The 71,054-nt window shown below is 42.3% G+C and overlaps 8 protein-coding genes across 8 annotated transcripts; 4 read left to right on the top strand and 4 right to left on the bottom strand.

The window, feature by feature from the left end:
- Positions 1-156: 156 nt before the first annotated feature.
- On the top strand, positions 157-534 carry L3040_004046 (uncharacterized protein; the record flags this gene model as incomplete). Its single annotated transcript, XM_066156647.1, has 1 exon — positions 157-534. The coding sequence occupies one exon, from the start codon at positions 157-159 to the stop codon at positions 532-534; it is 378 nt and encodes a 125-aa protein (XP_066012220.1).
- A 35,260-nt stretch (positions 535-35,794) lies between these two features.
- L3040_004045 (uncharacterized protein) lies at positions 35,795-38,278 on the top strand (the record flags this gene model as incomplete). The annotated part of the gene is made up of 9 exons (XM_007289954.1): positions 35,795-36,051; positions 36,119-36,275; positions 36,344-36,662; positions 36,721-36,841; positions 36,891-37,102; positions 37,150-37,301; positions 37,361-38,014; positions 38,069-38,175; positions 38,233-38,278. 9 exons carry the CDS (start codon positions 35,795-35,797, stop codon positions 38,276-38,278), a joined length of 2,025 nt encoding a protein of 674 aa, XP_007290016.1.
- Positions 38,279-39,210: 932 nt separating this feature from the next.
- Positions 39,211-41,280, top strand: L3040_004044 (uncharacterized protein; the record flags this gene model as incomplete). The annotated part of the gene is made up of 1 exon (XM_007289953.1): positions 39,211-41,280. One exon carries the CDS (start codon positions 39,211-39,213, stop codon positions 41,278-41,280), a length of 2,070 nt encoding a protein of 689 aa, XP_007290015.1.
- A 609-nt stretch (positions 41,281-41,889) lies between these two features.
- Positions 41,890-44,094, bottom strand: L3040_004043 (uncharacterized protein; the record flags this gene model as incomplete). The annotated part of the gene is made up of 5 exons (XM_066156646.1): positions 41,890-42,753; positions 42,814-42,924; positions 42,979-43,828; positions 43,909-43,921; positions 44,037-44,094. 5 exons carry the CDS (start codon positions 44,092-44,094, stop codon positions 41,890-41,892), a joined length of 1,896 nt encoding a protein of 631 aa, XP_066012219.1.
- A 2,650-nt stretch (positions 44,095-46,744) lies between these two features.
- L3040_004042 (uncharacterized protein) lies at positions 46,745-48,475 on the top strand (the record flags this gene model as incomplete). The annotated part of the gene is made up of 8 exons (XM_066156645.1): positions 46,745-46,780; positions 46,927-46,961; positions 47,020-47,060; positions 47,111-47,227; positions 47,284-47,371; positions 47,429-47,882; positions 47,993-48,144; positions 48,235-48,475. The coding sequence occupies 8 exons, from the start codon at positions 46,745-46,747 to the stop codon at positions 48,473-48,475; spliced, it is 1,164 nt and encodes a 387-aa protein (XP_066012218.1).
- Positions 48,476-48,764: 289 nt separating this feature from the next.
- Positions 48,765-50,804, bottom strand: L3040_004041 (uncharacterized protein; the record flags this gene model as incomplete). The annotated part of the gene is made up of 7 exons (XM_007289950.1): positions 48,765-48,961; positions 49,022-49,100; positions 49,178-49,328; positions 49,379-49,470; positions 49,534-49,648; positions 49,705-50,464; positions 50,597-50,804. The coding sequence occupies 7 exons, from the start codon at positions 50,802-50,804 to the stop codon at positions 48,765-48,767; spliced, it is 1,602 nt and encodes a 533-aa protein (XP_007290012.1).
- A 3,284-nt stretch (positions 50,805-54,088) lies between these two features.
- On the bottom strand, positions 54,089-55,111 carry L3040_004040 (uncharacterized protein; the record flags this gene model as incomplete). Its single annotated transcript, XM_007289949.1, has 3 exons — positions 54,089-54,774; positions 54,824-54,941; positions 54,998-55,111. 3 exons carry the CDS (start codon positions 55,109-55,111, stop codon positions 54,089-54,091), a joined length of 918 nt encoding a protein of 305 aa, XP_007290011.1.
- A 3,217-nt stretch (positions 55,112-58,328) lies between these two features.
- L3040_004039 (uncharacterized protein) lies at positions 58,329-62,373 on the bottom strand (the record flags this gene model as incomplete). The annotated part of the gene is made up of 5 exons (XM_007289948.2): positions 58,329-58,356; positions 58,498-58,768; positions 58,814-59,030; positions 59,087-61,417; positions 61,471-62,373. The coding sequence occupies 5 exons, from the start codon at positions 62,371-62,373 to the stop codon at positions 58,329-58,331; spliced, it is 3,750 nt and encodes a 1,249-aa protein (XP_007290010.2).
- Between the last annotated feature and the right edge of the window lie 8,681 nt (positions 62,374-71,054).

Raw genomic sequence — 71,054 nt, 5'->3', positions numbered from 1 at the left:
ACCACGTATACCGAATACGTGCACGTCACTCAGCAGCTTGGACGCTCTTCCGGCTCTTCCGGTCCTTCCGGCCCGTCCCACGGATTCCCTCGACCTTCGGCTCCCCTTCCTCAGAACCGCCCTCGCACGTCAACGGGCCCTCCTCCCGGCGACCCAATGGACCTTTCGGCAGTCGACCGCGCTCAACAACTCGAGCAATTGCAGCACGCCAACGAGCTCGGCGCTATAGAGCTTATCGACGCTCACGAGGCTGACCAAACTCAGCTGTTGGAAGACCGATACCCCACTCTCCAGCATGCTCCTCACAGCACTCTTGATCAGCGCGAAGCTTGGCGCAAATCAAATCGCTGTATCCGTTGCGGTGCAATCGACCACTGGATAGCTGGCTGTACCCTCCTCCCAGCTAAGCCCTTGACAAAGAAGCGAGTTCTCTGGGACCCTTTTTCGGACCGACCTGTCAGGGAAAATGAGGGTTTAAGCGAGTTTGACTCGGACGAAAGGGAGGAAATTTTGGCGGATTTGGAACGCTTCTAGAAGCTACGATCGGTAGCTTCGGCGTATTTTTTGGTTTTTTTCAGCAATTCCACCCGTGAACCATGGTTCACGACTGAATTTTTTTCCTTCCTCTGTCAGGTACTTTTGAGAGAGCTGGGACCGCTCTCTAAGGGGGTAGTGTGACAGCCTGCCTTGTTACCTGCAGTCAGCTGATCACCCATCCAGGCCTAGCGCCTGTAGCCATGTATATAGACCTTCCTGAGCTCCCCGAGCTTCCTGTTTCCTCTCCTCACTTTGTATTCTAAGGTCAGAATTCATCAGTTCGTCACAATATTAACTTTAAATTTATTATTAAAAAAGGATTTGCTTTTAATTATATCGTCGATATTAATAAAAACTTTTAAGATTTTTATCGCTATTTCGAAGCAATTGCGAGCAATAAATTATTTGCGAATTTGCGTCGTTAAAAAGTCTAGTTTGCTTTTTTTATTCCGACTTAAACGTTTAATAATTAAAGCGTTTATAAGAATAAGCTTATTTTAAAAGACCTCTACGTTTTCCTTAGCATCGAAAACTATTAAAATATAATAGCTTAATAGCTTATCGAAGCGAAAGCTAAAACCGAACAAATTTTTAATTTAAATTTCGATTTTCGATTTTATAATCGCCGCTACTGCTTTTTCTTAAGCTTTAATAATAACGTAAAAGTTAATAAACTTCTTTCGTTTATAAATCCTTTTTTTCCTTCCTTTTAATACTCGCTAAATGATCTTAACCTTTTTTTCTATATTCTTTATAGCTTCGTCGGCTTTAATTGGTTTAAAAGGTCTAGAAAACTCTTTTTTAATTATATTATCGAATAGCTTATCCTTCGAGTTTATCTTTATAATAGTATCCGATTCTTAAGAGGCACGGGCCTTAAAAGTGCCGTAATTCTTTTCCTTTTGTTATCGGACATTTTTTTTAATCTTAATAAGTTTAGATTTTTTTAAAAGCAAGAAAGGCTTTTTAGCTTTATCTTTTGCGGCGGCGTTAATCTCGACCGAGGCAACTTTTATGCTAAATAAATAGCTAAGCGTATTAATTTATCTTATAATATTAATATTTTTAATGTCGATTAATCTTTTAAGAATAATAATAAGCTCTTTTAATTAGTTGGTTGGTTGCTAAGCATTTTAATCGGGCTGATATTAAGCTAGCTATTAGATTAGTTATTAATAAAAGAATAAGTGTTTATAAGTCTTAAGTCCGCTAATAAGTCGATTCTTTAAAATATTATCGTATTCCGTTTTACGAACGTTTAATACGATAGATTTAAACTAAATCTTTTTTTATTTTTTTTAAATAATAAAAGCACCGATCCTCTTAAGTCTTAAGTAAAAGCGTCCGTAATTATTAATATAAATACATCTTTTATTAATTATGTCTTTAAAAGCTTTATATTTATTTCGGTATTAATAAAGAGCTTAAATTATGTCTTTAAAGTTTTCGTAAAAGCTATAATCTTGCATCTAGCTTTCGTATCTTTTACCTTTTTCTTTTCCTCGTTCTTATAATCCGTAGCCGATAGCAGCAATCTAAACTCCACCTTCGAAGTTAACTTTATTTCGAGCATTTTAAGCGGTATATTTAATAAAAGCTTCGTTGCGGTTTTCGAATCGAACTTAAAATTAAGATTAAATAAAGCGTCGAGAAGTTAAATTAGCGATTTAATTTTTAAAGTAATCAATTCGATTATAAATCGCATTAATTTGCAAATTAAAAAACTTTTTAATTATAAAACTTATTTTATTAATTTCCTTTTTTTCATTTATAAATCGTAATTCATAAGTAAACGATACTACTATTAAAGCTTTTTTAGTAGACTTAAGAACGCTAACTAGCTCGATATGTTTTTTAATTAAGGTCCGAATATCTTTAATAAAGTTAATTAAAAAAGACTTTTTTCGATTTATAGCTTCGATAATCTTAATACTTTGGTCGGTCTTAAAAGCGAATATAACGAAGTCGTCGAAAGCGGTATAAAAATTTAAATCGAGTTCGTCGATTTTATAATACTTAATCGTTTTATTTCGAATTTCGACGAGCAATTTAAAAAAGAATAAGCGGCTTTATTCGATCTTGCTTAAAAGGTGTATTAAAGTAAGCTTTTCGAAAACTTAAAAGAAGGTGCGATAATAGTTTTTTAAATTATTAATATCTCGTTTTTGCATAGCAAATTCTTATAAAAAAGCGATTAAGTCTTTAATCTATTAAGTATCGTTTTTACGAAACTCGGCTTTTAAAGCTTTAACGAAAGCAGCTTAATCTTTTTTAGCTTTTTATTCGAGCAAGCTTTTAATAACCTTTTTACGAAGGTTATCGCAATAACGAAAGAGCTTAACAAACCGATCATTTTTAAAGATATTAAAGTTATTATAAGTTTTTTCGTACTTCTCGATAAAGTCGATGATATTAATATTATTAAAGCAAAAAGCTTTTAAGACATTTAATAATAGCATGCGAGTAGTTATAAAAGCGTAAAGGATAGCAAGGTCGATTATAACTAGCGCAAGGCTTAATAAAAGAGCAAAAGGAGCAAAAGGAGAAGAAGTAGTATAGATCTTAAAATCGGTGTTCATTTTAAAAAGCATTTCCGAAGCAAATGTTTTCGATAAAAATAAAAGTAAAAGTTTTAATTAAAAATCGAAATAAAATAAAGATAGTCCGAAGCTTATAAAAATACGATTAAAGGATTTAATAAATTCAAAGGATTTTAACGAAAAGAGAAGTGACTTTGCGTCGACTTCGATATTAAAAATCTCAAAAAAGTTTTCGGTATTTTAAGAATTAAATATATATATATATTAAAAATAATCGGGTTGATAAAAGGTTTTTAAATTGTTTGATTTTAATTCGTGAATTAAGTTCACGAGTAAAATAAGCGATTTTCGTAAAGTATTCTCGATCCGAGATTAAAAAAAGTAAATCTTTTGCAAAAGTAAATTAATAAATAAAATTAAAACTATAAAAAACTTAAAAATCAATTGATTAGCTTCGCTAATAACTCCGGACCATATTAAATGCTTTAATTTAAGATAAAAGCTAAAATATAAAAGGATATTTTCATTAATAAATAAAAATTCTTTTTTATTAATAATAAAAAAAAGTTTTTATCGAAGAGCCGAAATATTACACTTCAGCCATTTCGGCATTTCGGTGTTCGAACCTATCGAAAATAAAGTTTTAATTGTTTTAAAGTTATAATTATAAAGTGAAGTGCTAAATAAATAAAGATCAACTTAACTGCGAATCAAGCGATTGTGATAAGCTATATAAAGACAAAGACTAAAAGTTTAAATCCTTGCGTAAGTTACTAATATAAAAGCACTTAAAAAGATATGCTATATAAAAGCTTAGCTTTGAAGCTGGGCTTTATAGTCTTATAAAAAAGTATTAAAAAAGGTGAGTAGAAAGCTCGTTGATTGTTCTAGCTAAGAGATGTGTGCCCTTTTATAGAAGATGGGTCCGTCTAGTATAGCCTTAGTGGCCATGGCAGGTACCCCATCAGGCAGGGTGTTTACAGCAGCTAAGCTATTTTATAAAATCGCTTAAGATCTATTCGATTTTCTTAACGGTTTTAACGAGAGCAAATAATTATTAATAATTAAAAATAAATATAATAAAAAGCTATTCGGCTTTATATTAAAAGATAAGTTGCAATTAACGGTTATAAAGGTGCTAAAGGAATTTAAAGCATAAATAAGACGCAAATACGATTTTTTAATAGCTATTATGCGCTATAATAACGATTCTTTAATAATCGCAATCAACGTTATCGGCTTTACCGAATACTAAAGATAAGCGAAAGAAGTCGAAATCGAGTTAAAGCTCTTATTATCCTTTAATCACGAACTTAATAAAGGAGCTAAAAAAGCTAAAAGAGAAGTAATAGAACGATCTATTAAAATAAAAGTAAAAGCAAAGCTTTTAAAAAAGCTCTAGCCTAAAACTATACTAGCCGCTATCTACCTTTACAATATAATACCGAAAGCGAAGAGCTTTATAAAAAGTCCGAATAAAATGCTATAGCTTTAATTTAAGCAATATTTTAAATAATACGATCCGGCGATCCTTATACGAATCGATATCGATTTGAAACTAAATTATAGCGGTTTAATTGCGTATAGCGCTCGTGCGTACTTAATAATTAAAAACCGAGAAGCTCTTCGTAATAAAAAAGCTTTTAAGATTAAACCGAAAAGATATATAAGCTATTTAATTGGATATATAGCTTTTAATATATATAAGGTTTATGTTCTTATGCTTTATAAAATAATTGTTATACGCAACGTAACGTTCGATAAGACTTAATTCTATTTTAAAAACGAGAAAAAATCGATCGGCTAATCGATTATGTGACGACACGCCAGGTCTCCTGGACGCACCTTACATGCGCCAAGCTACTTCCCTCCTTTTTCCCTTCGTATTCTTCGTATTCTCTTATTCCCCGCTTTTGACCTATGAACTATAGTTCACGAGTCCTTGGCGCTTCTACCTTCGTGTATATAGACCTTAGCTACTTTCGACCTCTACACTCGGTAGTTGTTGATTCTAAGTCATTACTTTGAGATTCTCTTGAGCTCTCATGTGAACTTCGCGCTCTCGTGAGTTCCTTTAAGTAATCGCTTAAGGTCGTTACATTATTAACAACTACTTTACTCCGCCGGGAACGGCTTTAATAATATTCCTCCTCTTTAGAATTCTTTAATAGTTGGACGTTAAAAAACATTCAGACGACTCTAACGGTTACGAGAAGGCTTATTTTAAGTACAACTTGAAGGATGGCACCTACACAATACAGCAACTCTCGCCCCGCGGGCAAAATCCCTCGCACACCTCTTAAAGCTGCTCTAGCAGCTCTCTCCTCTTCCTCTACGGCCCAACCAGCAGTTCCTTTTACTTAAGAAGAAGCTACTAGTGAGCAAGACGATGAAGATGATCCCTCGGCCCTTATTAACTTCGAGGAAGCTTTGGCCTAACACCAAGCTCTCCTCTAGTCTTAACGAAAGGCCGCTGAGCTTAGAAAGCTCCTCGCAGATATGAAAACCCGCAACGAAAAGCTCGATAAAAGCGCTAGCGAACAAAAAACCTTCGCCGAAAGGGCTGAAAAAGAGGCCCGTCGAGCTCGAAAGGAACTGGACCAGCTTTAAGCGGTCTTGCCAACTACGGAACGCCCGTCAGAGCCTCCTTAAGTTTCCTTCGAAGATAATTCCAAAAGCAAGGAGCCATACAGGCCCTCGGTCCTTTAAGCTACTCCTTTTACTTATGGAACCGCTAACCCTCGCCGCTTCTTCGCCGACGACGATGAACTACCTTCTCTTCACAGGCTAACCAACCTTCGCACTCCAGCTAGGTTTAACACCTTTAGAGCCTCTTCCTCAGCTTCCCAAGGTCGCGCTCGTATCGAGCGGATCCTTAACTTTGAACAGAAGCTCTTAAATAGCGTAAGTTACCGAGTACGTCACTAGCAAGCCCGCGTCCTCGACAACTTAGAAGCTTTCGAAGAATACTTCTTCATAGAACGCTAACGCAAGAACTACGTCCTTGACTAAACCGAAAGAACAGCCCACTTGTTCTTAGCCCTTTTAGTCATAGATCGTAGCAACCTCGTAACCGCCCCGGAACTCGTCTAGATCGCCTTCGAGTTCTTAAACGACCCCGCTAAGAAGGCCAAAGCGTCAATTGAGTTCGAAAAACTCTATATAAGGCTTAACTAGCAATTTTAGGACTTCTACTTTGTTTTCTCGGAGCTTGCCGCTACCGCCGAAATCAAGGACGAAGACCGATTACGTAAGGCTTTGCGTTCCAAGATCACTAAAACGCTGCGCGACCAGCTCTATTTAGAATTTGTTAAGACTACAACCTTCAAAGACTTTTAGACCGCCGTCTAACAATTAGCTGCTGGCTAATACGCGTCTGCAAGGCTCTACGATGCTCTACAAGCTAAGTATAATATCTAATTCGCGAAGAGCTTTTACAATAGAGCTCGTACCGAATCCCGCTCGGCCCAAGGAGCAGCGGTCAAGCAAATCACCTATTACGAGAACCGCTAAGGTAGCTCAGCCCCCGTCTCTTTCCTTACCCCTTAGCGCCAAACCTTCAACAGCCTTAGCGCTAGTGCAGATCGATCCAATCGATCTAACAAATTCTCTTCTCTCGGAAACGCCTTTAAGTCAGCAATCAAAACCCTTGGATCGTCTCGCAAAGACTCGAATACGCCGAAGCTCCCTCGCTACCACTCAGTCAACGAAATAGAATACAACGCTGGACCCGAATACGGCCCTTATTCGGATGACTCGGACGATAGGCCTTACTTCGACGCTCTTAAGGATCACTAGGAGCTCCTTCTTGCTGACCCCGACGCTTCCGACAATAGGGGAAACGTCGAGGCCTAAGCAAAGCCTCCTTCTTAAGCCAGCTTCGAGATATGCGATACCTCGACCTCACGAAGCTTCTTGGTGGCAAAGCTATAATTATACCCGTCACTTTTACCAAGAATAGCCTTTCGTACAAAGTATTTGCTTTGCTCGATTCAAGAGCTAATAGGTACGCGCTGATTGACTTAGCGCTACTTAAATCGCTTTCTTTCTTTCTTAAACCTTTGATTCAACCCTTCCCGGCCTTATTCCTTGTCAAGTCATATAATAAAGCTCGTAAAGCCACTATCTTACATTTTGCACTTCTTAACCTTACGGTTGACAAGCGCGTCTAATCCTTTACTCTTTTTTTTATTACTAACCTTGGGAATCACAGCGTGATCCTCGGACGAGCATGGCTAGCTAAGTACTAGATTCTCTTTAACTGCGCTCGCCGCAAGCTCTATTAGCCTCGTTCTAACCCTTCGACCGCCACTTACGCTAAACCTATTAAGATTACACACCTTAACTAGCGTAAAGTAAACGCTCGTCATTAACACGACGCTAATAAGCGTAATCGAGCCTTAGACCGCCTTTAAAGAGCTTACGACGCTAATTCACCCGTGAACTATGGTTTACAAGCGGATCAAGCAGCAATAATAATCGCTGAATCACCTCTTTTTCTTCGGAATCGTCCTCCCTCCGCTTCCTCTTCTAAGATCGTTAAACCCCTTTCTTCTATTCACCCTTTCGTAAAGCCGTCACTCTCTCGCTTTACGAAAAACACTTTTTCTAAGGACTACGCCAAATCAATGTTTTAAATGAACCGTGAGCTTGTGTTAACCGACATCGCTTCCGTAGAACCTCTTTTACCCGTTAAACGCTCCCGCTAAACATCTAAGCACAAAATCAATAGAAACCTTAAAATCAACGGCGTCTTCAGACACGCTTTCTATATGATCGCTCGCTAAAAAGACGTAGAACTGTTCTTTACGTCTTTCTACGAGCTCGATTGCTTGATCTCCGAGCGTCAGACGATTGCTTCTACTCAAGCTGACCACTAAGCATCGCTGACACGCTTTACTAACGGCTCCATCTCTGCTATTGATCTTGCAGCGGAACTGTTAGAGCTCACTAACGACCTTCCTATCCTTCTCGAATACTCCGATTACGCACACGTGTTCTTTAAGGCCGCTAGCAACGTACTAGCACTACACAGGCCTTACGACTACAAAATCGAGCTTTTCGAAGGGGGGGAGAAGGCGCTTCGGTACTCACTATTATACAAGATGTCGATCCTTAAGCTAGAGCTTACTAAAGCCTACCTTATCGACAATCTCAATAAAGGTTTTATCGAACCCTTAACAGCGCTATTTGCAGCTCTAGTCCTGTTTGCTAAGAAGCAAGACGGTTCCCTCCGCTTTTATATTGATTTCTGCGCGCTGAACAACCTCACTCGTAAAGATCGATACCTTTTCCCTTTGATCGATGAGACCCTCGCACGTCTCTCAAGAGCTAAAATCTTTACGAAACTCGACATTCGGCAAGCCTTTCATAGAATACGGATGGACCTAGCTTCAAAGGAGCTTATAACATTCAGGACACGCTACGGTGCTTATAAGTGCAAGGTTCTCTTATTCGGACTGACTAATAGACCCGCCACTTACTAACGCTATATGAATGACCTCCTCTTCGACTTTTTAAACATCTTTTGCACGGCATATTTAGACGACATCTTGATCTACTCTTCCGACCCTTTGGAGCACGCCTACTACGTTCGCCAAGTCCTCTAACGACTCGACGACGCTGGCTTCTAAGCTGACATTAAAAAATGCGAATTCAGCACAACCAAAGTAAAATACTTAGGCTTCATTATTTCTACCGAAGGCTTAAAGGTAGATCCGGACAAGACGTCGATAGTAAAGCATTGGGCGCTTCTTACGACCGTCAAAAGCGTTTAAAGCTTCTTTGGATTTTGCAACTTCTACCGCCGATTCATTCGAGACTACGGCGTGATCGCGAAGCCTTTAGTGCACTTGACTAAGGCTAACGTTCCTTTTTCATTCAATTCTTAGTGTTAGAAAAGCTTCGACCTTTTAAAGCTCGCCTTGACTACTGCGCCAATCTTATAGCACTATAACCAAAACCTCTTTTATATGCTAAAGACTGACGCTTCCGACGGCGTAGTCGCTTCAGTCCTCTCTTAAAAGCATGGTTCCGACTGGCTACCAGTCGCTTACTACTCTAAAACTATAGCTCCCGCTAAGCTTAACTACGTCGTCTACGACAAAGAGATGCTGGCTATCATACGCTCCTTTAGTAACTTCCGCGCCGAACTCGCCGGCTCCCTTTATTAAGTTCAAGTAATCACCGACCACAAGGCCTTAGAGTACTTTATGACTTCCAAGACCTTCAACGCCCGTCAAGTACGCTAAGCAAAGCTCTTTTCCGATTACAATTTTATCATTACGTACAGACCAGGTAAAAACAACTTTCTAGCTGACGCGCTGATACGTCGCACCGAAGAGCTCCCTTCTTAAAACAGCCTTAAGCGCACCTAACGCTTGCAAACGCTGCTCCGCGCCGACAACGTTGACTTACGACTCTTGACCGAAGAGCTACGCCAACCTACGCCCTCGGAGACCGCCGTTACTATCGAAGAGATCGCGAAGCTCTTACCGATATTCCGAGTTATTAACCAAGTCTTAGAAGCTAATCGGACCGCCCTTAGTTTCACAGCACTTCGAATTCAAGCTTCTAAAGCTGAGTCCTTACCCGTGAACCACGGTTCACGAGCCAAACTCACTATAGAAGGCGACCTGCTGCTCTATGACGGCCGCCTATTAGTTCCCGACGTTTAAAACTTGCGCTCGTTACTCGTCCGAGAAGTCTACGACCAAGTATTTACGGCACACCCTAGCTCTCGCAAAACCTACAAGCTCTTTGCAGCACAATACTACTAGCACGGTATGGCCAGATTCGTCAACCAGTATTGCCGCAATTGCCACGCTTGCAGACGAGCTTTAATGCCCCGCGATAAGAAACCTAGCTTGCTCCAACTTCTCTCGATCTTTTCGCGCCTTTAAAAGCACGTCACTATAGATTTTTATAGCTTTAATAAAGATAAACACGGCTACGACAACGTCTTTGTAGTAATCGACCGCTTTTCTAAGCAAGCAATCTCGATCCTTTGTCACAAGTCCATCGACGCTAAAAGCCTCGCCAAGCTCTATATCTACCACATCTATAAGTATTTTAGAGCTTCTCTGACGCTGACTTCTGACAGAGGACTTTAATACTAGTCTGAGTTCTAGAAAGAATTCAATAAAATCCTCGGCACTAAACTGACCCTTAGCACCGCCGCACACCTTGAGACTGACGGTCAGACCGAAATCTACAACCAGTACTTGCAAAAGCGCCTCCGTCCTTTCGTGAGCTACTATCAAGACGATTAGAGCGAGTTCTTCCTTATAATAGACTTCGCCCAATTGACGCTCTCTTACGACTCTTTCGGCGGCCTCTCCCCTTTTGAGGTAATTCACGGCTACGCCCTCCGGACCACTTGGAATTAGAGCTTAGAACGACCTGACGACCAAACCCTTTCTCGCAAGCTCAACTAAGACGAAGCTCGCGCTTACGCTAACCGCTACCTCGGAGCTTGGAACCTCGCTAGAGAGCACCTTTAGCGCGCTTAAGACCGCATAGCCAAACAAGCTAATAAATCAAGGCGCCCGATTGACTTCGACGTCAATGATAAAGTTTAGTTAGATATGCGCCCGTTCTTTACCTCCCGACTATCAAAGAAGCTCGATAACCTTACGAACGGACCGTTCGAAGTTACCGACAACGTCTATAGCAGCTTCAAACTCAAGCTCTTCGAGTCAATGAAGGTTCACTTAGTCTTTTACCCCGGACGGCTACGAAAAGCTCTTAATGACCCTACCTTCGAGCAAATCATTCTTGAACCTGACCCGATTAATATCACTAGCGAACTTAAGTACGAAGTAGAGAATATCTTAGCCGTGCGCCAAACCAAGAAGCACTTCAAGTACCGCGCTTTTTAGCTCGGCCGCGACATTAACTTTACCTAGTACCCCGCTTTCGACTTCATATACGCTCCTTTCAAGGTACGTGACTTCCACTTAGAACACAAAGAGCTCTCCGGCCCTCCCGCGAAGCTCTTCGACTAGATCAAAGCTTATTCGGACGGTGTTGATGACTACGATCACTTGAGTAGTGATAAAGCAATAGATAGACGCTCGAGGACGAGCTTTTTTCGGACGGGGGGGTAGTGTGACGATACGCTAGGTCTCTTAGACGCACCTTACATGCGCTAAGCTACTTCCCTCTTTTTTCTCTTCGTATTCTTCGTATTCTTTCATTCCCCGCTTTTGACCCATGAACCATAGTTCACGAGTCCTTAGCGCTTCTACCTTCGTGTATATAGACCTCAGCTACTTTCGACCTCTACACTCGGTAGTTGTTGATTCTAAGTCATTACTTTAAGATTCTCTTGAGCTCTCATGTGAACCCCGCGCTCCCGTGAGTTCCTTCAAGTAATCGCTTAAGGTCGTCACAGATTAGCGAGATTAAAAGCATTATTATTAAATTAAAAGATATTAAAGACTTTAATTAAATAAAAGACGCTTTATTTAATATAAAAAACGTTAAAAAGGATCGCTTAAAAGAAACGAATGCAGCTAATATAAAAGGTAAGCAGCCGTTAAACCTTATAAAGATTGACTTAAAAGGATTTAATTAAAGCTTAAAAGATACGACCTTATTTAATCCGAGCGATGTACAAACGTTAAAAGCTTTAACTTTAATTAAAAACTTTATAAATACGTTTATATTAAAAGCAATTGCTTTACGAGACGATCTAATAAACCTTGACGATTCGAATTATACCGCTAACCGTCTCGCTAGCTCTTTAGTTAAAAGCAAAAGCGAAAGTGCTTTAAGATTGCTAAAAGCAAAGAAGAGCATCGTAAACGAATAAAAACTTAGCCTTAATAAAAAAGCGCGCAAATTATACCTTTAGATTATTATTTAAAGCCGAAGCTTGGAAGGCCAAGCTATAAGCCGACTAATAAAAGCTTTTACGTTAATAATCGGCGGAGATTCAAACCGAACAATTAAGGAAGAGCTTTTAAACCCTTTTAAAGCGAGCATTAATAATAAGAAATTAAATTATAAACATTTTAAATAAAATTCCGACTTTAATAAAAAGCTTTCACTTATTAATAGCCGTATTAGAAAACGCGCGAAGATATACGCAAGTGTTAATAAGCTTTTTTTAAATAACTTTTTCGCCGATTCGAACCGCTATTCGCGCGTCTTAGATTTTGTATCGACTTTTTAAGCTAATAGCGATTCCGTACGCGAAAATAGCAAAGATTACGAAATATTATACGCTATTATAATAGCTGCTACTTCGTTTAAGCTATCATTAGAATAGCTTAATTCGCAAGAACGGAAATATCTAAAATCTTTTACTTATTAAAAAAAGCTATAACGATACTTATACGGCAAAAAGTTTAAAAATAAAGCTTTTATAAAGCTAAATAATTTAGAAAAAAGGAATTATTAAAAAGTAATTCCCGAAAGCGAAGCTAATTTAAAACTTATACTTTTTAAATAAGTATTTATATATAAAACTAGCTCGTTCGAAAAGATCGTAAGATTTAGATCGAAGATTATAATTAAAAGCGATCTTTAAGACGAATCTATTATCTATTCAACTTACGCTATTACGCTAGCAGCTAAATCGTTTAAGATAATAATAGCTATAGCAGTTAAATTTGATTTAAAAGTAAAGCAATTCGATATCGTTAACGCTTTTATTAACGCTATAAAATATACGAATAGCGTTTTAATCACGTATTATTTTTTTAACGGTTTTAAGCAAAAAGATATGCTCGTAAAGGTCGATAAAGCTTTATATAAATTTAAAGAGTCGTTAGCTTTATAGTATTTCGACTTTATAAGCATACTCGACAAATTAAAGCTTACGCTATTCGATAAAAAACCGTGTATTTTTACGAATTTAAATAAAACGGTTTTTATAGCGTTTTACGTAAACGATATTTAAGTTATATATTATTACTTTAAGATTATTAACGATCTTAATAAAGCGTACGAGATCGAAGCGATAAAAGATATTAAATGGTTTCTTAATATAAAAATCGCTCGAGACCGTTAGCAAAAAACGCTAACGCTTATGTACGACGCTTATATTAAAAAAATAACTAAGAAATTCGAACTCACGGACGGACGCTGCTTAGCAACTTTATTATCGTTTTATAACTTAATTAAAAATGAAAGGATAGCTTCGCGGAAGCAAGTAAAAAAGTATTAAGAGAAAGTTAGATCCGTGCTATATATAGCGATTATGCTACGCCCAAATGTAGCTTTTGCAGCCTTTTAACTTTTTTATTTTAATATTAATCTAAGCGCGAAGCACCTCCGAGCTATAAACTAGTGTTTGCGATATTTATTTAGCTCGCGCTTTAAAGGTATTTAATATAGCCAGTTCAGTAAATCAAAGCTAATAATAGCTTTTAACGCTTTTTACGCCGATAACGAAAAGATAAAGCGATCTTTTCAAAAGTATATTATGTTTTTATTCGAAGGTGCGATCCTTTAAAAAGCTTTAAAGCAAAATACAATTATTATATTATTTATTAAAGCGGAGCTTTTTAGCATAGCCTTTATAATAAAAGAGATTATAGCGCTTTAACGGTTTTTTAAAAAGCTGCACCTTCGTTTTGCAGCGCTTTAAATAGTCTATTATAATAATTAATAAACAATCAAGCTTATAGCTAATAAAAAGAAGCGTATCTTTACTAAGCTTCGCTACGTCGATATTTATAATATATAGCTGCGCCAAAAGCACTTTAAAAAAAGCTTTTAAGTTTAATATCTTTTTATTAAAAAAATACACGCTAATAATTTTATTAAGAATCTAACTTAATAAAAGTTTAAAAGCTTTATTAAGCTTTTAAATTTACAAAACGCTCGCGCGTTAATCGAGAAGCTTTAATAGCACGCATATGCTATTCACTTATTATATTTCATTTTTTTTTTTTTTGCACGTGATTTAAAAAAAAACATTTATTTAATAATCTTAATCGTTATTCTATCTTATCTTATACGCTTTTACTCTTCGCTTTTTATAATAAAAGATCTACTAAAGCTCTTAGCAATCTTTTCACTTTAACTCGGCGCTCCGCAAGAGTTATAGCAACGACGAGCGCCGCCGCGAAAGCGGCTAGCGCAACGATTAGCGCAAAAAGAGCGACGATAATAAGTGCGACGAGAGTTGCGAAAGCGATAAAAGCTGCGAAAGCGACGAGAGCAATAAAAGCGGCTAGCGCAAGCGCAAGAGCTGCTATAGCAGCAGATTAAAGCTTTTATATAAAGTCCGAAAAGAAATTTTAATTAAAAAAAGCTATTTAAATTAAATTATTTCGAAAGTTAAAGAGCTTGACTTATAAAAGGGTAATATGCTCGAAGCGCTCCGCGTTACCGGACCACGATTTGCTGCTATAAGACCATTTAATTTAATAAAAGCTATATTTAAATTAAAAGTCTTAAGAGCAAAAGCAAAACTTGCAAGGCTACCGGGATTACTTTTAAAACCTTTATTTTTATTCGCTAAACCGCCCGAATTATTAGCAGCACTTTTTAAAAAAGTAGCATTTAAAGCGAGCTATTATCGCATAGCATTTCGAAGACCCCGGCGAACTTTTTATATAGCATTATTATCTTTAGCGCTTACGAAATTATCGAAAGCGATATTAATAGCGGCAAAAGCAGCGGTGCAATTGCTATAGCTACCTTTAGCATACCGAAAATAACGAATAACGCTCGTATCGCAATTATAATAGTTTCTATTAAACCTCGATATAATCTTATTATTAATGCACTTAATGCACTTTAAAGCTTTAACGGTCGTTAGCATAAGCAAGCGCTTAATAAAAAGGTTTAAAGAAAAGAGCGAAGCTTCGAAAGTAAGAGTGCGTAGTATAGCCGCCGCAGCCGCCGTAGCTATAGCAGCAGCAATAGCTAAAGCAAAAAAAGGATTCTCTTAATAGTTAGCATAGATATATTAATCTATTAAAAGCACTTACTTTTAAACGGCTTCGACCGCGCTTAACGATTTTATTAAACTAAGTTACCTATTTAAAAGGCATTATATAAATAAATAAAAATTAAGTGTTTATTATAATAGAAAAAAACGCGCTCTTATTTATATAGCAACGCGATAAAGACGGCGTTAAAGACTTCCGCTACGTAATAAGATCGACTTAAAAAGGAATTATATTCTTAATTAACATTTAATCAATAATAACAACCGCTATTTGTTTGTTTAAACTGCGATAATAATCTTTTTTATTTACATCGAATTTAAAAAGCTTAATCACTCATTTTTTTTTTCCTTTTCTATTTGCTTATAGCTTAGCAGCTACGCTGCTAACCTAAAGGGTGTGTTATGCAGAACAAGCATAGTTCTATTCAAGCTATATATGACATATCATATGACTTCGCCTAATAGCGCCCTTAGCATACTAAAGCTCTTAAATACATATACATAGATTTTAACGAGCTTTTTAAATAGAATATACCAAGCTTCATTCAATCCACAGAATCTCCTCCTGATCTTAATGCTAGTAAGCACTACAACAAATGAAAGAGGTTTTACGAAAGCGACGTCGATTAACATAAGCTTACGGTTTATTTAAAATATTAATTTAACGTAATCTTTAGAAAAAATGTTTTTCGTAAAGCGAAAAAGTAACGGCTTTACGAAAAAGTAAATAAAAGAAAAGGGTTTAACGATTTTAAAAAAAAAAGCAGAAAAAAAACGATTTTAAAAAGAAAAAAATAATTTTGCGATTATCGTTGCTGCTTGATCCGCTCGTAAATTATAATTCACGAATGAATTAGCGTCGTAAGCTCTTTAAAAGCGATCTAAAGCTCGATTACGCTTATTAGCGTCGTACTAATAACAAGCGTTTACTTTACGCTAATTAAAGTATATAATCTCGATAAATTTAACGTAAGTAGCGGTCGAAAAGTTAAAACGAAGCTAATAAAGCTTACGGCGAACGCAATCAAAAAGAATCTAATACTTAGCTAGCTATGCTCGTCCGAAAATTACGCTATAATTTCTAAAGTTAATAATAAGAAAAAAAGTAAAAGATTAAACGCGCTTATTAATCGTAAGATTAAGAAGTGCAAAATAAAAGATAATAGCTCCGCGAGCTTTATTATATAATTTAATAAAAAATAAAGCCGAAAAAAGTTAAATCAAAAGTTTAAGAAAAAAAGAAAATGATTTAAATAATGCTAAGTTAATCAGCGCGTACTTATTAGCTTTTAAATCGAGCAAAGCAAATACCTTATACGAAAAGCCGTTCTTAATAAAGATAACGAATATAATTATAGCTTTATTATTAAAAAGCTTCGTAAAATCGAGGTATCGCATATCTCGAAGCTAGCTTAAAAAAAAAGCTTTGCTTAAGCCTCGACGTTTCCTTTATTAAAAGCGTCGGAGTTAGCAAAAAAGAGCTCTTAATAATCTTTAAAAGCATCGAAGTAAAGCTTATCGTCCGAATCATCCGAATAAAAGCCGTATTTAAGTTTAGCGCCGTATTTTATTTCGTTGATTAAATAATAGCGAAAAAGCTTTAGCGTATTCGAGTCTTTGCGAAACGATCTAAAAGTCTTAATCGTTAATTTAAAAGCGTTTCCGAAAAAAAAGAATTTATTAAATCGATTAAATCGATTTGCACTAGCGCTAAAGCTATTAAAAGTTTAACGCTAAAAGATAAAAAAGAAAACGAAGGTTAAGCTACTTTAGCGGTTTTCGTAATAAATGATTTACTTAATGTAAACACCTTGCTTGATAGGGTACCTGCTATAGCCACTAAGGCTATACTAAACGGACCCATCTTCTATAAGAGGGCACATATCTTCTAGCTAGAACAATCAACGAGCTTTCTACCTACCTTTTCTAACACTTTTTTATAAGACCATAAAGCCTAGCCTTAAAGCCAAGCTTTTATATAGCATATCTTTTTAAGTGCTTTTATATTAATAACTTACGCAAGGATTTAAACCTTTAGTTTTTATCTTTATATAGCCTATTATAATCGCTTGATTCGCAGTTAAGTTGATTTTTGTTTATTTAATACTTCACTTTATAACTACAACTTCAAAATAATTAAAACTTTATTCTCGATAGGTTCGGATACCGAAATGCCGAAATAGCCGAAGTGTAATATTTCGGCTTCTCGATAAAAACTCTTTTCTATTATTAATAAAAAAGAATTTTTATTTATTAATAAAAATATCTTTTTATACTTTAGCTTTTATCTTGAATTAAAGCATTTGATATGGTCCGGAATTATTAGCGAAATTAATTAATTAATTCTTAAGTTTTTTATAGTTTTGATTTTATTTATTAGTTTACTTTTGCAAAAGGTTTACTTTTTTTAATTTCGAATCGAGAATACTTTGCGAAAATCGCTTATTTTACTCGTGAATCCGGTTTACGAATTAAAATCAAACAATTTAAAAACCTTTTATTAACCCGATCATTTTCAATATACGTATATATTTAATCTTTAAAATATCGAAAACCTTTTTAAGATTTTTAATATCGAAGTCGGCGCAAAATCACTTTTCTTTTCGTTAAAATCTTTTGAATTTATTAAATTCTTTAATCGTATTTTTATAAGCTTCGAATTATCTTTATCTTACTTCGACTTTTAATTAAAACTTTTACTTTTATTTTTATCGGAAACACTTGCTTCGGAAATGCTTTTTAAAATAAATACCGATCTTAAAATCTATACCACTCTTTCTTCTTTTGCTCTTTTATTAGGCCTTGCGCTAGTTATAATCGACCTTGCTATCCTTTACGCTTTTATAATTATTCGCATGCTATTGCTAAGTGCTTTAAGAGCCTTTTGCTTTAATAATACTAATATTATCGACTTTATCGAAAAGTACGAAAAGACTTATAATAACTTTAATATTCTTAAAAATGATCGGTTTATTAAGCTCTTTTATTATTACGATAATTTTCGCAAAAAGGTTATTAAAAGCTTGCTCGAATAGAAAGCTAAGAAAGATTAAGCTGCCTTTATTAAAGCCTTAAGAGCCGAGTTTTATAAAAACGATATTTAATAAATTAAAAACTTAATCGCTTTTTTGCAAGAATTTATTATATAAGAACGAGATGTTAATAATTTAAAAAACTATTATCGCACTTTCTTTCGAGTCTTCGAAAGGCTTACTTTAATACACTTTTTAAGCAAGATCGAATAAAGCCGCTTGTTTTTTTTCAGATTGCTCGTCGAAATCCGAAACAAAACGATTAAGCATTATAAAGTCGACGAATTCGATTTAGATTCTTATGCCGCTTTCGACGACTTCGCCGCATTCGCTTTTAAAATCGATTAAAATGCTAAAACTATCGAAGCTATAAATCGAGAAAAGTCTTTTTTAACTAATTTTATTAAAAATATTCGGACCTTAATTAAAAAACACATCGAGCTAGCTAGCGTTCTTAAGTCTGTTAAGAAAGCCTTAATAATAATGCCGTTTATTTGTAAATTACGATTTACGAATGAAAAAAAGGAAATTAATAAAGTAAGTTTTATAATTAAAAAGTTTTTTAATTTGCAAATTAATACGATCTATAATTAAATTAATTACTTCGAAGACTAAATCGTTAACTTAACTTCTCGACGCTTTATTTAATCTTAACTTTAAGTTCGATTCGAAAACCGCGATAAAGCTTTTATTAAATATACCGCTTAAAATGCTCGAAGTAAAATTAGCTTCGAAAATAGAATTTAAATTGCTGCTATCGGCTACGGATTATAAAGACGAAGAAAAAGAAGAAGTAGAAGATACGAAAGCTAAATGCAAAATTATAGCTTTTGCGAAAACTTTAAAGATATAATTTAAGCTTTTTATTAATATCGAAATGAATGTAAAGCTTTTAAAAACATAATTAATAAAGGATGTATTTATATTAATGATTACGAACGCTTTTGCTTAAGATTTAAAAAGATCGGTACCTTTATTATTTAAAAAAAGCAAAGAAAGACTTGGTTTAAATCTATCGTATTAAACGTTCGTAAAACGAAATACGATAATATCTTAAAAAATCGACTTACTAGCGGACTTAAGACTTATAAACACTTATTCTCTTATTAATAACCAATTTAATAGCTAGCTTAATATCAGCCCGATTAAAATGCTTAGCAATCAACTAACCAGCTAAAAAAGCTTATTATTATTCTTAAAAGACTAATCGATATTAAAAATATCAATGCTATAAGATAAATCAATACGCTTAGCTATTTATTTAGTATAAAAGTTGCTTCGGTCGAGATTAACGCCGCCGCGAAAAACAAAGCTAAAAAGCTTTTCTCGCCCTTAAAAAGATCTAAGCTTATTAAGATTAAAAAGAATGTCTAATAATAAAAGGAAAAGAATTACGGCACCTTTAAGGCCCGTGCCTTTTAAAAATCGAGTATTGCTAAAAAGATAAACTCGAAGGATAAGCTATTCGATAATATAATTAAAAAAAAGTCTTTTAAACTTTTTAAATTAATTAAAGCCGACGAAGCTATAAAAAATATAAAAAAAAAAGTTAAGATCACTTAGCGAATGCTAAAAGAAAGGAAAAAAAGGACTTATAAACGAAAGAAGTTTATTAACCTTTACGTTATTATTAAAGCTTAAGAAAAAGCAATAACGGCGATTATAAAATCGAAAATCGAGATCTAAATTAAAAACTTATTCGGTTTTAGCTTTCGCTTCGACAAGCTATTAAGCTATTATATTCCAATAGTTCCTGATGCTAAGGAAAACGTAAAGGTCTTTTAAAATAAGCTTATTTTTATAAACGCTTTAATTATTAAACGTTTAAATCGAAATAAAAAAAGCAAATTAAACCTTTTAGCGACGCAAATCCGTAAACAATTTATTATTCGCAATTATTTCGAAGTAGCGATAAAGACTTTAAAAGTTTTTATTAATATCGACGGTATAATTAAAAGCAAATCTTTTTTCGATAATAGATTTAAAGTTAATATTATAAATAAAAAAGTAACTAAGAAAGCTAAACTATTTATTATAACGGATCGAGCTTTAATTTATATTATCGTGTCCGATGATTTTTATAATTTTAATAAGTAAATAAACGACGTCGAGGTTATTATTAGCGGAATCATTAATTACGCCGATTTTTTTATTATTAATAATAGCAATTACGAAGTCATTTTAAGCATGCTTTTCTTTTTAAAATCTTAACTCTTTTTTTTTTATTTCGATAATAATACGATAAAAGCTTTTTTTTAAAATTACGATCGATCTATTTAAAAGCAGATTATTATTGCGAAAGATAAGTCGAATTTAATTAAAGACTCGAGAAACTAATCGCTAGTATGCAAGCTAAAATGGATATTAAGCTAAAAAAAAGCTTAAAAAGAAATTCCGCCCGTGAATTATAGTTTACGAATAGATTAATATAAAAACAATAAAATCATAAAAAAATAATTCAACTTAATATTAAGCAAAGCTTATTAAAATTAAAAACATTAAAAATATTTGCAATTAAATTCGATAAATCGAAAAATTTTATATTTATTATTAATAACGATAAAGACCTTTTAAAAAAGAATATAATAAAAGTTAATACGATATATAAAAGAAAAGCGGAGAAAGTTAAATCGATAGATTTAAAAGTGTTAAATAAAAAGATACTTAAAGGAATCGACGATTGATTTAAGCAAAATAAAAAAGCGAGACCTTTTAAGCTTAAAAGACCTTTTTTAAAATACTTTATTAGCAGGTTTTTAAACTTAAAAGTTAAATTAAAATTAACGAAAAAACGATTTAAAGTACTTACGATTAGCTTTTAAGTTACTTCGAAAAAAAGAAAACTGCTTTATTAATGCTTTTTAAATCGAAAAGAAGCGATAACTTAAGATTTTACTTATTTTAATTAAATTCGAAAAAAAGTTATGCTATTTTAAAAAATTAAAACGGTGCTTTACGAAGCTTAGCAAAAGAAAACGTTTACGATACTAAAAGCTTTGCAAAAGATAATTATTTTTATGTTAAAAGAACGATTAAAGCAAAAGGTTTTCGAATTATATTAAAGCTTTTATCGAAACAAATAGTTTATTATAATAAAAAAAGAAAAAAGAAAATATAAATTAATTATTGCTATAATTAAAATGAACCGTATAACGATTAAAGACGCTAATATTGCTTCGAACGTAAACTAATTCTCGAACGAATTTGCCGGTTTTACGATAGCTATACTCTTAAACTTTTTTTTTAAATACGATTAATTCTTTTTCGACGTTAAGTTTAAAGATATAATAACTATTTAAACGCTTATCGAACTGCTTCGAATGACTCGGATACTTATAAAAGCTATTAATTCGATCGCTTAATTCGTTAAGATTATTTATAAAATCTTTATAAATTGCATTTTTAACGTTTGCTTGCTTTATATAAATGACGTAAAAGTTAAAAGATCGCGATCCTTTTATAATTACGAAAAAGTTTTACTCGGAATTCGATAATTCGTTTTAAAATATATATAAAACATCGATAAAGTGCTCGTAAAGTTTAAAAGAGCTAAAACGATCGTCGAAACTAAGTCTTAATATTGCATGCTCGACTTTAATATTATTAAATTCGTTACGAATAGCGAAAGACGCTACTTTTAAATTGCTAAAATTAAAAAGATATTAAAATAAATTAAATATAAAAATATATTAAAAGCTCGAGCTTTTATTAAGATCGTAGTTTATTATAAAATCTAAATTAAAAACTTCTTTATAATTGCTGCTTTAATTTACGCGATTATAAAAAAAAAGGTCGAATTCGAATGATTAAAGCCTTAGCAAAAAGCGATAAAGCTGCTTAAAGAAGCTTTGCTTTTTGCTTTCGCTTTTATTAAAATCGATTATAATAAAGAAAAAAAGAAAATTTACTTAACGGTAAACGCTAATCTTAAAAGATAAAAAGCAGTATTATAGCAAAAGGATTCCGATAAGAAGCGATATCTTATTAAATTCGAAAGTAGTCTTTAAAACTTTATAAAAAGCAAATACGACGCGATTAAGCGAAAATGCCGCGGTGCTTTAAAAGCTATAAAGAAAATGAAAAGCGAATTATATAGAGTTCACTTTATCTTAAAAACCGACGCTAAAGTATTAATTAATTAATTTAACGGATTAGCAAGCGACTTGCTTAAAGCTTTTATTACGAATTAGATTACGTAAATAAAATTAATAGACTTTAAAATCAAATATATCTTTAAGATTAAAAATATAATAACGAACGGTTTTTTTAAAAAAAGAAAAGAGCATCTTTTAAATATTAAAAAGAAAAAAAAAAAGATATTAACGATTAAGTTACTAACGAGCTAAGCATTATTTTAATATTTTCGATTAAACGACTCGTAAACTATAATTTACGAGCTAAAAAAAAAGTTTTAAAGCACGATTACTCGCCCGACTTTAAGCTTATTGCTTAATTCCTTATTACTTTTAAACGCTTTTTCTCGATTAAGACTTACGACTTTTAGAAATTTAAAAATAAAGCATTTAATTACTTGATTAAAAATAATTACTTTTATAAGCGAGCAAATAATTCTTACTCGATTAAGCTAATTATCGACGGAACTTAAAGACGCTATACTATTATTTCCGACGCTTATCGAGAATTTAAATATAAAAGAGCTAAATCAATTTATTATCGCATATTAAAACTCTTTTTTTAAAATAAATGCTACGAGAATTGCAAGGCTTTCGTTTAAAGCTATAAGCTTTATTAAAAACGCAAAGCTAAACGAATAAAAAACCCTTTATATTCGACTTAGCTTACGCAAATATAATTAAAAGTCAGCTTAAACGTATTACGAGTACTTATCATCGATAAAAAGATAACCTGCTTCGTTTTAATTAAAAAAAATCTATTTAAATAATTAAAAAAGCGATTACTTCGATTAGCTAACGCCGAATCTATTGCTAAGTTTTTTTAAAAGGATATCGTTTGCCGCTATAAACTATTCGAAAGATTAATTATCGATAAAAGACTCGAAAACAAAGCAATTGCTAAAGCTTTCGCTATTAAGTACGGGATTAAAAGGGTTTAAATCTTAAGCTATAATTTAAAAGCTAATGGAATAATTAAAAAAAGCTATAAAGATATTTTAAATAGCTTATCGAAGGTTATAAATAAAAGATTTAAAAATTAAGTTCGCAAATTTAATAAGATGCTTTTTGCGGTTCGGATATCGATATACGCACTTATTAAAATTACTTTTTTCTTTTTAAACTACGAACGAAAAGCTAAGCTACTTTTAAAATCACGATAGCTAATTTAAAAGTTATTACTTTAGCAAAAGGTTCGATTCCGCGCTAATCTGCTTATTATAAAGTTTAAATAATTAAAACTCCGAAACGAAGATATCGACGAGATCATTTTAAAAAAAAAGCGCTATCGATTTGCCGTTAAAGCTACTTAAAAACGAATTAAAGTTTTAAAATCGAAACTTATTAAAAAGAAAGACTTAATATTCTTTTACGACGTTAAACGAAGCATCAATATATTCGCGGATATTAAGCTAAATTATAAGTAGCTAAGACTTTATATCGTTTTTAAAGCTTATAATAAAAGATATTATAAACTTTAAAAAACCGATAAGACTAAGCTTAAAAGCACTTTTGCAGCTAACCGCTTTAAGCGATTCTATCGCCGCGATTAAACTTTCTTTCCTTTTAATAAAGACGACGAAAAAGAAGAAAAAAAAGATTCGAATTCTTTAAACAACTTAAACCTTAGCGAATACGAGCCTTTCGACGACGGCAAAAGTAAACTACTTAATTTAAAAGTGATCTTTAAACTTAAGTTTACTAACTTTTAAATCATTTTTTTAATACTTTCGAAAAAATAAAAATTAATTTATAAAATTATTTCTTAATTTATTTTTTTTATTTTATTTTTTCTACTTTTTTATTTTCTTTTTGTTTTATACTTATTTTATAAAAGGACGTGCTTTAATGATCATTTTCTTTGTTTTAGTAAAGAAGAGTATTTTTTACGTTTGTTCTCTTATCTTTAAACCTACCTTTTATTATATTCTTTGTTCTTTCCTTATTCCTTTCACTTTATTAGCTATTCACTTGTCCTATATAGATTGTTTTTATTGTTTAATTGTTTTTTTTTCATTTGTTTAGGCTTATACGGCTATTTCTTATTTTTTATTTAAGACTATTCCTTTGTTTTAAGCGTATTTAATTACGTGTATTCGAAGGTGAACTGCTGTTGGAAAGAGTGGGTCCTCCTTATAAATGTACCTATATAAAAAAGCCCTCTTTTTTTTTTCTTAATATTTTTTCTTTCTTTATATAATAACAATTATAATAATATTATTATTACCCCCTTTTCATAATTATATAATATTACGCTAATATTAACGACTTTAATCATTACTTAATTAATCACTATTATTATTAGCTTTATTTCGCTATTTTATATTTAGCTCGTAAATCGTAGTTTACAAGTTAAATATGCTTTTTAAGTCAGCCGCCGCTAAAGGAAAAGCTTTTGTCCGAAATGCATTTTTTAACCTATTAATAAGCGAAAAGCAAGCTGCTTTAGTTCGATAATCGAGTTTCGAGCTAAAGTTCGAAAGACGAGTTATTAAGACTTTCGATAAGTTCTTTTAAACTTATCGTTAAATAAGCAACTTTAGTCAACTAGCTATGCTTAAAGTAATAACTTCCGACTTTAATAATAGATTAAAAAAAGAAAATGACTTAATCTTATAATACGATTAATTTTTACGAGCCAAATGCATAAGAAAAAACATAAACGCCGAAAACCTTTTTTCGGCTTATAATTAGTTTATTATTAAAATCACCGCTATCTATTCTTTACGCAATAAAAACGCCGAAAGATATAAACGAATTAAAAGAGCTTTCGACGGCGCTCGAAGCTAATTGCTATATAACGATTATTTTAAAGCTATATACACTTTAATCCGCAGCGCTCGTTAATTAAGCGTCATTTTAAAAAATTGCACCTTTAACGCTTACGCTATCCAAGTCATTAACTATTATATTATTGCTTACGTCGCTTTTTAAAAGACTATAGCTAATATAATTCGAAAACGCAAGTTTATTAAGCTTAATACTATAATAATCAACTTTACTTGCTAAACCGTAAAAAATAAAAATAATATTAAGTAAAAAGATAAGATCGCTATTTTTAACGAAGGATTCTTAAAAAAGCTAAAACTAAAAGTCTTATTATATAATTTATTGATTTTAGCTTTTAATAATATTAAAAGCGAATACGACGAGCTTAAAAAACGTATAGAGTTTGCTAACGAGAATTAAACTTAAAATTTCGTTTTATAAAAAAAGCTCGAATCCGAAACTTTATTCGTAAATTATAATTCACGAATAAAAGATAACTTAGCAATTAAAGCAAAATCAAATCAACCTTTTGCTTTTAAAACTTTTTTGCTTAAATTATTTATTACGCGCTTTTCGCTATTATTAGCTTTATTTTAAAGATCAACGTTATCTTTTGCTAATAAAGCTTCGAACGCTAAACTAATTGCTTCGATTATGTTTATTTTACGCAAGTCTATCGACGCGAGCTTTTTTATAGCCTTTAAATTTAAAATGCAACGCGACCTTTTCGAAAACTAGCTATTATTAGCATTATTCGTTAAAAAAAGAAACAGCTTCGAATACGAACTAACTAAAGCTATATCGAACCGCTACTTAAGATTCGTCGAGATTAAAGACTTTATAAGTATAAACGTAGCTTTTATTAACTTTTGCTAAGACTTTTATTAATTAGCTTTCGATCGCTTAAATTTAAACGAGAATATCGATAATGCTTTTTAAGTTGCCGCGGAATCAATTAAAAAAGCTATTAATTAAATCCGCAAGCTTTTAAAAAACGAATTTTCTAATAACGTAATCTTACGACTTTTCGACCGTCGTAGCTAAATAAAGATAAGTAAAAAAGAAAGCAAAATAATAAACTATTTCTTGCTATCCGAGATCTTTAATTTAAGCTTTAATAATAACGATTGCGATTGCATAAAAGTCTTTTAAGAAATAAAGAACGTATTAAAATTTAAAAATAAATTTAAAAAACTCTTTAACTTAAACGTTTAAACGAAGCTCCGCTTTAGCCGCAAAGTCTTACCGTCCGCCACCGACTTATTAAAAAGAGTCTTTTGCGAAGTTTATACTTTCGAATACGCTAAATACTTTAAGCTAATTACGAAAAGCTTTATAATAATAATAATCCGTTTTAATTTATATCGATTTATCGAAGCTTTTTAAACTAACGCTTTTAATAACTTTATGCTTTATTCGAGCAATCAATCGATATTCGCTATTAAAATCAAAAGCAGTATTTTAGCTAAAAGAATGTTTAAGTTAAGCTTTTTTAAGTTTAAAGCTAAGCCGATATCCTTTAATAAGCTAAACTAAAGTATTAGCTTGATAAGCACCGCTTAAAAGAACAGCCCTTTTAATATTATAAATGCAAATAGCTATACGAAAGTTTAGCTTATATTAAAAGCTTTTTTTTTAAATAATAAGTACGGCAACCAAACCTTTTTTATTATTATAAATAAAAAGATTTAAATATACTTTTATTACTTTCGGATTAATAACTTAAAAAAAGCCTCGATTAATGTATTTTTTAATATAGTGCACTTTTTAACTTAGCAAGTCCTTCGAAGCTATTATAAGCTATACTTTGCCGCTTTGCTTAATCGCCGAAACGGAAATTATAAGCTTATCGCTTATTCGAAACCTTTTTAGCTTTTTAAATGCAATAATAATGCTCGAGTGATTGCGATTAAATACGACGCTAATATTAAACGATTCGTAAACCGTAGTTTACGAATAGAAAATAAAGTTTTAAATTATTATTTAATGCTTTACGGCGTAAAGACTTAAATCGAAAGCTTAGCTATTTAACTTTAAAGCTACGCTTACGATATTACGCTTAAAAAGACCGCTAGATAAAAAGCTTTTAAACTTAAGTCGAAAATCTTAAATGCTTTTAAGAACATTGCGCCGCGCTAACTTTTCGCTATAATTAATAATCTCGCTACTTTTATATCCGTTATTACAAAACAAAATGTTTTCTTAAATATAAACGCTTTTTAAAATGCTTTTTACGAATAAGCTATCTTTTTTAATAATTATATCGCTTTGCTAAACGATAGCATATTAAAAAATAAAGTCAGCTTTGCAAAGCACGCTTGCACGATCGTTTTAAAACGCATGCCGTTAACTTTTCGATAAAAAGTCATTAATAAATCAAGCTAGCTCTTCGCCGCTATAATTTAATTAAACTACGTTAGTTTCGTATTAAAAGCTTTAATCGAAAAAATAAATTAAAACGAACTTCGAATAATAAAAGAATTGATTGCTATCTTTGCTATATCTCGAACTCAATTTTAAAAACACTTTATTAAGCATAAAAAGAAATTGTTTTCGGCATTTAAAAAAGGATTTGCTATTATTTTAAATATTAAAGCTAAGACTTACGAAGCCAAGTCCTTTTTTAAAAGCAAAAGCCGCCGAGCTAACGACTTTATAAACGCCGATAAGTTAAAGGATTTTAAAGAAAGCTTGCGATCGATTAAGTTATTTTTTAACGACTTCGATTCAAGTATAAAAATCAATTTAAAAAATACGAAATCCATTTGTAAACTACGGTTCACGAGTTAAATCGACGATCTTAAAGCATTATCTTCTTAATCGAAATCCTTAAACCGCGTATTCGATAAAGCTATAAAAGCCTTAGCTAATTTGCTTAAAGACGAAAACGACTTAATTAATAGCTTTAAACTTTATTTTAACTTCGCTAATCCTTCGTCGGCCAAGTTCATATTTATTAACGATGCTATTAATAAGCGCAAAAACGATACGCGCTCCTTCACTTTTAAAGATGCTATTACTAGCACGTCATTATTTAATACTGGCCTCGTTAAAAAAAGAAAACCCTTTTAGCTTAAAAAGAACGAAAGAATTAAAAACGTAAGCACGGAAAGAAACCATAAGAAAGCTGCTAAAGCGTAGTTTAAATGTTTAAAGTTTAAAAACAAGATACTCCCTTTTTTTATATACTAGATTTCTTTCTTTCTTTTATACCCCTTTTTTTCTTCTTGCTTAATAATAAGCGGGGGCGCTTACTTATTTTATAAAAGGACGGATATAAACACCTTGCTTAATAAGGTACCTGCTATAGCTATTAAGATTACACTAGACGGACCCATCTTTTATAAGAGGGCATACATCTTTTAGCTAGAACAATCAACGAGCTTTCCACCCACCTTTTCTAATACTTCTTTATAAGACCATAAGGCCCAGCCTCAGAGCCAGGCTTCTATATAGCATATCTTTTTAGGTGCTTCTACATTAACCGCTACTCTTTAAGCCGAGCGGGATTCGTTACGAGCTTTATTATAAAAGCTTTTCGCGAATTAAATATTATACTTAGCTTATAAAACGTCGTAAAGCTTTGCAAACGCGTATTAGCTAGCAACTAATTATTAAACGGCGGTTTAAAAGTTTTTAAAAGTTATAATCTTAGCAAATTTCAAATAAAGCTAATCGCGTAGCGTTTTAATAATCTTAAAACGCAAAGCTTTACGTAATCGGTCCTCGTCCTTGATTTCAACGGTAGCAGCAAGCTTCGAGAAAACAAAGTAAAAGTTTTAAAATTGCTAGTTAAGCCTTATATAAAGTTTTTCGAACTTAATTAACGCTTTAGCCTTTTCAATAGAATCGTTTAAAAACTCGAAAGCGATCTAAACGAGTTTCGAAGCGATTACGAAGTTGCTACGATCCATAACCAAAAAAGCTAAGAACAAATAAGCTATTCTTTCGGTTTAGTTAAAAACGTAATTCTTACGCTAGCGTTTTATAAAAAAGTATTCGTCGAAAGCTTTTAAATTATCGAAAACGCGGGCTTGCTAATAGCGTGCTCGATAGCTTACACCGTTTAAAAGCTTTTATTTAAAGTTAAAGATCCGCTCGATACGAGCGCGACTTTAAAAAGCTAAAGATAAAGCTCTAAAAGTATTAAATCTAGCTAAAGTGCGAAAGTTAGTTAACTTATAAAGAAAAAGTAATTTATTATCGTCGGCGAAAAAGCGGCGAAGGTTAGCGGTTTTATAAATAAAAAAAGTAGTCTAAAAAACCGAAGGCTTATATAGCTCCTTGCTTTTAAAATTATCTTCGAAAGAGACTTAAAAAAGCTTTAATAAGCGTTCCGTAGTTAGCAAAACCGCTTAAAGCTAGTCTAGTTTCTTTCGAGCTCGACGAGCCTTTTTTTCAGCTTTATCGGCGAAGGTTTTTTGCTCGCTAGCGCTTTTATTAAGCTCTTCGTTGCGAGTTTTCATATTTGCGAAAAGCTTTTTAAGCTTAACGGCCTTTCGTTAAGATTAAAAAAGAGCTTAATATTAAGCTAAAGCTTTTTCGAAGTTAATAAAGGCCGAAAGATCATCTTCATCGTCTTGCTTACTAATAGCTTCTTCTTAAATAAAAAAAACTGCTAATTGGGCCGTAAAAGAAAAAAAAGGAGCTGCTAAAGCAGCTTTAAAAAGTATGCGAAGGATTTTGCCCGCGAAGCGAGAGTTGCTATATTATATAAGTGCTATCCTTTAAATTATACTTAAAATAAGCCTTCTCGTGACCGTTAAAGTCGTCTAAATGTTTTTAACGTCCAACTACTAAAGAATTTTAAAAAAGAAGAATATTATTAAAGCCGTTCTCGGCGGAATAAAGTAATTATTAATAATATAACGACCTTAAGCGATTACTTAAAAGAACTTACGAGAGCGCGAGAGTTTATATAAAAGCTTAAAAGAATCTCAAAGTAATAACTTAAAATCAACAATTATCGAATATAAAGGTCGAAAGTAATTAAAATCTATATATACGAAAGTAGAAGCGCTAAAGACTCGTAAACCATAGTTTATAAGTCAAAAAGCGGGGAATGAAAGTATACGAAGAATACGAAAGAAAAAAAAAGAAAGTAGCTTAGCGCATGTAAGGTGCGTCCAGGAGACCTGGCGTATCGTCACAGATTAAGCAACAGCTTTTAAGTTTTTTAAAGTCTTCGAAAGCTTCGCGGAATTTGCTTATAAAACAAACTTAAAAAAGGCCGTTTGCTCGCTGCTATAAAAAGAGATTGAAAAAAAGAAAGGAATAGCTGCTTTAGTAATTGCGTATAAATAAGTACGTATAAACGTAAAAAGATTTTTAAAAAACTCTTGTGCATAATATCGAGATTCGAGATTAAGTTAATCGTTTATAATCCAATTCGAAGCGAAAGCGTATTGCTATTAAACTCGTCGTTTAATAGCAGCCGCGCGGTCGATATCGTCGAAGTAGCTTTCGATAGCTTTCGTCGCCGTATTAATAATCGATGCTTTTCGTTTTAATACGAAAAGAAAAAGCTGCAAATTGATAATAGCGTTTCCTCTTTTCTTTTTAAAGTGCTAAGTAAAGTTGAATAGCGATGCAGCGTCTTAAAGCCGTATATAATCGGCGTTATTAATATTATTATTATCCGCGAAAGACTGAAATAAAATAATAAGAATTATTTCTCGAGTTATGCGGCGAGCGCAACGAGCTATTGATCTGGTTCTAGCGGATTCTTAAGGAAACCGTATCTTAAGAATCGAATGCAATAAAAATCAAGTCGTTATAAGCAAATTGAAAATTTCGTATTAAATAATTAAGATCTGCGGACGAGGATCTTTTCAATATTCGATAGGTCGGTTTTTTTTTTTTTTTTTTTCTTATATATGGCAAGTAGGTATGTATCGTTTTCTTATTTTTGAAGTCTTGGGAAATGGCTGATTCGGATTTTTATTATTTTCTTATTGCGGATTGCGGGTTGTAGTAAAGAGGGTGTGGGGCGGGGAGAGAAAATACCTACCTAGGAAGGAAGTGAACGGTAGGTAGGAAAGGCATAAATAAGCTAGCTAGCCAGACCTTTTTTTTTTTTAGATGTCTTTTCTAGTCCGGAGCTCGAAGCAATATTGAATAAGGAAATGAGTTGATGATTTGCGAGCTGATGGCTGGCTGGCTGGCTGGCTGGCTGGCTGTGGTTTTATAGCCATGTCATACTGATTGGAAGTCTCAAAATGAGTGTGTACATAGAGTGGGTGAGTGGCCGTATTTCTTGTTCTATTGCTGCAGTAATACGTGTAATGAATGGTTTCCGCATGGTGTAAGAAACTACAACGACAGGGCTTGCATGAGATATCGACGATAGTTCGTAAGTGCTTTCGCGGCGGCCTACGGAGAGCGCTAGGCATATCTACGTAGCTAGCGACTCGGGGGAAGGAACGAGATTGGACTTGAATTTGGATAGAAATGATTGAATGATTTGATGTTCATACTTTGTCGAAGGGTTGCAATTTGATTTACTTAATCATGGGAATTCAAATTGTGGGGGTGAGGATGTGAGGGGAGTTTGGTAAAGCCCTTTTTTTTTTTTTTTTTTTTTTTTTTCTTTTGGGGTTGGGGTAAAGGGATAGGGGTTGCGGAAACCGGTTTAATGGATATGAATAATGGATGGATGGATGGATGGACTTGTAGAGGGAATTACTGAATGGACCTGTGATAGGATTTTGGATTTATTAGTTTCCATTTTCTTTGTTGGGTTTTTCTTTGAAGTGAAATGAGAGGTGGTGGTGGATACTTGGAAGAAAGGCGGAGGGCGGAGGGAGTATATTATTTAATTTACCCAGTCATAATGCTATTGCTTTTTATCTAAACCAAAGAGTGAACAGATGTCTGAATCGATCAAAGATGAAGGCTAGAAATTTGAAGATATATGTTTTTTATTTGTAAGCGGCAAAGGGTCGGAAAAAAGAGATGTGAATGATAGCAATGCAGTGTTTTGACAGCATTCCCCCTTAAATAAGAACTGTGTGTTAAGCTAGCTGCTAGCATTGAGAAATTAGAAAAAGAAAAGAAGGGAGAAAGTCGAGTCATCGGGGAGTTGGAAAACATATCTTTTATGACAGCGGTGTTCCTGATTCTTAACGTCTCGTTCCATCTTTTCTTATCGCTATACAGGTTCCAAAAAAACAGTACATATATACGAGTAATGTGGAACTCAAGGGAGGATTTTCAAGCCGGTCACAGATATCCTTGGTGCAGAAGTGATTGATATCTAGATTTGAGAGTTTGGATTCCGCGACTTGGACTAGAGTATATTAACACTCTCCGTGGTCCGGCGGCTTTCACGCAAGGAGTATGCAGATCCAAAAGAGAGGAAACCCAGAGTCCAGAGAGAGCTCGAAAGGTGATGTTTACCTGCCTATGTACGTAGACCCGTGTGAAAATCTCGGCGTTTTTGAAGGGGGAGATTTTGTTACTAATGAGTATAGCTACAGCTATAGAATATAGGAAGACTTGTTGGTATGTGAAACATGTAAGAGAAGGCGACTAGCAGTGCTTGATATATTGACAGCAATATTTTGACTTAGATAGTTGATATGATACCTACCATCTTACGTCATGCCACGAGTTCAGCTTCTTGAAGTCTCTTGATCTTTTTTTTTTTTTTTTTTTTTTTTTTTTTTGATGGGCCTGCCTTTCAGGCTAGGTTGGAAGTGGAGTTTTATATGGCATGGGCAAATCAAGACGGAGAAAGGGGTACCGCAGATTAAGTGAAACTTATATCTTCATCAATAGTAGTGAATCACTGATATTTCTGTGACTTTATTCATGCAATTTCTACGTGCACTGAAAAAACAAATACCATATCCGTTAGACGCTGAAGAATATTGTGTCGAAAGGTCAACTATGGAAAGAGCTGGTAGAGCCCAAGGGGCTACAGAATGCTACAGAGGCTTCTTTCGTATCAAGGACGTCCAGGGGAGGACAGGTGAGACACCAGGTAGACGAAATAGCTGGAATATATCAAGAAGTAAAGTTTAGCAGGAAATGCAAAAACATTAGTGAAATGTAAATCGACAGCAGTGATTGTCATGATAAGATCAGAGTATACTTCTTTAAGGCATTTCGTGCGACGGAAGCAGCGGAAGCTGCAGGGCGAAATTGTGAAGCTGCGGGTACGGCGGCGACGGCTCGAGGTTGCGAGGCAAGTTGGACGAGATTTGAATCTGAAGCTATAGGGCGAAGAAATGTGTAAGCTGCAGGTACGGCGGCGGCGGCTCGAGGTTTCGAAGCAGCTCGAGCTTTTATCCACCCCTTGAAGAGGGTTACGCGGAAGTGAAAGACTGTTGAATTATTCAATGTAGCGAATCTACTTAATACTCCGAATCCCGTTGGCCGTCTAAACACAGGGGCATCAAATCATGATTCTCTCGGGGGTGTTGGTTTCTTGATCTGTGGAAATGAAGCAGTGTGGTTTCGTACCTCTCGTAGGTTGAAAGAGGTGCTAGAGTGAACGCTGAAAGTGTTGTGCTGTGCGGTTCTGGATCAGCGCGTTCGGTGAAGGAAAAGTTCTAGTGGATGATTATAGATGACAGCAAGTAGGCAAATGGCAATATTTTCCCAAGGACCTTGATATCAAAACCTAAAGTTCGAAGTCACGCATTTCTCTCGTTGATGCCTCTGTTAGCAGTTGCGCATTTCAATGCTCAGAAACGTATGGTTGTAGCCATAGAAGCAGATGAAATACGGCGTGTCTTCAGTAATAATCAGTTTTTTTTTTTGTTGTCCAGATCAATTCGTCCTTTTTAACATCGCGCTGCAATGCTACTATTCATATTCACCTTTCTTGCTCGCCCAGTCACTTAAGCTAATACCCGGCCAGGAGAGTGACTATATCCATTTCTCGTCTATACATATTCCCTATCAAGTCCATTCCTTACCAATTTTCGCGATCAACACTTATAAAGATGTTCCTCCCACCGCTACATTGCCGACGAGGGATTTGGCAACTACGGCAGCTGTAACAAGGGCAACGGATCTTGTGCAACAACAGGTATGCACATTTTCTCCTTGAAATTCTACATTGGTTCAGCATAAAAGTAGCACTCATTTTTCTTGGCTGACTGCTTTCCAACCGCTAGATAGTAGAAAGCCTGGTGTTAAAAATGGATCCAGGCCAAAGGGGGAGGTAATAGTGAACAAAATGAGAGCAAGCCATACAAGGAAGATTCGCTCAATACTTTAAGAATTACGTCTATGTGACTGACAAAGTTGTCGACCAAGCTTTTCCACCGGGTGATATAGCCGGCTCTCCTCGATGTACATCACCCTTGTGCAATGCGCCAGCTGTGGTCAAAGTTTACAGGCCAGTGTTTTTACCGGGCTCGATTCAAAAGGAAAATTAACTTTCTTATATTCAAGCAGCGGATTATTAAGAAATACTTTGGTTACCAATCTTGTGATTTCATGAAAAGGCCATACCTTCCGTCTACGAGGACAGGGATTGACTGTTACATTCTGCTTAGGTCATCCGAAGACCAGAAGATACCGAAGTATTCTCTCAGTTCTCGATCAAGATCCATCATTTTTGTTTCCGAGTAAGTGAAATACAGCTGTTGAATGTAAGTCTATATCTTGTAAGAGTAAGCTGCTGCGAAGGAAAAGCTATTCTGATTTTTGAAACATAACGAAGTGCAGGCGAGGTATTGAGACTAGTATGGTTCAATGACAGCAGTAGCTTCATTGACACGAGAAATCTACAATTACTTACGTATACGTATCGTACATATCTTTATTTCACGCGCCGTTCTGCTTCGTCTTGCAACTCAAATTCTTGATAGGGAAATTGCTCAGGTTTGCGTTTTTCATTGGTCATGGTTCTTGTAAAGGAGGAGCCCACCCGATTACTTGGTTCCTGCCCGGCTATTATGGCTTACGTTACTATTCTGAAGGTTGTATGCATACGGATTCCGGGCCGGAGGGGGATTGGCATATAGCCTCAATTGACAATGGGCAATTGGCTATCCTTCAACCGACTTGTATTCTGTCATGCAAACAAATATTGATTAGCTCTCTATAATTCGCTGACACTTGGAAGTTGGTAGCAGTTGCACAGAAATTTGAACAACTTCGTCTGTCTCAGACTTTCGCACTGAGAATTGATCTATCAGCAACTGTCTTCATGGCCAAACAACTCTGGCAATAGTCAGATCGTCTTTGTTATAATTCATCGCATCAACGACTTGCCAAGAACTGACCGGGCTCTTCAGCAGGAATCCATAGGCGGATTTAAGCGACATCACATGATACGGTTACCAGAATTCCAATCTGTAAATAAGTATACCTTATGTACTTAGACTATGTGTGGAACACAACCAAATGTTAAAGCTGCAGGGCTGCGGCTTGCTATCAGTTACAGTTACATCCGAACGGCGGTACTTATTAGTCTGCCTCCTGAGTACTGTACCGACCGGCCGTACTACCCAGTAACCTCATCCCATTCTCGAATACAAACAAAGTCTCGGATGCAATGCATGCCAACATGCAGGCACCAGGCACAAATGAAAATCATTTCTCCCTATATGGTTGTACCTTCCCAGGAGAGCTTATTAAAGCTTACCCTGTCCGACGACCTGTTGATCGAGAAGCTGATAATTAAGGGAAGAAGGGGGTAGTAAGGGTAGTCATGACTCACGAGTTGTGCTTCCTTCCCGGGTCACGATTAGCGGATGACAGAGGCAGATATATATTACGACCATGGGCGATGGACCATGGTTCTGTGCAACTTCCCCTCCCTTGTCCAAGTGTCCGCTCTTCTTCCACTCTCGTAACTCGTGCCTTTGAGACATCAGACATCTGGCATTACACATCAAGCATCAAGTATCAAGCATCATGTTGGTCTCTCTCTCTGCAATCGTTGCCGTCTGGGCCGGTGGTCTCGCCCTCGAGGTGACGGCTAGCCCCCTCTCCTATTCTGGCCGAAAAAAGCGTGCAATTCCTGCATCGCACAGTCTCCACGAGCGCCACCTGCCCTCGTGGGAGCATCAATGGTCCAAGAAGTCAAGAGTCCCGGATACGCAGATTCTCCCCGTGCGCATCGGCCTGAAGCAGAGCAACCTCGAGGCTGGGCATGACAAGCTCATGGAAATGTGAGCAGCCAATCTGCACTGGCATGATGTGGAAACATATACATCGTACTGATGATTACCATCAAAGCTCTACTCCAGGAACTGAGACCTACGGCAAACACATGACTGCGGAAGAGATCATCGAGTTCTTTGCTCCTCACCAATCCTCTACTGAAGTCGTTTCGGAGTGGCTCCTTTCGTCTGGGATCAGTTCTGACCGAATTGGCGTATCTACCAACCGACAGGTGGCTCTCCCAGCGTCTCTCAGAGACCCACAGCCAGCAAAAAAGGAAGATAACACTAACCTATACAGTGGATTCAATTCGACGCAAACGCTGCTGAAGTAGAGACCCTTCTCTTCGCCGAGTTCTACCTTTGGGAACACCGCTCAGGTGTTCATGATATCTCCACCAAAGAGTACCACGTGCCTACTCACGTTCGAGAGCACATTGACTACGTGACTCCCGGAACAAGACTTCGGGAGAGGAAGATCACGGCCGGTGAAGGTAACGAGGTTTTCAAGCGTTTCGAGAGTACTGTTAGCGCCAGACCACTCGTCACGAAACTTCCTGGATTCCCTAACCCCAACTCAAGTGTTTGCGACATTTACGTGACTGCCCCGTGCACTCAAGGTAAATAGGCTATATTCATTTCCAATCCTCCTTCTCCGGGGCTGACAATGTCACTTAGTTCAATATGAGATGTGCAATGCTACCAAGGCCTCACCTGGCAACAAGCTAGGAATCTTCGAGTCTCTTGATGTACACTATAGCAAGAAAGATCTTGATATTTACTACAGCTCTCTCTACCCGTCAGTCATCATTTCTCCACTCTCAGTATAGAGATTGAAACTGAGCTAGTAACATTCCCAACGGCACTTACCCTGAGGAACGTCTGATTGATGGTGCGATTGGAGCGACCGAAGACTCTACAATCTTTGTCCCAATCGACCTCGAGTCTGGCCTCGATTTCAACTCAGCCCAGCCTTTGATCTATCCCCAAGAGCTTGTTCTGTTTCAAGTCGACGATGAGTACTATGAATCAACGGGTAACTTCAGTGGCTTCTGGAACAGTGCGTACCATTCATAGCAGCTCGTGGTGACCTGCTAACGAATCCAGCTTTCCTTGATGCTATAGATGGTAGTTACTGTACTTACAGTGCCTATGGTGAGACTGGAGACTGTACAGAAGAAGCCTGCAGAGACCCCTCTTACCCTAATCTCAACCCCGGGGGATACACTGGTCAGCTTCAGTGCGGTGTATATAAGCCAGTATGTTCCTGCATCGCTCGACGTGCATGGAAGAGTTCAAATTGACTGACTTCTCGCAGACAAACGTGATCTCCATCTCATATGGTGCAACCGAAGCAGATCTTCCAGACTTCTATCTCAAGCGCCAATGCAATGAGTGGATGAAACTTGCTCTTCAAGGTGTGACTGTCGTCATGTCTTCCGGTGACGCGGGGGTAGGGGGGAGCATCTGCAACGGCTATTCTGGTCGGATCTTCGATCCCGACTTCGCATCCACATGCCCCTACGTTCTTTCTGTCGGCAGTACTGAATGGGATCGTTTTAACGCCTCTGTGAATCCCACTCCTGGACAAAAACTCCACGAAGTCGCCACCAAAAGATTTCCCAGCGGCGGTGGGTTCTCCAACGTCTTCGGAATTCCTAGCTACCAGCGTACCGCTGTTCAGGCCTACTGGGACCAAAAAGAGAGTTCCCTGGGCTTCCGTGGATACCATCACCACGTCGAGAACGGAAACTTCAGCAGCGTCACGGGAGGTCTCTATCACCATGGGGGACGCGGGTACCCAGATGTTGGAGCTGTCGGTGATAGACAGGTCGTGTACTCAAACGGGTCATGGTGGCTGGTCGGCGGTACTTCGCTCTCGGCTCCCGTCTGGGGTGCAGTTCTCAATTTAATCAACGAGGAGAGAATTGCTGCTGGCAAGGGAACGGTTGGATTTATCCACCCTATCTTGGTTAGCTCACACGCTTTGTTCCATACATGAGTGGTAGCTAATATCTTCTTGTAGTACCAGCATCCCGAGGTTTTCACAGATATCACAGTGGGTAGCAACCCTGGATGTGGGTCAGCAGGTTTTCCGACAGCAGAGGGATGGGACCCAGTGACTGGACTCGGGTAAATCTCAGGGACTTTCCGCAGATCTACTATCACGAGCTGACAATCACTTCACAGCTCGCCCATCTTCCCAAAGTTGCTAGAACTTCTCATGAGCATTTAACAACCGAGCTGATGTGTATGAAGATATGACTATGAATCTGGAGTGCGAGTGGTTGTGTATGGGTAGAGCAAGTCTCCGATCTTGCTTTCAGATCCGAAGTAGAAAATACTATCTGTCCATCTGATAGACATATGTCTTTTTCACCAGGAGTCTATATCCGCTGCCGCTGGAAGAGAACTGGGGCTAATCATCTCATCACAGCCTGATTAGTTGTTCTTTAGTACCTCCAGATTTATTATTTGCGATTTTCTTTGAATTCTATAACACAATTTTTTTAAAACCGAACCTCTCTTTCTACAGATGAGTCGCTACTTTGGAATTATCCGCGAGACTTGGGAAATCCGCCAGCCTCTCCAGGTTTCAATCCAGAACTCTCGTCAAACCTGTTCTTGGTTTTAGCGAAAGCTCTTTACTTGCATGGCCCGGCCTACCTCTGTACGTTACAAGCTGGCTAAATTTCTATATCAGAACGAAGGCTTTAGGTCACTGTTGGTGGTATACTAATGCGACTACAGCGTCAAATATGAAATAAACAAGCTCCATACCCATGAGCCTAATGATAAGAGAGCTCGGTACGGAAAATGAAAAGCGATATTTTTCTCGCAAATAGAAGGAAAGTGCTACCTGATCTAGGAAGGCAGTCCACGTGACTCCTCACAACTAGGTAGGCCAGTAGCACTACCTACCATGACGTAGCAGGAATCTAGATCGTACCCCAAAGCAAACAACCCGCAACCCACCATACATTCATAAAAGGACTTTTCTTCCCAGGTAATCGCAACTTTTCTTTCGCAATTCAATCCCGTCCTGGCTATCTCATTCTCGAGTTTAACCATCAACCATCAACCATCAACCATCAACCATCAAGCCAACCCTGCGCCTGCATTTCGCCACCGCCACAATTCAATCAAGCTTTTGCGCCGACAAGGACCATGCCGCAGCAGCAGCAGCAGCAGCAGCACCGACGCCAGCACTCCGTCGAGCGCGTCCTCAAGTCGCCTCTCCTCTTCGCCTTCCTCACTCTCCTCCTTTCAGCGCTTTACCGCTGGCCTCGACGATGGGTTGTATCCGGAGCGCCTCTATTACAATTCTTCATCCTGCTTGGCGACTACAAAGGCTACCGCATCTTCCCGGGCCATGCGTTATGGCCTCTGTTCACGACGTTTAATCTGGGCTACTCGGTATGCTCAACGTCGTGGTTTTTGTATGGTGTTTTCACCGTGCTGTGCTACCCTGCCATCTTTCTCGTTTGCCTGTTCCAATTCGAGGCGGCGAGCAATGTCGCGAGGAGGAGCTTGCGGCATGCGTTGGTGCAGTTGCATTTCATCGATGACAAGATTGCCTTCTTCAACATCCCGGCCTTGGAAATTGATACTGATGTTGACGGCTTGATGGTCCTGCGCGGTGTCACGTTTTCGCTCAGCAATCTCAGTTTCGTGGTTCATGGTGTGGAAGTGGGCATCAAGTTGAGCGATGATATGGAGCTTTCCATTCAGACGGAAGAGGTTACGGTACGCTTGTTCAGGGGCATTGACATCGGAGACTGCTATGCAAATCTGAAGGGTGGGGATTACGAGATGACATTCGGGTGCCTGGAAGGGAAGAGAAAGGATTTGGACGGGGATTCAGTCTTTATTGAGGGGACGCCTCTGTTGAAGGCTGCCTCGAGAGATGCAGACCGGAGGAGCATCGATGCGGGTAGACCGCGCAACAGCAGGTCAAAGGTGGCTGTTCACGAGATTAAGATGACTGAGGTTATGACCGATGGGAAGATTCCGGATAATGTTTCGCCGAAGACAGGACTGAAGTCTATGAAGAAGATTTCTCCCGACAATGAAGAAGCAAGTGCTCGATACTTGCGGACATTGAACTTTATCAAAGAGACGAACGCCATCCATGAGGCGCGAGAACATGTCAAGAAATTCACCCGGCAAACGATTGACGTGGAGCGAACTTTTGATCTCGGAGACGCCAATGCTATCCGTGCAGCTGTTTGCTCGCAAATTCATTCTCAGCCCTCGGTTCCTCACCCGCCTCCAAAGTCTATCCGGGTAACCACCCTCCAAAATTCTTCGCCTCCTTACGTCGATCGCTTCCTACACCGTCTCCCTATGCTCTTGCGCCTCCTGCTAAGCCCTCTCAGCTACTTCCACCCTGTGCAAGTTTCCTCCATCACAGCCAGCGCCTCTGGTCGTTGGATCGACAGTATCCTCGTGCAAAAAGTATTCAAAGAATACGCCGAGACCAGCTCCGAGATCGCCCACCTGCAAGCGGATATCTCGGCCTGGCTCTCCAACGCCAACTTCGTGCTCGAGCTTGGATCCATCACAGGCCTCGCTCAAGTCCCCTTCATCTCGACTTACGACATCGTATGCCACCTCGCAATAGATGACCTGTTGGCCTACCGCGCCCTGCCCGCTGAGGTAGACCTGAAGCAAGTCGTGAGACTAGGCGGCGCAGACGCCCGCTTTGTCGTGCCTACTTTCCTGCTCCCGCACCACGAGCACATTCTCCCTCCTCCGCCATCCGAGAACAAGAAGCTCGAGCTCGAAAAAAACGTTGATTCCGCGGATGGGATACCACAGGAGGTCAACGCACAGCATTCTCTGGACCAAGCCCTGTCGGACGAGACGAACGTCTCAATCTCCGTGCACGCTCGCTTACCAGCATTCTTTGAACAGGAACTCCTCGATTTTGCGGCCGCGCTGGTGAAAGCCACCAAGGTGGTGGAGATGGAGAAGGAACCCGGCGCCATGGATGAGAAAGTCAAGGGCATCATGGAGTTCGGACGGGCACTGAAGGGCGGTATGAAAGAGGGCGTCAAGAAGGCTGTCGTGGACGGCGCCGTGAACGAGAAGTGGGTCGCGAAGATGGTGGGGAAGATCACGAAGAGGCTTGAGGTTGCGAGGGGCGAGGCCGGCTACTCGGGCGATATCCCCGTCAAGTTGGGGAAGTACCGAACAGGGCTGATGGAGGTGGAAGGGGAGAAGCTGCTGCCTTGATTTTTGGGTCTTGGTGCGATGGAAGGGATGGGAGGGGTTGGGGGGCTTTTCGGCATGGCGTAGCGTTTGTCTGGGAAGGGGGAGGCGCTTGAGCGAGAATGTAGTGTCCACACCAGGAGTTTCTCGCTGTTGTTCATGAGAGAACTTGGGGCAGTGAATAGAATGAATAGATCTCGCTTAGCGAGAAATTGAGAATTCGGCTGCTGGATTATCTACTAGGCCTGGACTCCTCTGGTGGGTTATGTTACTGATGAGAATGGGATCGCTCGCTGGCAGCGCTCGTTTCTGAGAGAGGGTGTGTGACTCGTATACGTATAGCCCTGAATGAAAGAATGAAGTCTTGGTCAGAATATAAAATTTTCCTCCCCCTTGAAAAAAAAAAATATATATATAATCCGCAAAAGAAAATTGCGAAAAGCAACTTGGAGGAAGCTCGTTCAGAAAGAAAAGGTTGTTGCAGCTGAGAGCTAGCCAAACATGACGAAAGACTTTCGAGACGTATTTTACTTTTTTATGTCTTGTGTATACTCGTATGCACACACAGCCGGGTGGTAGAGGTATCCCATCCCATCCCATTTCCATGCATGCATGCATGCAAGCAACCCAACATCAGCCAAACACAATAATGAACCCCCTCTCCTCACAGATCGCCCTCCAACTGACATGCCCCAGACCCTCCCCTCCTCCCTCAGCCTCGTCGTCAACCCTCCGCCACACCTCCCTCACGACCTCCCACGCCCTGCTGATATTCGTCATGCCCTGCCTCCTCTCAATGCCGCAGAAGGCAGCGAGGGCCATCTCCCTGTCGGGTGCGCTGGTAGCCTCGCAGGCGGCGACGAAGAGCGGCCAGAGGAGCGCCGACATGGGTCCGTCGAGGCACTGCGCTGCGAGGGAGACGACGCTGGCGCAGGCGCGCAGGGCGAGGTGGGTGTGTTTTTGCACGGCGGGGTGGGAGCGGGGTAGGCCGCGGATGGTGCGGTGGAGGTAGATGAGGGAGGAGTGCCGGTAGGCGGAGGCGTTGTGGTAGATGCTTTGGATGCGGGGGGTTTGTGTTTGGAGGAGGAGGGGGAGGGTGGAGGAGTCTGGGCTGGCGGTGGGAGGGGACGAAGAGCAGGAGGAGGAGGTGGTGGTGGTGGTGAAGAATGTTGGGCGCCAGGAGGTGAGGGCGTTTTCGATTGCTTGGGAGGTGCTTTCGAGTTCTGTTCTGAGGACGGTGGCTTTGCTTGTTTCGCCCGCGGCGATGGCGGCTTCGAGGGAGTGCTTGTTGGGGAGGAGGTGGGAGAGGCGGTGGATGATGGGCCAGAGGTCTGTGGAGAGGCCGAGGAGCGTGTCGACTGCACTTAGAGGAGAGGGGGGGATTGAACCAGAGGGTGATGGGGGGGTTGGGAAAGGAGATGGGACCGCGGGTTGTGTGCTGGAATTAGGGGCCGTGCCGAGAGAGAGGGCGGCGATCACGTCGTAGAATCGGAAGGCCTGTTGTTCTTGTTAGTTGGGAGGTCGGAAAGGGGGGAAGGGGGCTGGGAGGGGACCTACATGCTCGAGGAATTGGGATGTTGGCGTGTTGAGTTGGGGGCCGGATTTCATGATTGTCATTGCGCCTTTCAGATGGCCATTAACAATATTGGAGTCTCCCCTTTGGACGAGCTGTATTTTGTTAGAAGATGGTCTCTAGGAGTGTTAAAATTAGCCGAGACTTACAACTTCATAGTAAACCAGCAACATGATAGCTCCCAGCACCTCCTCCCTATTCGACTGGTCATTTTGCTCAATTAGATTAGCGAGCCCCTGTAAAGCCTTGTTATGGAAATCCAGCGATTTCTCCTGGTTTACAACTCCTCGATACTCCAAGTGGGCACTGCTCAACGCAAATATCGCATTCATGATCGGAGAGCTGGCATGCGATAATGGCAATACCAGTTGGCGAAACGGGTTCCCGTTGTCCTCTTTAAACACAATGAGATGTGACAGAACATTGCAGAAATGGTCCACCAAGGCGCGGCGATTCGTGCGATCGGTAAACTCCTCGAACACCGGCGCGCAAAACTCGAGCAGCGGCGATGCTACCGGTGACGGCGCAATCATCGCAAGATCGGGATACTGACTTCGGCTTCCAGCAACCGTCATCGAGACAGCTGGCGCAGTGGGCACCAGGTCCGTCCGTATGATCTCTTCTACGTCAATCCCGTACGGCGTCTCCCACTCTCCCGACTCGTCCGAGCCCGGGTACTGGTACACAGAGTCTATCTCCCACTTGCTGACCCCAAACTCGGACGTCTGATCATAAAAGATCCTCCCGTTACCGAAGCGGCCAGGCCAGCGATCCGAGTCCTCGCTTCGCAACGAGAGCGCGGACCCAGCGGACGACGTCCTTCTCTTCTTCCGCGGCTTCACGGCTTCGTACTCGCAATTCAGCCCGCGCTCCTGGCATCTATCGCACTGCGGCCGGTTCTCGTTGCATTTCTTTTTCTGCGCGCGTTTGCTGTTAGAACTTGGGGGCACCTTGCGCGGTAGGGGATGGACGGGGTGGGATGTAAGCACCTTTTCTTTGCTGCTCCCCCAGTCAGCAAGCGTCAATATGATTTTGATATTACAAGTATACGTAGAAGAGTAATGAGGAGGGTAACTGACCAGTGTATGCACCCTTTTTGCCAATCTCAAGTCAGTGTGCGGTTCTCTCTGTATGGGAGGAGGCGCATTGAATAGCATAGGTAAAGAAAGGTAAGGGTAGGTAAGGTATAGAGAAGTAATTTCCTTACCAGCTCTTGAGCGCCGCTTGGGGGCTTTGGGCGCGGCTTTCTTGGTGTAGAGGAGCATACTCTTTCTTCACTTCGCTTCAGATCACTTCAGACCACTTCAGACCACTTCAGACCACTTCAGATCACACTCCACACTTCCCATTCCCATGCACAGCGAAACGATGATATATAAGAATGAGATATAAGAATAAGAATGGTAACGATGAGATTCAGGAGAGCAGGAATTGCGTGCGCTTTGATGTTGATCTCCGGCAGAAGAGCGAATGGGCCACAGATGAGGAGCCCAGACCATGTCGGGGCCCATTATTCGTTGACATGGACATGCAGCAGCTCTTTTGCGGGGTAACGCAGCTTCGGCCAATACGTCAATACGTACTACGTACAAGGCTTATACCCACCACGTGATGCATGGGGGTGGGAAAGCTACGTAGCACTGAAGTAGAACGAGCGAAGATCCTCATCAAATCGCGCTTCTTGTTTTGACAGAGCTTTCTTAGATGTTCATATCTAGATACCGGTATGTTGATCTGGAAACGTGGCTCTTGCTTGACCTTCTTCGTATTACAGGAACAGCATCAAAAATAACAGCAACATTCCGCCCCCTAAGCGCATAACAAACAAACAACTTCGGACCTTGTCATCAGCCTGAAGCCGACCACTTCGAGCCAAGCCAGCCATGGAGAACCTCCACCCTCCTCCGTCTGTGCAGACACAAGCGTGGATCTGTAGCCGAGGCTCTCCATGTTTCCCCAGGTTCATCGAACCTTTTCGTCCCATAGCCCGAGATTTTTGACCGAGACGGTTTAAAGTGCCAATCCACGCTTCAACGCGGCGTGGCGAGGGAGAGCTACCGGTACTCACTCGCCTGAGATGGGAAGCTTATTCGAAATAAGGACTTCAAAAGCCGGAAAATGAAAGAGCTGCGTCCCGACCCCTGAGGTGAATTGAGCTCGAAGGCTTCCATTTGCCGAGAGAAGTAGGTAGACAAGAACTCATCTAGCTGAGCTTAAATGTGCTTGAATTAAGCCTCGTGGAAGAGAGAAAAGGAGATGTTTTTGTGCTCGTTGGACACGGGTAGCGGTGTCTTTTCTGATGCGGAAGCAAGTCAATATGTACGGTAGGTACCGGTATCCAGGCCCAGTGCCTGCAACTGAGCCCTCGTAAACGCTTGCCGGCGCGTGACCGCTGATCCCCAGGACAGGGATCATCATTATCCTCGCCTCTCTTCTCACATACAGTACCGGTATCTGTTATACACCTCTGTATTCATGTCACGCGGATCGATCCCCCGCCTAGGGAAAACCGTCGACTGCATCTTCATCCTCGTTTTCAACCTCTCGGCAGCTCCACACTCAGGCCACGTATTCGCCGTATGTAGGTAGACACCGCTTGGTAATATATATACTGAGCGCGGATAGGCGTCGATGTCTTGCGTGTGGTACGCCTGCATCAATACCGCACACCGTGACATGAATGCCGTTGGTAGATATCCGCTGTAGCCTATCCTCATAAGAATGGCTATCTGGTCGTCTGTGCACCGGAGGATAATTTGATATATTAATAGCACGAACGCTTTTTGGCTTAAGCTTGGAGTCGTGACAGCCGTGGCTACGTCTTCGGTAGTGGTCCTCCCACACCTCCAGGATAACGAAAGGTACGAAGCGATTTGGCCGGCTCGACGTCGTGAGTTAGTGCTGCTACGACGCGATTGCCATCTGTGAAGGCCGGGTCATAAATGTAATTGCGGACGCATATATCGAAAGGGCCCTCCCATTCCGGCGTGAGGTATCTGGATTGTGCTCTGAGAATCAGCTTCTGCGGAATGTAAAGCCAGAGGACGCCCGAAACCGCAATGAGGTTGTTCGTTTAGCAAAGAAAAACGGTCCAGGAGACTCGAAGCAGTATCTCGTAGTCGATCGAGGAGCCGGCGGCATCTCTGGGTTCATCTGAGCCATGCCGGATGCGACAGTCTCGTTGGTTCCACTTGACCACAGGACTGAGCTGCTTGGTACACAGCTCTGTCTTTCTCCACTAATGAATACGAAGGTAAAAGTGTATGTGCTTCGTTTAGGTCGCCTCCGTATATTCGGAACATAGCAACCTATCTGTAGGTCGCCCTTGCTCTGGCTTTGCCGGCTGAGCAACACGTGCATGATTTTGTCTCACGCATCATCATCGACCAACCCGTCGCCGCGAATCCTCGATATCATGTGACTTCACCAGAACAAGCTCTGGGATATCTTTTCCCTACAGGCCTCCCCCATATTGCCAACCACAACTTGTACTCCGTAAGAGCCCGAGCAGGCATAATTAGCCCGCATTTCAGATATGATAACATGACATTTTATGGCCGAAAAGACTCTCACATTACCCACTCCTACCCACTCCAGGTGGGATATCGGCGTGTTGAAGAAACCAGCCTCAACACCTCAACCTCATATCTAGGAGGATGCTTTGAAAATCGCAGTCGGCTCGGTTCGTATATCGTTCAAGGATAATCGATAATCCGTCTGGCTTTTCGGGCCAGATTTAATAGAGAAAAGAGGCTAGCAGGGGTCTCTCTCGCCCATTTCAATATGCTTCAGGAGCTCGAGCTTGAGCGATGAAAAAGTCAATCCACGAAGACGACATACCGGTACATAGTACATTCCCTCTTTCTGGGCGACAGATCTTCGACATCACGAGAGGAAGCTGTGCCGACGATAAAAATGCATAGCCGTACCGCCTCTTCCTCCCTGAGTGCTGTAAGTGCCCCCCTCTCCCCTCGGAGAGCCCTTGCGGGGAATGTGCACGTACTTTGCCGGAGGGTGGCACCGCCCGACATGGTGATGATTATTACGGAGATGCGATACGTGTCGATATAGAGCTGAACGGCTGACCATGTCCACAGATTCGCAATCGTCGAAAGAAGAATGCGAAGAAGGGGTATGATTCTGTCGTCGGAGCTGGGCTTCACATCCCGATGTTGACTTCTCCGTGACAGAGTTGAATTTTGCGTGATGGTTTGCGGCGGTTCCGGCACTGGTTCTCTCTACCTGCTCCATAGATTTTCGTATGCATCTGACAGTTGAAAGGTAAAACAACATTTGTGAACACGCTCTGTGGAAAGAAAGTTCTGGAGAGCAAAGACTGTGACGATGCCGGAAACGCCCACATCGAGGAAGGCGTGAGCGTCAAAACAGTCACGGTTGGTATGCTTCTCTGGCCAATTCCGCTCTACATGAACAGCGTCTAACGGAAATTCCAGAACTGGAAATGGAAGAAGAGGGAACGAGGATCGCTCTCACGGTGATCAACACCCCTGGATTCGGAGACCAGATTGATAACGAGGCCGGGTCAGTTTACAGCTATCCGCCTGATGAAACCTCTGCATGAATTCTGACCGGGCACAGCTTTGGCGAAATCATCAGCTACATCGAGAGGCAGTATGATGAGATCCTTGCCGTCGACTGTCGCATCAGGCGCAAACCTCGCTTCCAAGACACCCGTGTCCACGCTCTCTTGTACTTTATCACCCCCACAGGTCACGGGTTACGAGAACTCGATATCGAGTTGATGAAGCGGCTCTCTCCACGCGTAAATGTGATTCCTGTTATCGGAAAAGCCGACTGCTTGACTCCAATGGAGCTCGCTGCCTCCAAGAAACTGATCATGGAAGACATCGAGTACTACGGAATTCCGATTTACGATTTTCCGTATGATATCGAGGAGGATGACGAGGAGACTATTGAGGAGAATGCGGAGTTAAGGAGCATGATGCCTTTTGCGATTGTGGGAAGTGAGGATGTGGTTGAGGTCGAGGGGCAGCAGGTCAGGGCAAGGCAGTATCCGTGGGGTATCGTGGAGGTGAGCAGTGTTTCATTCCAAAATGATGCAGTTGGGCGCGGCCGAAGAGCCATTTTCCCGCTCCCCGACTTCTGATGTGAGGTAGGTATTGGGTGCTAATTACTTGCCAGGTTGATAATCCAAAACACTCCGATTTCCTAATTGTCCGCTCTATCCTATTGAGCTCTCATCTCGCGGACTTGAAGCAAATCACGCAAGACTTCCTCTACGAGTCCTACCGTACCGAAAAACTGAGTAAATCGGTCGAGGGCGGCAACGAAGCGTAAGTTTCCCCGTCAATCATTCTTTCCTCTCACTCCGCCTTTTCCACTTTCCGCTCTCATTTCTCAACCTCGGCTAACACATTACGTAGCGACTACTCCATGAACCCCGAAGATCTCGCATCCCAATCCGACCGCATGACAGAAGAGCGTCTGCAGCGCGAGCAGGAGAAGCTGAAGGAGATTGAGATCCAAATGCAGAAGGCCATCAATGAAAAGAGGCAGGAGCTGCTGGTAAGGGAGAACGAGTTGAGAGAACTGGAGGCGAGGATGTATCGCGATCATCCGGACCAGCTGGACGCGACCCCTGGTGGTGCTGGCATTCAGGTGTGAACAAACCAAAGCCTTTTGGTTGCAGCACTACGGCATGGCTCGGTGGAGCTTTTGGAGTAATGCTGGGAGCTCTTGAATGTCTATACAATGTGTATTTACTAATTTAGATAAATAATTGGATATCACGTGTGTAGCTGCTATGACTGGTTTCATGTCTCGCGAAGATAATTTTGTCTGATGTGCAGCAGAGCCAGGAGTTGGTGAGTATCCGTCCACCCTGGAAATAATCTACAACGTCAGTGTTCACACACAGGATCACTCCAGCACCGTGTCTAGATGGCTAATCGTATCACTTCTTAGAAAAATCCTTGTCGCCCACGGAGCTGGATTCCTGTTCCGAGAAGAGGGCAGGATCAACGCCCAACACTTCTCCGTTCTGTAAATCCTCCACGTCGAATCTCGGGCCGGTAAAGTTTTTCTTGCCGTCGACCAACCACTGCACAATCGAAATCACGATGATGATAGAGAAGACTACGATGCAATAGTCTGGAATTTCTGTCAGCGCCGTCCCACGCGTCCCGAGTCGGACTGAGCAGGGTCACTTACTCATATTCGAACCTGTTACCGGCAAATCCGGAGGGAACACGAAGAGCACAGTGGTGAGTATCACGTAGGCGATGCCAATCTTTATTCTCGTCAGCTGGATCGATACCATCGCCCCCCTTATCTCGCTTTACCGTCATGAATGGGCAGGCAACCTACCAAATTTGCAGTCCATCCCAGCAGACCGTTCAGCTTGAAAGGCCTACTTTCTGGTAAGATGCTGCGTCCACGCAGACAGTTGATCGCGATGGGGATACCATATGAGACGCCGAGGGCAACGACCGAGGCGGAGATGATGGCGTTGAAGGCCCTGGCGAGGAGTTAGTCTTGAGGACCATCGTGTGGGAAGGGGAGACGGACGAGCTCGAGCCGAGAAAGATGCAGCCGAATATGATGACAAGAGCTACGTTCAGGTAAAGCGCGTTGAGGGGCAGGCTGAGTCTGGGATGTACCTGGAAAATGCAAGTCAGCTTGATTATCAGGGAAGTGGGAGGAGGGCGAGGAGGTTGATCTACCCTGGCAAATACACGTGAGACGGGCAGTCCGCCATCTCTCGCAAACGCATAGGTCATTCGACTTGACGTGGTCATGATACTCGTCGTGGCGAACAAAAGACATAGGAGGGGGAAGCTACCAACTATCTATCAGTCTGCGAGACAGGAACATTTCGGCTCCGGGAGACTCACATCAACAAGCAGATCGCACCGGCCTTACTGCCCGTAGCATTATAGAAGATCTGCAGCAGCGGCCCGGCCGCACTCTCAATAACACCATCCGGACCATCAACCTGCCCCGCCACGAACAGCAGGACCATCAGAAAGATGAAGCCCGTGAAGACCCCGATACCCACGCAGGCGATCATGATCCTGGGCCCTTCAACCGCCGGGCTCGGAATCTCCTCGATCATGTGCGCCACGGCATCGAATCCCGTGAGGCCCAACCCGCCTTGCAGCAGGCCCAGCAGCCAAGCGATCCCGTCCGGCCAGCCCGTCTCGTTGATGAACTCGGTAAACACATATTCCGCAGACGTATAATCCGGGCTCGCACACGCCAGCACGGTGATGGAGATGACCACAAAGCCCGCAATGGACCACATGAAGGCCGCCCTGGTGATGCTGGGCAAGGCAGCCGTCATGAACGCGTTCACCAGAAACGCGGCGACATTGTAGCCGATGTAGATGAGGAACTGGTGCCAGCGGCGGGCGACGAAGGCAGGGTGCACCAGGGAGATGACGCCCATGATGAGCTGCGAGCCGAGGAGGCCCCCGGAGCAGATGAGCGCTATCCAGCCCGAGACGTTGATCCAGCCCGTGATCCAGGAGAGGAGCGGGACCCACGGCCTCCAGGAGATGACGGCCACCCAGTGATACTGGCCTCCGGCGGTCGGGTAGGCGGAGAGGAACTCGGCCAAGGAGACGGCGAGGCACAGGTTGCAGACCCCCGCGGCTGGATAAAAAACACACGTGTACATGTCAGCAAGTTACCCAGAAAGAAAGAACGAGAGAAAGCACACGCATCGCATCGCATCGCATCAATCACCTGGCAGAGCGAGCGGCTGGACGGATAGGTACTACTCACTGATCAGACCCCAGAGCACCGACGTCGGCCCTCCACTCGGTAAGGCGAGGGACAGACTCGCAGCGAGCGCCGTCCAGGAGTTCAAAATTGCGAACGCGAGACCGAGCATAGCCAGCGGGGAGAAGTTCCGCTTCAGCTGGCCCTTGTGACCCAGCTGGGCCAGCTGGGCCGCGTCGGCGTCAGCAATATCTTCTTGTGGGTGCGGCATCCTCTCTCTCTCTCTGTTTCCTCACAGGTAACCAAACAAAACCATCAGGCAACCTTTCCTTTCCTTTCCTTTCCTTTTCCTTCAGAAACCGCTTTTCCCAACAAGAATTGACAATCAGAAGGCGAAAAATGAGGAAGGAAGAAGAAGAAAGTAAGCTGATTCCTCAAGCAAGAGAAAAGTGGTGGTTTTCAAGACGTTGAAAGATAGAGAGAGAAGCTTGTCTTGTCGTCCGTTAAGACCAGGACCCCATTTCAGTCCAGGCCGGTCCAGTCCACCCACTATTCGGGAGCAAGCAAAGAAACAACCCCCGGTTTTGATAAGGAGTTTGTTGACAGCCGTCCGTTGACCACGTACGAGAAAAGCTATGGGGAGGGGGGAATAACTCGGGATCAGAAACCCATAATGATAAATAAAATGTGGCTCTCTCGGTCGATGCCGTCATTGTGCTGCAGCCTACTGATCAGCATTGCCAGGGTCTAGCTATATCCGTACTGTAGTTGTAGTACCTGCCTACCACTCCCCCATTGCCGTCTTATCGTTTTGATTAAATACAAGAACGATCCTATCTCCATCGATCGAATGATTCGAATCCTGCGCTTCTCTCACAACCTTTCTCACGGAGTAATCGAAAGTAGTTCTGCTGAACTTTTGGATACAATCCAACTATTTTTCTTGAATAGAATCCTTTCTCCAGTCTTGAATCGATCGGCTCAATACCACCTACAATCCAAGCTTTCCAAACCATAAATGTAAATTCCATCGAGCATCATCATCATAGTAGTATCTTTCAACGTCATCTCATCTCATCTTATTAGACTAGAGCTTTAATTCAGCCAAAACAATCGTACCCCGTCAAGAATCCCGTCGATAACTCACAAGCACTACGATTTCAAATCATCATCAACAACAACACGCGACGTGCGGCGTCTCCTCGAAAATATTTCCCCTCATCGGCTGCTCCGGACCTCTTCCCTTCTCTTTTTCCCCCTTTCTCGACTATCTACTAGGCTGATTACGAAGCAAGATTGAAAGGATTATAGATCCTTGACGGGCATATGCCGACTTGAAATAGAGAAGATTGAGAGGATTTGCGATAGAAGGGGGAACGGGTATGGAAAGATGGGGTGGGCCTGCGGAAACTTGAAAGAGCGCTTTGTTTTAACTACATCGACTCGATATATATATATAAAAAAACAAAAAAAAAACCGGCTACGAACGCGAGATTTTATCGCTGTATGATAATGATGAAGGGGGGGGGGGGGGGGGGGGGGGGGGTTGTTTTGTGTATACGGATCGGAGCCGCTTGCAAGGTTATGCGTGGTTTGAATGCTCTCGAGAGATAACTCGATGCGAATTCTGTGAAATGCTATCAGAGAGAGGGTTTATAAAGACTCTGCGAGACCGCGAGATCAGCAGCCCGAGGTTATGTAAAAAGAAGAAGAAAAAGGAGGGCTTTTCTTGAACGTGGTTTAAGGGATAGGATGATTGTAGCAAGCAAAGCAGTTAAACAAGGAATGAATTCTATGATGTTAAACAACGATCAAGACGATTAGAGCTGGTCGTCGATATTGCATTGTATATTTCAGAAATACAAAATAAAGTAACAACAATGATAATAAATAGGAGGGGGAAAAAATGGTACTACTTTTCACCGCTCCTTCTTCTTCCTATAAGTCAAAACAAGGGTGTGACAAGCGAGCGAGCGAGTGCCAAAAAAAAAAAAAAAAAAAAAAAAAAAAAAAAAAATTGGAAAGTAAACATCCATAAACTTCAACACCCACCATTAAAAATCGACATCTAACTCTCGCTATCAGTTCTCCCACGAGAGAGAGAGAGAAGCAACCGCGCGAAAAAAAAAAAACATAAGAGAGAGAGAGAAACACGGTTCGCCAAGGATACAGTATACAGTATATTGAGAAAGCTAGTTTGCTAAAAAGCCAGCTTCGCCTTCCACCTTCCCTTCCCCCCTCTTCTCCTTCAGAGCTCCACAGAAGAGAGAGGGGAAAGGAGATCCATGCGGAAAGACTTTTGTTGCACAGAAAATCTCTAGTATTGTTGTATGTGATGATGATGATGATACCTTTATGAAGAGAAAAGCTCACACGCCCATTTCCCCTTCCACATCCCTCGTCTCTTCACCTCTCCTCTCTTCCCCCCCCTCCCCTCTAACCCCCCCTCCCTCCACTCCATCACACAAAAGAACAAAAGAAAAAAGAAAAAAGAAAAGAGAAAAAATGGCACACCCACCCCTCCCAACACCCACCACAATAACGTCCCCTCCCCTCCCCCCCTCCAAAAAAATCCCACCTATTCCCCCCCCTCTTATCCCCTCCACCCTCCCTCCACCCTCCCCCCAAACACAACAGCGTCCCAAGATACAAAAACACAAATACAAAAACAAACTACAAAAAACTAATCACACGAAGCATAAAAAAAAAAAAAAAAAAAAAAAAAAAAAACAAAAGCAGCAAATGTGTTACCGCCGCTCGCTAATAGATAGTAAGCTGCGAGCCAGCTAAGCGAGGAGGGCAGGCAGGACCCGTGGTTTTGGTCTATTGATCTGTCTATCGATCTGGGCTGGGCTGGGCTGGGCTGGACTGGGCTGGTGTTCTTTCTGGTTGGTTGGTTGGTTTGTTCGTCTGTTTGTTTATTTCCTCATACGGCGCGGGAACATGACATGATATGACGTGATATAATGTTGTCGAGGGCGTTGAGGGTTGAGGGTTGAGGGTTATTCAGTTGTTCAGTCAGTCGGTCAGTTGGCGAGGTTTCTTATATTGGAGAAGGATAGAAGAGGATAGAAGATGGATGGCTGGCTGGCTAGCTGGCTAGCTGGCTAGCTGGATCCTAGGGAGGGGTCAGGGTCTTGTTTACAGTCTGACGTGTTGAAGAGGTACGAAATCGGAAATACGAACGCGCCTTTCGAATAAAACGGAGGGGAGAAAGGGGTTGAGCGCTTGCATACCTAACAAGCAGAATCGTGTCCGAGGCCTGACCGTTGATGATGCCAAAAAGGCATGAGGAGTCCAAAGAAAAAGAGAGAGAAAAATAGTTGAAGAATTTGATTAAGCATTCCCACTACATCACAGCGCACCACCATCCCGAAAAACATTATCCATCATAGTTGGCTGCGAAGAAATAAACGCCAAAGATGCCCCGACTGCGAAGACAATCTCCCGCTCCTTAGAAACATCATCGGGGGGTATCATGGGGGGTATGCATGCAACTATCAAAACAATACGAGACGTCGAACGTCGGTCACTCTCACCTCGGGGTCAGCGCATTCAAAGGATCGTGAGGGTAAATGTGGGGCTCTGAGGAGTGACCTCGAGGATGACTGGACCGGCGATGATGTTGGAATCGGTCAGGTTGCCCGACTTGTCCTTGGTGAGGAAAGCGTAGCTCTGTCCCTCAATCATCATGGGGACCTCGGCCATGATCATCCCTCCCTCCACCGAGGTGGGCGTCACGGCAGTGATGCTGAGCCCGCTGACGAAGGTGGCAAAGAAAGTACCAGAGGGCATCTCATCAGGCACGAGGTTGACCAGCGCACCAGGAGCCGTGGGCAGGCCAGAGGTGACGGTGAGCGCGGGGTAGGCCATGAAGGGGAGTGCCGCGTTGGTAGATGGGCAGGAGACGATGAAAGCCGAGGCGATAGAGTAGACTGCGTTGAAGCCGAGAGGAGTTCCAAAGACGTTGGCCGCAGGCGTCTCGCCGATGGCAGCACGTTGTTGGGACTGGTGGAGGGCTTCGGTGACCAGAATAGCACCAGCTACAGTAAGGTAGGCCTTTGACGTAACGATAGGTGCGCCTCCGAGGTAAGCAGAGACTCCGACGCCTTCGATGACAGAGGCGAGCGCGGCGAATGACTGGGGATCTGTCATGGGGAATTTGTACTCGCAGGCAGCGACGGGCGTGGCGCCTGCAGCTGTAAGGCCAGCTTTCAGGTAGGTGACGTGACCCTCCTCATCTGGGAAGTATTAGCATGGACTGAGTTACGATAGGAAGGGGAGACGAACCGTGGGCGATGAATTTGAGGTCATCGTAGAACTTCTCGCTGAAGCCCGCGTCTGTGAACGACTTTAGGTCCCACTCGCTAAGGGCCTTTTTGTAGAAAGCGTCCTCGAGGTGCTCAAGCTGGTAAGGGTTAATCGATTGAACAAGAGATGAGTGATGGAAATTGGATTACTGACTGTCAATGCGTATTGCAAAATGACCGTGTCGATATCTGCGGCCTGTCTCTTGGCTGGTGCAGCGGAGACGGCACTGGCAGCAGTCAATGCAACAGCTACGATAGAGAAACGCATCTTGAGTATTGATTGGAGTTGATTTGGGTTGCGGGTCGTTGTGGAAATAGTGACTGGGCTGAGGCGACGTGGATCAGCTAGAGAGGCAAGAGGGAAGGAACTATACATTAGTATATATATACACGTGAGTTGGATGATGGAAAGAGCCCACGACCGCCACCGTTCAAATCCACAGAGTTCAAGCTGAACGCAAAAACCATCCGGAAGCACCATTTGCCGTTGCCCAATACCCATTTGGGGGGAAAGAGGCCCAAACTGGCCAATCATATCTACGCTGCCGGAAGGCGTAGACGCCGCGATGCAACTGCAAATGCACCAGAGGGCAAGAGCGAAAAAGAGAAACAAGTTCTTCAGTCCACATTTGCATACGCCCAATTGCATCTCCGTCAGGACAGCAATGTTTTCTCTTTCTCTTTGTCGGCTCGTCACTGTGCCGGCTTAGACGCAAGCCAAAGGCGGGGCTTGAGACTCAAGAGGCGCTGCTTCTGCTCGACAAGGAAAGAGGGCGTAAATAATGCTTAAATTAGTGTTAGCTGCCCAGACTTTAGAGCGAAGCCATTTGTTATCAGATCTACGTCGACTCTGGAGAGAGCGAGAGCGAGAGCGTCCACGGGATTTGGAGATCGTGATGTCTCGCATGCGGGCTACTATGATGGGCTATGCATGCCCCAATCAAATGCGAAAATCAATCATTTGATAATAGGCGACAATAAAGGAATACTGAAGAAGAGCATGCTGTACGGTACATCCGAGGCAAACACCCCCACCGGCTCATCAACACCCGCTGAACGCAGCTCACACGAGACAGGAAAGAGACCCTTTGCAATCATGAACACCAGGATTCTGGCCAGCCAGTCTAGGTAATACACAGGAGTAACCGATGATGATGCACATATAACAAGCAGAGTGAGTACAGAAGTAGCGAGGGGCGGAATGCAAGCCACCCGGAGCTCCCTCCCACCACCAAGCAGCATTGGATTAGATCAAAACAAACAAATCCCAAGCGAGAAGAAACCCGTCGATCCTTTTCTTTTTTTTTTCTTTATCAGCTGAACCTGAACCTCCTTGACTTGCTACGACTGCATTGATATTGATTGATAACGATATTATAGTCTCGTGTCTTTAAATATCATGTTTATCCCGCTGGCTCTGTTTACCCTCAAGTAAAGTAAAGTAACATCGATTACAGCAACCCGGATGCCGACGTCTAAAAGCAGCGCTTGCTTTGCTTAGCCAAGGTCTCTCCTCTGGAATGGGAGGCATCACTCGGCTGTACTGATAGCAATCGGTAGTACTACGTATATGTATGACCATTCAGCAACTCACGAACGGCATGGAGCTGAGCTGAGCTGAGCCGGGCTAGCGTCGCTCCACCTGTCTAAAGACCACAGGAAGCACGCACCCTGAGTAGGAAGAGAGAAGAAACGTCTCACATCGCTCCACCATTGACTTCGGCGGCTTTCTTCGGCGGCTTTTCTTCGCCGAGTCAGTCGTTCGTAAACTTTTGCTCCGGTAGATGAGTACAAAAGTTAACCTCGCCATCCTCACCATCCCCGCATCTAATCGATATGAAAACTCGTGGCCGTCTGCCGAACAGCTGTTTGCACAAACACATATATATACATCTACGTTAGTCCTCACAATCCAGCGAGCCAGCCACTCTCTCCATCCATCACGTAGACAAAAAAAAAAAAAAAGCAAAAGTCAACAACACTCACTCTCTCTCTCTCTCTCTCTTTCCTCGCCCGGGGGGTAAGGGGTATTAAATTACGGCGTAGATAGACCCAAACTCATACTAATTAATAACCGATAGGTACCTACCCACCTACCTACCGGTACCCTCCCTACCTACCGGTACGGTATCCCTCCCTCTAATATCAACCTCCCCCTTTCGGCTTTCGGCTTTCGGCTTTCCCCCCCCCCCCCACCTCCCATCTCTTCCATCTCTTCTCTCAACCTGCCTAGCTACCTACCTAGCTAGCTACCTACCGCTAATCAACGACATGTTAATCTCTCTCGGATTCGAGATCAAAAACCAAAAACCAAAAATCAAAAAAAAAAAAAAAAAAAAAAAAAGGAAATGAGCGATCCTTGTGACGGCCCCCCTGTTTCCTGCCCAACCCAAGCTTTATCTTTCAGAAAAGCCGTTCGTTTACCTTCTTTCATGGCTGACTGACTAGACAAGACCCTTTTCTTGGGATGTGGGGTGCGCGTGCCATGGAAGCGGAAATGGGATAGTTAGGGGGGGAGGGTTGTAAAAAGTAAAACTGATGACAATCAAGAGGAGACTTTTTCGTCCATGATAAAGCTTCGTCTGTGATTGCGCGGAGGTCTTGAGAGATAAACTAGGGTCGAAATGATCAGGTGCTCGATGGAATATGGACAATCTCTGTATGTGCGAAGAAGGTATATGACAGCCTATTGGTGAGTTTTGCACCAGCCAAGCAACCTAATCCGGATAACGGCTTTTACGGGAGGAGGTGTGAGTGAAAACGATTTTGGCAAAGAAAAGAGCTGTGAAAAGGCGTTGGTTGGTTAAAGGCCATCCATTTTTCAATTCTAGTCCACCCCCTCCACCCCCTCCACTTGCCTCCCTTCTTTCTCTCCTCACTAAACGCCCTCCTCCCCTCCCCTCCCAAGTCCAAGTCCGAGTCCAAGTCCCAGGTCCAAGTCCAAACTGATTTTTTCCAATTCTCCAATCATACCTTACCCTACCCTACCTACCCTACGTATATAAACCGAAAAGAGATTCAGAATCTCGAAAAGAACGAAAAAAAACCCCCCCCAAATTTTGCACATCCAGTCATTCGTAGTCAAATGAAACGCCTGCCCCGCCATTTAATGCACAAAGCGACGTTCTATATATAGCGTTAAATGCTCCATACAGGGAAAGACAGGTATGCGGCTGCGAGAGCGGAAAAACACGGTATGCAGACAGACAGGCAAAAACAGCAACTGGTGGTATAAATCAAGGTGTGTGGAAACTTCGAGCGGAGCTGATATAGCAAGGGTATCAGAAATAGCACAATTGTGTTCGATTGGTGGAGGTAGTGATGGAGGCGAGGTCTTGTAATGGGTGGTACTGGGTACCGCTACCGGATATTCGAGATAGCGGCAGGGCTTGAGGATTTCGTGTCGTGGCATCGTCAAACGTTTCGTTTGGGTTAATGTATGTGTGTTTGTCATCGTCGCATGGGTGTCGTGTAAACGTAATTGGTCAGAGAAAGCCAGACTCAGCTAGAACCCTATAGTTTCCCAACTTGGTAAGCACAATTCTTCCCACCGAACTCATAATGCGCGACTCGACATTCTCATATCACGCTTTGGACGGCTTCAAATCTTCGAGGAGCCGCTATAAATCGACATATCCCGCAATCTAAACATACCTGACAATCTTCTCGTCTTCTCTTTCCCTTGGCTCAACTGCCAAACTCTTCTCGTACATCTCGTGCACGTCGCCCGCTGCTTGCATATTGGTCAAGATGTAATCCTGGAGCTCGGTAACTGATTGCAAAGGGTAGGGCACATTCTGGTATTGCTGGATGTCGCGGATGACTTCTGCCGTCTTGGCGCGTTTGGCGAAGTTAATCAGGGTGGATTTTTTGATGATGGAGGGAATACCGTCTTCGATGAAGGTTAGGTCGGTGAGGTAAACACCTAGTCGAGTTAGCACACGGGGTGGCCATTCGATGGACTACATACCGAAAAACGGAATACAAGGCGGGTTGGCAAGATGCAAGCTCTCTCTGTATTCCCCAAAGTTCTTGGTGCTGCCCATCAATTTGCGCATCGTCTCCAGGATAGCCAACGTTTTGGCTGGTACTTGGTCCCATGTTCGCTTCAATCGATGGATGGGTGCTGTGCCGAGGGCAGAGATGATGGAGGTCAGTGTGGAGAAGTTGTTCAGTAGCCGACATTTCTGTTAATCGTTAGTATATCGGGTAATTGCGGGTAAAAGTTGGCGGAGCAGCTTACATCGGCTACGAGAACGAAGTGCTTGATGACCACAACACGTTTCTTCACATCCAGCTGAGTGAGAATCATTTCGGCTACCCAGTTGGTCAACTGGTTCGAATGTAAGATGAGAGCCTTGACATTTGGCGCTGGCTCTGGGTCGTTTTCGCCAACCTTCTTCTGCCAAGTCTTGTTCAGACATTCCGTGGGCTTAATTTTACCGTAGAGCTTTGACTCGACAATGGTAAGTTGGCGAGCAAACTCAGTGACATCTATGTCCAAGAACTTGAGCTTCTTCATGTGCTTGGGCATGATAGGCTGAGGTGTCGATTGGTTCAATGTCAGAACAAGACGTTTGGCCGTTGTATCTTGCCCACGCAATCGCTGCTCCAGAACCGCCATTAGAGGACCCGATCCAGGTGTCTCTGTTGTCTTGACGGTGTCTCTCGCAAATGTGTAGACATCGCGAATAAGTGCCTTGGTCTCGTCGCTCTGGTCCTCCATCCAGAAATTGTCAAACCAACTCTTGAGGATATTCACGACCCGAAATCTGATGGGTTTTTGTTTACGGTCTCTCCAGATTTCGTAGTCCGACTGTATCAAACCATCGGGTGGTTGGATCTGGAACCGCTTGACCAGCATCTCGAAAAGTTCCCGAGCGGTGGTAAAAGACCTATATGTCAACAAAAAGGTGTTGTTGAAACTGGATTCCAGCTTGTCGTGACGAGTCAGTTGCTCAACAAGTGCAAGGAGGGTACCGCCCTTCAGCTGCGGAGGTGTGGTCTTCGTATCATAGGATATATCGTCTTCGTGGTCCAGTTTGAGGCAATCAGGGGTTTCGTCCTGCTGCGGCTGGCCAGGATCACGCCCGGGTTCTTCTCCAAAGAATTTCCTGACTTTCGAGTTTTCTCCATTGCGATAGGTCGGAGTGGTGTCCCCTACCGAATAAGAGTGAGATTGAGCGATCCCAGCTAGCCCTGGCCTCAACAGGGTAACGCGGGAATCGGTACGGTGATGCGAGCGCTCAAACGACATGCTTTCAACTCTTCGTGGCGTCTCGCCTGTCCTCAAGTCATCTCTCGGGGGTGGAGGTGGTGCTTCTTGGTCTTGAGGAGAAACGAGCTGTACTTGTTCTCCAAGTAGTTGTAACGAAAAGCAAATATGGGATGCATTGACTTCCAGCTGCTTCGCACACAGCCTCACATAATTGAGTCTAGATTCGAGTGATTCGCCGCGGACCTCAGCCCACTCATCTCCCAACGGCCCCGCAACTGCTTGACACGCTAGAATGAGGTCCGAGGTATTGTCATACAAGCTCTGCTTTTGCTGTGAAAAGTCGATCAGCGAAGGGTTTTGGACGCTGCTGGCTAGAGACGAGAGGTTGATAGATTCAACGGTTGAGATCCATGGCTTGAATACATCCAAAACTTTTTTGGCCGTTATGCAAATATTGTCACCGATGAGTTCGTGTGTGTACGGAGTGATAATCTTCTCCGTGACCACAAGCTGCTCTTCCAATTTCCGTATACTCAAGGTCAGCGATCGCTTAAGATCATCAAGACGCTCCATCGAATCAGCATTCAAGGGAGCGGAAGGCTCAGCCGGTCCCTCGTCTTCATCCATAAAATTTGAAGTCAATGGATCTCGACAGCTGAGGCCGTTGTTTTGCCAGCTCCCACCAGTCGTACTTCCGATCACGAAGCCTGGCAGTAACCTTGGGATGTCTTCTCCTCTTTGTTGTCGGGCAACCTCGACGTAGCTGAAGACACCCTGCAAAACGCCATCTGCCTCCTGCAGACACTTCAGATACGACTCCGCATTTGGCCAATCTGCCGCAGCAATATGTGAAGAGATGACCAGCTTCGAGAACTTTGACATCATGTCCCGAAAATGAGGATACAAGGCTTTGTTGGTGGATATGATGGATGGCTGGCCAGAGTGATTATCTGTTGTACCGGATCCAGCCGCAAGAAGGAGGCGCAGATGATCCGATATATCCTCCGCTCGGCGCACAAATTCCGACCGATAGTTTTGGTTGATTGCTTCCCGGTACCGGTCCACCGCCTTCTTCATGCTAGCTACTATTCTGTTCCAAGTTAATGGTGCAGCTGAGCCGTCGGTGAAGAAAGATCGGGGTAAGGTCGCGGGATGGGGATGATTCGAGGAGTTGAGAGACGGGTTCGTGAAGGAGGTGGTAGAGGGACCCATGATTGGCATTGCGGTGATGATGGACAAATTGGGATTTACGAAGGAGTCCCCAGTTCGCGGCTGCGAGACGGATGAGGCATTCATTGAGTCCATCGAGGGTGCAGGAGAGATCCCCTGCGATTCGAGGGACTGCCGTTTTCCAGGCTGCCACAATGGCGTTAGCATAAAGAAAAAATGTTTGAAAGTGTCAGACCTACGAAGTAGGAGCTTTCGGCTGCGAGCATCAGGCTTTCTCCCTCAAGTTCCGAAGCAGAATTCCCATCCGACTCATCTTCCTCATCCTGCATGTATCCTCTTGCCATCAGCTCGGGTGGTGGTCGCGTCTTCTCAGGAATGTTGACATTCATCCGGTCGCGAGGTCCATTCTCCGTGGCTGAAGACGGCGATTCCAGAGGAAGCTCCATACTACTCTCCCCCGTCTCCGTGTTGAAATAAAACAGCCTACCATCCGGAGTAGCTTGCGGTATCCAGAAATCGGCTCTTGTCCGTTCATCGTTGCTCGCGGGAAGCCGTGTCACCTCGTCTCTTTCTGACTCGGCAGATTCCTCTTCATACTGGTCCTCGGACTCCTCGGCAGACCCTTCTCTCTCCTCTCCATTGTCGTCCTCCAGCTCTCCCGCGGTACCGTTCTGCTTGCATTCCTGCGCGTCTTCCGGACTCGTAATCACCTGGCAGTAATTGCTAGGAAACCAGCCTCGTACCCCGTTGATGACGCCATCCCACCAGCCGCTTTCCAGCTGGGTGATGACCTGGATGAGATCTCCTTCGTGGAAGCTCAAGCTCGTCCGGTCGTCAGCCTCGTAGTCGTACAGCGCTCGTACGAACATGACGGACTGCGGCACGGTCCCCATTAAACCGTTCATCAGAGGCGGCGATATGCGCTTCGCAGCTCTCGACTGGGCTGCGGATTGTCCTTTGGAAGAAGGCGAGCACTGGCTGGAGGCAGAGCGAGGAGAGGAAGGGGTTCGCGCCGGACTCTGTTCGGTGTCCTGTCCCACGGGTTTGGCGATGTGGGAGCCGGGGATACAGTTGTCGAACGATTGGGTATTCTGTAGATCTGGAAATATGCCGTTGCCGCTGGTACGAAGTGTCATGAGCATCGTGATGTTGGGTCTGCCGGCAACATGGGTGGGGGGGTTAATTCATCTTGGAGGCCAGCAGCGTTGTGGGTGGGTTGTCTGGATTGCTATGGGTATGGGTAGGGATATGAATATGGGGTTATCGTCTTCGCGCTCGAGTCGTGTCGTAAGCTTTGGTATCGTACCGTATCGTGGTATCGTTCGGATCGGAGCAGGGAGTGCAGAACGAACGTCTTTCGCACCGTCGCAGACCCGAACGCCGTCGAGGGCTCGGGGAGGGGGGAGTTCGAGGTCGGGGTCGAGGTCGGGGTCGGGGTCGGGGTCGAGATCGGGGTCGGGTTCGAGGTCGAGGTCGAGGTCGAGGTCGAGGTCGAGGTCGAGGTCGAGGTCGAGGTCGAGGTCGAGGTCGAGGTCGAGGTCGAGAAAAGTCACCTCTGCTATACTGGGAATTGTTGTAGTTGGAGGTTGTGAGTGGTCAGGGGCTTTGGGTCGTGAGATGGGGGGCGGGTAAAGAGCATGGAGAGCTTCCAATTCGCCGAGGATTGGCTGCTGGTGCTGCTGCTGCTGTTGTTGCCGTCACAGTCACATCCGCTCACCAAAGTTGAGCAGACTAGCCGGCGCCCGCTGATTTGTTGCCGTGGACTGGACGGGCGAAGTATGTGGGGGGTGTGTGCGTGTGTTTGTGCGTGTGTGTGTGTGCGTTCGGTATCTTCCTGGGAGGAGGAGGACGACGAGGAGGAGGACGAGGAGGAGGAGGGGTGTTGCTGGAGGTGGTAAAAGGAGGGGAGGTTGTGTAATAATGTACCGGACTCCGGGCGTGTCAATGCCACAACACTTCTGACTCGCAGGACAGGGCAGAGCTGGGTGTACTCGGACAGCAGAAATAGGCCCGGCTGAAAGACCACGGGGAAATCCAGATCAAGCAAAAGAGAAAGCCGAGGATCGTCAATGTACCGGTATACAACGAGAGGGAGCGTGGGGTGGACTGGGAACGGGTATGGATTGGTGCTTGTTGATCAGGTACAGGTACTACCGTACCGTCCTACGCTAGGGGATGGGGGCGACGAAACGACCGACATTTTGACGGCGTCAATGATTGGCGATTGGCGATTGGCGATTGGCGACTGGCGACTGGCGACTGGCGACTGGCGACTGGCTGATCCAGAACATGTGTTTTAATCTCAATCTGAATCTCAATCTCCATCTCAATCTCCATCTCAATCTCCATCTCAATCTCCATCTCAATCTCAATATGTATAGTACTTCACGTTTTGACCCTCGAGAGGAGAGCACTATGGCCCGCCAAGTCACGTTGCCAACCGCCTCCGTTGGTTACATACCGGTAGCATAACCCATCGTAGATACACTTGGATCCAGCCAGCTTGCTAATAGCTAACAAAAAAATCGAACTCAAGCATCGAGTGGCTCCAGCTACCCATCGAATCTACGGACTCCTGCAGGTCCTCACTTCAGCTACTTCCGTAGCACCAGATCCCACGGGCCAGCTCTCAGCGTGTCCGTCAACCTCATCACCACCATACCATATTCAACGGGTCAGCCTTGAGTCGAGACTCGCTCAGACCGCGCATCCGTATGAGACAGACCAGTTCGCAAGGTCGGGAAGCCGAGTATGGACGACGAGGACGAGGACGAGAACGGGAGCCAGACCGAGACTTCGCAGCTGAACGGTCACGATCCACGAGCCTCTCTGCGCACGGTCCTGGGTCCTGCTTCCCGTCCCCCCCCCCACGGGCAAAGCAGCCCATCTCCCTTATCTAGTTATCGAGAAAACACCACGACTCTGAGACTTCTACGCGATAGGAATAGACGAGATAGGGGCTTGGAACTATTTGCGTGAGAGAAAAAGAAAAGAAAAGGATTGAAAAGGAGCCAGTGAGAAACACGGAGAGTAAGAGGAGGAAGACGAAAGACATCTTGTCAACCAAAATAGCGCAGAAGGATCCAGATCTGAAACAGGAGGAGACATATATACCGTTAATAGCAGCATATCATAAATACGTAGTAGCGTGTGATCTGGAAACGTCACTTGACGGAGTCGGTCTTGGATATTTATAGATTGTCAGTCAAGAAATAAATGCACGTCATACATTCGGATTCTCCTATGAACTCCCCCGAGTATACGGGAGGCATATATCAAGATCAATCCAAAAACAAAAAAAAAAAAAAAAAAAAAAAAAACCAAACCCCCCTTCCCCCCCCCCAAATGCCCAATCAAGAAAATACTCCGTAAAAGAAAAGAAGAAAAAGAAAGAAGAAAGAAGAAAGAAGAACCACATGCACTTCTCTTCCCAGCTTGGCCGTACTCCGTACAACAGACAGCAAACAAGCTTCGCTATCGCAAGGTCAACCGTTCTCCGTCTAGAAAGCATTGTTTTGTTGGTTCTGTTCGTCTAAACTGCCCGACCAAGGAAGTCATGTCCGCTGCAGATTTAGGCAGACAGGCAAGCAAACAGACAGCTACACTTCAAAGCAGGTGGGATCTATGTCGTCATAGTCTACTTAACCAGTATCACTTGATCTCGTCCATATGCGGTACCGGTGCGGGATAGGCCGTAAGTGGGTGCATCTGAGCTGTCACCTGGATTAATACTACCCGGCCGTCCTTAAGTCTCAAGCTATCCAAGGCTTAGTTACACCGGTCTGTATGTTTTATCTTATCATATTATAACATATCAAGTACAAGTGTAACAGATGTAATATAATATTATATCATATTATATATCAAATCATATAGGTACCCCTCCTTTCCCTACTTGGATACTATCCCGCAGCGGCTCCCAATCGGGCAGCTGCAAGCTAAAAAGATAAACGAACGGGTTGTCCCGTTGGATATATTGGAAAAAAAAAAAAGAAAACATGACGCGGGCCGGGCCCACCTCCTTTTCCCGCTGCACCTCGTGGTACCATAGCCCTACAGTACTATTACTTATTTGCTTTGCTTGTTTATGTCTTGTCCGCTCACCTATACGCAGTACCCCTCTCCCCCTCTTCGCTCCTCACACTCCAATCCAATCCAAATCCAAATCCACTCTCGAAGAGAGGACCTTCCTTCCCAGTATCTTAGGCTGTTAGCATTGAACCTAATCTAATCCAATCCAAACCTACCAACAGTCACACACTTCCTCCCCCCCCCCACCCCTACTTTCCATCATGAAGTCATTCCATGATATCTTCCCCGAAAATACGCATCAACTTTATCAAGCAAGCCAAACAGTCAGCACCTCGCCGCCACACCGGCCAGCAGCTAGGCCCATCTACTCGCTTACTCGTAGTCGTACATTGACTCTGTCCACCAATATGCGACGTTTCAATCTATCGGTAGCTACAAAATATGAGTGTCGAAAGAGCGAATGCTGTCGGGATGCATTCTTCGCTTCGGGACGGGAATCTTTCCCGCGCGCGCGGCAATGACCACCACCTACCTACCGACCTACTCGTGCGGCCAGCATAGCTGCTGTCCTCCATGTCGAAAGTCATACCCAATATAGAGAGAGATGTATGCCCAGCCAACTACTTACTACTCCAAGCGTTGAAATCTCTATCGGTAAATTAGAAAGGCCGACGCATGGGGGTGGATATCATGCGGGCCGCACGAGTATCTACCTACTTACCTACCTAACGATGCCTGGTTGGTCCTGTATTGTAACTATCGTGGCATCGCTTCTGCTGCTACCACTGTTATGATGGAGCAGATCCAAGGACCGGGGGTTAGGTAGGATAAAGCCCTTACCCCGTGCACAAATAAGGACTAGATCACCTGTCAAGTGTTAAGCGAGGGATGTGACAGATAGGGAAGGTATGTATGTTTGGTACTAACGTTATATAACATCGTGCCATCTCCACATCTTACCTTCACATGATTTGTTTACCATGCTTCTGGTGCTTGCGCACTTTGCTCAGCTCTGATTTTAGGTTTGGTTTTCAATTTTCGCTCTATTTTTGTTTCTTCTGTTTTCAATACTATTACTACCACTTCACTCATTCTACTGATCTGATTATTGGTTGGTTTAGCTCCCGCTCTTACTGCTGTGATGCCTCCATTCCCTTCTTTTTTCTTTCTTCTCTCCCTTCCATGGCCCTCTAAGGCACCCTCCCCCATTTTCACCGCAATATAACACGACATGATACAACCACACTATACCACAGTACACTAATTCACCCTCCTCAAAATCCCGCCTTTAATCCTCAACCACTCCATCCAGAATCCTCCGCCCAGTATCCTTCACCCAGTATCAAGAATCCAAACCCCCAAGTCACCTTCTCGACAGCAGCCATAAGCCCCAATCAACCAATATCACTTTCCAACCCTGTCGGAGAATGCTTCCTCTCCTCCTTCCCTCCGTCCTTCCCCCCCCATCCCTTTCCCTCTCCCTACCAGCTAACCCCAACCCCAATCCCAATCCCAATCCAACACCGCCTTTTAATTCACCACCTCTTCCCCACGTCGTCCACATCCACCCACCTAGAAACCAGGACTTAAATCAAACTCGCTAGCTGTATACGTCCATATATATGTGCCACATCATCCAAATATGTACATCAAGTATATACATATCCATATCCACATCCCGATACCAATGCCAGAAATCCCTGACTTATCAGTAAGCTTAGCTGTCATCCAAACTCCTCCTCCTCCTCCTCCGCCGCCGCCGCCGCCGCCGCCTCCCACAAGCCACGAGCTGCGAGTATCTACAAGTTAGTTCCATAATCGCCTACTTGCGGCCGGGTTTTGCAACTTCCAACTTCCAACTTCCAACTGGCAACTTCCCATTTCCCTTTTCCAAATTTTCTCTCTTCTCCTCTCTTCCGCTTCTATTTTGCTAGCTTGCATTCTATTGCGTTCTCTAGCTCTTAAGTAAACCCTCCGCTGACTTTCTTTCCTATCTCCAAGCCCTACCTCCTCTTTCCCCCCTCCCTTTATCTTCAAGAGAGTCTCTCACTCGTGATTGCACCCGTAGGTTAGTTCGTGATCAGTAAGGGTATTTTCCCTTTCTTTCTTTCTTTCTTTCTTTCCCTTCTATTTCTTCTTTCGCATTTCCTGGTTCCTGCTTCCCCTTTCCAACTGTCCACATCCAGTTCCAATCCCTTTCTCTGAGAAGAAAAAGAAAGAAAGAAAAAGGGGGGGAAAAAGAAAGAAGGGAAAAAGAAGGGGAAAAGAAGGGAAAAAGAAGGGAAAAAGAAGGAGATCAGATACAATTAGATCCCACGTATGGGCCCGGCCGCGAGGAAGTAAACACGTACTGTACGCACTATACCATATAGCAAAGATTCCTCCTCTACATACATGCATACATGCATACATATATACATAAATGCTCCGACGCTTTCCTCCCACCACCTGCTATAACAATCATCGAATTCCCTCAGTGTATCCGCATCTTCATTGGTACTTAGTTGCGGTCTCAGCAGCAGGCACTCTCCCCTCTCGATTCTTTTTAAGATACGATGACGGTGAAAGGTTGAGAGGAGGGGGGGAGAGGAAGTTAGATGAGACTGAGGAGACTCTGTTTTCCCCTTTATATATATATATATATGTATGTACTTCCGATAGCAAGTCTAGATCCCAGAAAGAGAGAGAGAGAGAGAGATACATAAAGCACATAACAAAATACAAGAAGTCTCTATCCTCATACAATATGTGAGAAGTCCTTCTTCTCATCCTATATCCTATATCCTACACCTCATCCCCTGCCTCAGCTCCGCACGACACATCCCCTACAGGCTCCCTGCGATACGAACAACGCACGGCAGCTCCAAGTTCCAGCACCACGACGCCAACCCGAGATGCGCGCCTGGTGCGGCAAGGGCGAGTCCTTTTCCCACGCTGCGCCTTCGACCAACTCTCCTCGACGACGCTTCTTCTCTCAGCTCAAAGGTGTGCGATCACGGACTCGCTCCACCCGAGTATCGATCCTCGAAGCTGAGAGCTTCTTTCACGACTCTTCTCCGCAAGCAAAGCGACCGGCGTCTCAAGCCCTTTTTTGGGAGGGGGACTACTACGGGGTTTTCCCTTCAAGCGTTGTTGCCATTCGCCAAGTGCTTGCTTGCATGCGCACCTTTCTAGTATGTTCGTGGAGAGGACGAGGGTTGCTCCGCGGGACGTAGATCGATGATGAGGGTTCTTGTTGTATGCAAGTCTCTTGGAGCAGCGGAATGCTTTGTCGACGGAACTTATTTGGGTAGTGTGACGAGATAGCATTAAGCTGCGTGTATATTGCAGGTTTTCAATATACGTTCTCTTGAGATATATGTATATATATATATATGATATGACATGTTTATTACCTTATGCACCGACGACTAACTCCGGTCCGGCTTCGATACCCATCGTGTTGCGACTCTAACACACACGGCTACGCTTTCAAGCTAACCACGGCAGTATTTGCTCTGCCACTTGAGTTTTCTTTGACGAAGTGGTTATCTTTTACTGCGATTCATCTTATTCATAAAGGAAAGGCGCAGCTGATAGATAGCAGCTTTGCTACACCACTTCAGATTGCTGTCTAAGGCCTTCTCATCTGTAATTCTTAGCTTAGCACGTCGTCGCCGTACCGTACAGAAGGACCCCGGGCGGCAGGCTCCGCTTGCCACCGCCACCCGGCCGACGTTAACGAATACAACAACAACAATAATCATAACAGCATGTCCGCTCACCCTCAATTGCAAATCCGCTTGCCGCATATCGATGATGTAATTCCGGCGCTCCAGACTCTTTACCGCGGGAGAGAGCTGGAGCCTCGGAGGAGGGACCTCGTACTGGTGGAGAATCGTAGGCGCCTAAGGGGGTAGGAGCGGGAGAGACTAAAAAAAAAGAGAAAAAAAAAAAGGCTCTTTTTCCCTCTTTTTTCCCCCCAAGTTTCGATAACAGATCTAGATTGATCTAGAAAAGATATAAATATACACACACACACATATATATATAACTCGGTCAGCAAAATACGAAATCCCTCTATAATTATCACCATCGTACATGTAACAAGGATCCCATCCTCATCCTCATGCCGATCCTCTCCCTCACCTTCGCGCCTGGAGCGTTCGTTATCATACTAGTACGTAGTACATGCGAACCAGATTGAATCTCCACAACCTTAATCAAACCAACCCCTCTTCTTGTAATAACGAAAAGGAAAACAATGTACATAACTCCGTATACTGTATTGTATAGATAAAAAAAAGGGGGTCTTTTTGATATAAAAAAGGAAAAAAAAAAGCAAAAAAAATAATTCAAAAAATTCAAAACTTGTCCATTAAAATAAGCAAATCGTTCAGCCCGATTTGTTTCCAACCCACTAACAATATTCCGTCTCGATGTACCGGTATCCGACTCGACCCAGCTCAACATGAAGCGACTAGGCTTGATCCGACTCCGTTATTACTCAACGGATCCAGATCCAAATCCAAAATGCAAATCCCAAATCCAACGATGCGCCGCGGCGCGGGTACCGGACCGGGCCTGCAGCCTATCTTACCCTACCCAGCACCGAGCACCGAGCACCGAGCACCCAGCACCGAGCACCCACCCAGCACCCAGCACCCACCCAGCAACCCGGGTACTAAAGTCCAATAAAGTAAAGTAGAGTAAAGTCAAGTAAAGCAAAGCAAAGCAAAGCAGAGGAGAGTCGAGCATTAATGAACATCCTTATCTCTCCCCTGACGAAAAGAATTCGGGTGGTTACGTAGTAACCGCTGATCGCCATTTCATCCACTTCATCCATTTATCCATTTCACCCATTTATCCACCTCATTCATTTACCCAGCTCATTCATTTCACTCCTGCTGCTGATGCTGATTGCGGTGGTGGTGTAGGTTGTACCGGTACTCCTCCCAGTATTTACACTGTCGCTACCAACCCAACTAACCAATCAACCCACCCAACCCAAGCAACAACTATCCAACTTACTACTACTACGTACCACGTACCAACCAGCTCAGCGCAGCCAACCCACCTAATCCACCCACGCACCCACCCACCCACTCCCAGTAATCAATTAACCATCACCAGAATCCCAGCGCCGAGAGTAATAGGAATACAATTACTCCTCGTTTCCGGGCACCGGGCCCCGGGCCCGGCTGCTCGGTCTTCGGTGCCCGCTCGATCGTTCGATCGCTCGATGGTCGGTCTTCGGCGCAGGCGCAGGCGCGGATGCGGATGCGATCTTGCCGCGGATGGGGAGTAGGAATAGATCCATCCATCATCCATCATCCATCATCCATCTATTCATCCATTCATCCGTACATAGAGTACTTCTACCACCTACCGGTAGTACTGTAGTTCCGTACCTAGCAGGAACCTCCATACGTACCTAGTAGTACGGTAGTAATACCGGTACAGCACTCGCGTGGCCCAGGCAACCAACTACTTCTATTCTCTGTACGTACTGGTAGAGAGTAGCAAGGGGGATGTCCTATTAATAGAATCCAATCACGTAAGATAGATATCAAGGGGTGATGGAGAGGAGTACAAACAAGAGGATACAATGCAGGGTAATACAACACAGTAAGTACGTAGTACTTAAAACACAATACAATGCAAAACAACAGTAATAAGAGTGATAGTACGTGGGAGGTGGTGGCTCTGATGTAGTAGTACGTGGTATTTTATTTGTATATCTATATGTGTGTGTGTATATACACGGCTTTATAAGAATCACAACCAGTGATCGTAATAGGATACCGATATC

The sequence above is a fragment of the Drepanopeziza brunnea genome (genome assembly GCF_022702325.1).
Source record: "Drepanopeziza brunnea f. sp. 'multigermtubi' strain 214-2 chromosome Unknown ctg5, whole genome shotgun sequence".
Taxonomy (NCBI): Eukaryota; Fungi; Ascomycota; class Leotiomycetes; order Helotiales; family Drepanopezizaceae; genus Drepanopeziza; species Drepanopeziza brunnea.
This window is presented reverse-complemented; position numbering and strand designations above follow the sequence as displayed.